This window comes from Borostomias antarcticus, assembly GCF_949987555.1.
Source record: "Borostomias antarcticus genome assembly, chromosome: 29".
Classification (NCBI taxonomy): Eukaryota; Metazoa; Chordata; class Actinopteri; order Stomiiformes; family Stomiidae; genus Borostomias; species Borostomias antarcticus.
The window spans coordinates 1,026,240-1,098,328 of NC_140262.1; the positions used below are offsets into that span (position 1 = coordinate 1,026,240).

Below are 72,089 nucleotides of genomic sequence, written 5' to 3' on the forward strand. Positions count from 1 at the left end.
CAAGGAGGAGTGGAGTAAAGAAAATATCACAGACAACGACTTCGTAGAAATATTGAACAATTATAGCTGGCAATTTATTTACAATCAAAATAGAATGTTCCTGAGTAGAATAGAATAGAATAGATACTGGGTGTGCAGGGCTGTCTGGGTAGGATACTGGGTGTGCAGGGCAGTCTGGGTAGGATACTGGGGCCCAGTCCCAATGTCCCTCCTAAACCCTCAAGCCCTGAGCCCTCACAGACTTATTGACGTCACCTGGTAAAGTGGTTGAGTGCGAGAGGCTGCAAGGGCTCGAACTGGTATAAAAAGGAATGGGACAGCACTTGCGACATCACATTACGTTGACGTGAAAACATAGTTCTTACTATTGTGGGCGTGGGGCTTTTTTTAAATCAATTTTTAAATTGTACATGTTTTTCTTGTAGGCCTTCGTGTAAATTAATTTTGGGCTGAGTCAAATCCCCTTTACATTATCAGAACTCTCTGTGTTACCCTCAAAACATTTGTTCAACTTGAAATCATTTCATTTTGTGGTCATATGCGAACTACATTACTGCCTGTGATTCTTGTTTGTGATGAATCCAAAAGTATTAACTTAAGAATGATAATACACGTTCCTGCACCTCACAACTCTTTCCATATTCATGTTGGAAATCTCAATTCAAAGAACACTGCACCGAAATGGGTAATTAATGTCATACTGCTTTTAACTGGGCAATCATATGATTTAGAGCAACAGAAATCGATGTAAATTATAACCATAGCCTACATATTTTTAAACAAATCACATTATACAAACCCATGGGGTTAATAACCCATACTTAAAAATAATGAAACCAAAATAATTATAAGGCTACTTGTGCAGATAAGCAAGTCCAGCTGAAAACATGAAAACATATTTTGTTCTGTAACGTGAACGTTAGGGTTGGTTGATCTGTCCGTGCTTGTTTATTGGCTGTTCTTCAGGTAACCCCGTGTTTCACGTCACAACGATATGAACTGTGGGTAATTCCCTTAGGCGAAGTCTGCAGAAGGGCAGACTTACGGTAAGGGGTCATAAAGGGCTCAAAATGTCTGCCAGAGAGCCCTCATGCACTTGCCGATTGGACATTGGGACACCCCTAAGCCCTCGAGGACTTCGCGGGAGCGCGCCCTTAAGTCTGTGAGTCTGCAAGGGTGGACATTGGGATTGGGCCTGAGTCTGCAGGGCGGTCTGGGTAGGATACTGGGTGTGCAGGGCAGTCTGGGTAGGATACTGGGTGTGCAGGGCAGTCTGGGTAGGATACTGGGTGTGCAGGGCAGTCTGGGTAGGATACTGGGTGTGCAGGGCAGTCTGGGTAGGATACTGGGTCTGCAGGGCAGTCATGTCCTGAGTCTTGTTGATGCTAATTTCTTCTCTCTCTCTGTCGTCTCCTCAGGTCTCCAGGCTCAAGTCACTGATCCTCCTCCAGGTTGGTAGAATGGACATCTGCATCCATAGCAACTAATACACAGTTAAAACACTGCTGCTGGTTTGATTGGATCAGTAAAAATAAGAAGAAGAAGAAGGAGAAAGATAACAAATGTGAAGAAGATGTAATAGGCTACAGTACACAGTGTGCAAAATCCGGGGGGATCTGAGCCCCCTGATTGATACTTGAGACCTTGCCTGAAAGCCTCAGCTAAATTTGGGAGGGGGGGGGGTCTCTGAAAAAATCTTGCAATTGTCACTAAAATGTTTTTAAAGCTTACTGTGCCCAGTATTCATGATTCTAAACATTCACTTATATGCTATTGTTATACTATACGTACAGTTTTTACTGGTCCTAGTGTCTCTAGTGGTAGGCATATAGGCCTGTGTGTGTGTGTGTGTGTGTGTGTGTGTGTGTGTGTGTGTGTGTGTGTGTGTGTGTGTGTGTGTGTGTGTGTGTGTGTGTGTGTGTGTGTGAGAGAGAGAGAGAGAGAGAGAATCAAGAATGAAGAACAGGGCCTGACTGTCTCCTGTCTTTCTCCAGAGCCTGGTGATGTGAGGTTGGTGGGAGGAGGCAGCCGCTGTGCTGGTAGAGTGGAGATGAACCACCAGGGAGAGTGGAGACGTCTGTACAGAGGGTCTGTCTGGACCATGCGTGAAGCAGCTGTAGTGTGTAGACAGCTGGGCTGTGGCTCTGCTCTTTCAACAAGAGTGACTCGTAGTAGTAAAGTCCGTCCTGTATGGGGGTTTATATCTGGTTGTGCTGGGTCTGAGTCTGCACTGAGGGAGTGTGGAAGAGTGACTAAAGAGTTTAATTCTAATACTGTCCTGGAGGTGGTCTGCTCAGGTAATACACACATCATGTCATTATATTCACTACTCAGTTACACTGTTACAGTATTATTACATTAAAGAGGCCTGTCTTATTACATACAAGCTGATGTTATCTGTTGAAGGGATTCACATTGTATAAAATGGCAACATTCTGATAGATATTAGTGTATTCTGGGACATTAATGGATATTTTCACACCACTTATTTTGCTGAAAGATGTTATGTTATCAATAATAATAATAATGCTCATATTGACCATCTGTCTCTGTTCCTTCAGAGTCTGTGAGGCTTGTGGATGGAGCTGGTCTGTGCTCTGGCAGAGTGGAGGTGAGGTCTAATCAGACGTGGGTCTCAGTGTGTGAAGCTGTCTTTGACTGGCAGGATGCAGAGGTGGTCTGTCGGGAGCTTGGCTGTGGGGCTCCTTCAGCCCTCCAGGGGGCGCTCTATGGGGAAGGTGAGGGTCCAATCTGGGTTAAAGAGTTCCAGTGTGAAGGCAAGGAGTCCCGTCTGCTGGACTGTGACTCCTCAGGCTCAGCTAGAAACACCAGCTCACCTGGCAATGCTGTTGAACTCACCTGCTCAGGTACTGTAAGAATCAGTTTGTCTCTCACCTCTGTTTCTCACCTGGAGTGACATGATAGAAAGAGCATGGCTGTGTTTAGTTAGGATACATAGAGTCAGAGGACCTGACTGTCTCCTGTCTTTCTCCAGGGCCTGATGATGTGAGGTTGGTGGGAGGAGGCAGCCGCTGTGCTGGTAGAGTGGAGATGAACCACCAGGGAGAGTGGAGACGTCTGGTCAGTTGGTGGTCTGAATGGACCATGCGTGAAGCAGCTGTAGTGTGTAGACAACTGGGCTGTGGCTCTGCTCTTTCAACAAGAGTGACTCGTAGTGGTGAAGACCGTCCTGTATGGGGGTTTATACCTGGTTGTGCTGGGTCTGAGTCTGCACTGAGGGAGTGTGGAAGAGTGGATCGAGGGTTTAACACTACTACTGTCCTGGAGGTGGTCTGCTCAGGTAATACACACATCATGTCATTATATTCAGCTGATGATCTTGACAGTCACACGTTTCCTAGTCTGCACCTGTCACAGTAGCTGTGTGAGCTTTACAAAAAGACTATTACACTACATTACACTGTTACAGTATTAAAGGATTATCTCTGGTATTAAAGATGTCTGTCTTATTGGATACAAGCTGATGTTATTTGTTGTAGCGTCCACTTTGTATAAAATAGCTACATTTCTATATAAGTGTCATTATTGGACAGATACCTACACACTTGTGCTGATGGAGCTTATATGAACAGCTTACTGCATGGTGGTTTAAATGTAAATGTGCTGGTCTGAGGGAGTGTACACCAGGGTTTAAAGACACTGATACTCATGGTGTCCTGGCAGTGATCTGCTCAGATATGTATAAGAAATATCACGTGATGCTACTGTATACTGCTGTCTCAGTCACTAAAGTAGCCCATGCTGCCCTGTGAGGGAGGGAGGAGAACACAGCAGATCTCATCATCACACCTGAATCAGAGAGGTTGGTTTCTCTCCCCTCTTCTCTGTCTTTGCAGATCTCCTATTCCAGCCTATTGTCTCCCTGTCTTCCTCCATGCGAGGGGTCTCCGAGGGCCAGCAGCAGGGGCTGCAGGTGTTCAAGGACCACAGCTTTGACATCAGCTGCTCCATCCAGCCACAGTACCCAGGAGGCTCCTTCCACCTCACCTTCACCGGCTCCAACACAACCCTGAGACACACCCTCCCAGCTGTCAATCACTCTGCCAACTTCCTGTTTCCTGCTGCAGACCACACCCACCAAGGAAACTACAGCTGTGTTTATGAGGTCTACGTTTTCTCTCATAACTTCACCTCTGAGAGTGAGCTCCTCTCTGTCACTGTCGCAGGTAACTGATGGACTTTTAGAACCACAATCGCTACCTTTTTCACTCAACCAATTGGTTGGGCTGCTATGACACATGTTTGTAAACCACTGGGTTGGTCTTGAGTGAGTCTAACGGTCAGTGAGTCATTTGATTCCTGTGGTGATCTGGGGGTGGGTGACCACAGAATTATAATATGTATGTCAGTAGCACTACCTTAAGGTCACTGTCTCTCTCCACAGTCCACAAACAAAGTAGCAGCACTTTTGACATGAAAGCAATATATGATAATGGAACTTTTCAGTTGACAGCTTAATCTGATATGATGATTCTCAGTTTCCTCATCCGCTGTGTTTCTGTTCCAGACTCTCCTCTGACAGATTTCATCATCAGAGTGGTTGTGGTGCTGTTGATCTTGGTGATATCCACCCCTGCCCTCTATCTGTTCTTTAAGGTACAAGTTATTACCCAGTCAGTCAGGGGAATGACAGCCATGGCACAGAGGTCAAGTCTTTGCTTAACTACCACGTTTGCCTATCTGCTTGCTGATAGACTTGTTGTGTTCATGTACAGTAGGCCTGTGATAATGAACTTGCTGCTCATTTCTCCAAGTCTCTCCCCCTGTTCCTGACTCTTGGTGTTGTGTCTCTCCAGACCAGGGGGCGGAGGCCAGCAGAGAGGGAGAGCATCGAGATGGAGGCCCTGCCTTCCAGTGCTGAGGCGGGGCCAGGAGAGGAAGGAGCAGCCCAGAGGATGGAGCAGGAAGAAGCTGCTGTTTAGAGGCTGATCTGAGGTCAGCTGTTGGTGTGATCCTGGATCTTTGAGGTTCCACCCCATCTATTTTTATCAGGAGTTTTTTTCTTCTTTTTGAAGTTGTTATCTTTTCAGATTGCATTAATGCCTGTTTGTTCTGTATTTGCATGATCCGTTATTAGCATCGTTATTACTGATGTATTTTATGTTTGCTGACAGTAACAAAGTTGTTAAATCATTGTATGAATACACCTTTATTTTTATATTGAAAAATATTTTTGAATAATGTAAAACACAATGCTTTTTTATTCAAGGACAGTCAGCCAGGGCTGGAATTATCTCTGCAGGGTTCGATATCCTCACCTTGATGTTGAGAAACTCATCAACATTTTTATTTGGCTCTTGAGGTCCCGGGAATCAAAACTGAACTTGGAAAGAGTGCTTTTAGTTCTGGTGCTCCTAGAGCATGGACTAGTTTAGTTCTGCTGCTCCTAGAGCATGGACTAGTTTAGTTCTGGTGCTCCTAGAGCATGGACTAGTTTAGTTCTGCTGCTCCTAGAGCATGGACTAGTTTAGTTCTGCTGCTCCTAGAGCATGGACTAGTTTAGTTCTGGTGCTCCTAGAGCAGGGACTAGTTTAGTTCTGGTGCTCCTAGAGCAGGGACTAGTTTAGTTCTGGTGCTCCTAGAGCATGGACTAGTTTAGTTCTGCTGCTCCTAGAGCATGGACTAGTTTAGTTCTGGTACTCGAACATTTAGAAACATATGATTTGGGACTATGGGGTCGAGGTTTGTGTATGGTTTAGATAATGTTGTTATTGTATCTAATTGTGTAAAATGTATGAAAATGTATGAATGTGATATTGTAATTATATTGTTATAGTTTTGTATTGTTTATGATGTATGCTATGTCACCATGGCACCATTGTAAATGATCCTTGGATAAACAAAGGTTAAATTATATATATATATATATATATATATATATATATATATATTATGTATATATTATATAATATATAATGGATGTAAGTGCATAGATTGAAGTGATTTTAATAAATTCTAATTTACCAACACACCTGACTGATGGTCCACTCGCCCCACCTGAAACACACCTGACTGATGATATAGATTTAAATACACTGACAATATATTATATTTATATATCTGTATTATAAACAGAGGCTTTATTATATCTTGACAGGTGACACAGTGACATGACTAATCCAGATTACATACATAACATACATACGTAACATGTCCTTAAAGTGACAATCTGAAACTTCCCTGCTCAGTTATTCTTGGCAGGTGTGTCTTTGAACTGCATTTCCCAGAGATCACTTCCAAACCTTGTGTGATGTGGGTGATGCCAGAGTGGGTGTTCGGCGATAGGTGTGTGTGTGTGTGTGTGTGTGTGTGTGTGTGTGTGTGTGTGTGTGTGTGTGTGTGTGTGTGTGTGTTGTAGTGGAATTAAATCTGATCGAAAGTAAAAGATTTGCCAAGGTTCGCTCAAAGAGGTTAAGTCTGATTTATTGAAAAAACATACGAGCGCAAGGACTCACGTGAGTGGTATCCAGCAGAAGTGAAGCAGAAAGGTGTTGCGCGGCCTTATATTAGAGCAATACACAGGTATGACGCTTCCAGGGATGTGATTGGCTAACCCATCTGTACACGTCATAATAAAGTGGCGGACATCATCAACAGTGGTCAAGAATACAGACACGTGACATGAGAAAGGGCGGTAAATCTTGCAGGGACAATGGAACAAAGAAAGGTCACTCTAGGCCAGACTGAAAGTCTGAGGTGTGTCGACCTCCTGGAGAGGTCATCCTGCTATAAATGAGGGTAGCACAGCTAGGGGTTTTGCATGCGAAAGGTTGAGGGAGGTAGAGTGAAATTACAATTTCTATGACAGTGTGTGTGTGTGTGTGTGATAGAGCGAACATTGAGATTATAACTTGTAATTATAATGTTACATAGTTGTGATTTTATATTGTTTTGTATTCTTTATGATGTAAGCCATGTAACCAGGGCACCACTATAAATGATCCCTGGATAAACAAAGGTAAAATAAAAATGTTAAATATTATGGGATTTAACAGCATACTTTACTTTATTGAGTTTATTTGAGCAGGGACAGTGCAGACCAATCCACCGTGATAGACATGAAGCAAGAATAAAAACTGTAAATATGCATTAACAGGGTTGCTAATGTTCAGCTGCAGTCCCTGGGATAGATGTTAAAGCCTGGTAAAATACATATTATAGAAAGACATTTTAGAATTAGTATAATAAAATAGCAAATATTTAAAAGGTAATTTGTGCACAACCTAGATAAACAATTAGCTAAGTTAAAGAGAGTGAACGTGTAAAGAGTGCTAGGAAGATACAGAACAGGATACAACAGGATTTGGGACAAGGACATTACAAGATCAAACAACGCAGAGTACAGACGGGCAAGCAGGCAGACAGTCATGCAGGCAACACTTACACACACACACACACACAGCATATAAAGGACAGTCCTCCTGTGCGTAATGCGAGCCTAAATGAATCCGGCGCTACTCGGCCTACTGGCCGAGATAGAACTCCAAAGAGGTGACGGCGATGGCGACTGCACCCACATATTGATAAGGGCACCATCAGTGAATGAATACGTCTATGTGAATCGCAACAATGTGCACACTATAAATACCCAAATCATATGTGACGCCGACATGCTCATCACAAGTGTAGTGGCACGGTGGCCTGGCTCCACGCATGACTCATTCATCCTGGCGCACAGCAGGGTAGGGGCTAGACTGGAGGCAGGCGCTGCGCGTGACGGCTGGCTTGTTGGTGAGTGTATAGCCAAGATACATATTCTTTTTCTTTTTTACTTTAATCTTTATTTGCATTTTCCATCCATACAACAACAATACAATAAAACATAAAAACTAACAATAACAGCTTATGGGTACTTCCATCAATGCAGCTTTTTTCTCTTACTCAAATATTACAATTTCAATATTAGTGGTATCATCACACTTCCTTCTATAATCCATCCATTTTTCCCATCTCCCTTCAAACTTTCCTTCCTGCATCAATGCATGCGTGAACTTCTCCATAACATAAATCTCCTCCACAACACCCAGCCACTGCTCCTTGGTTGGGGGTTCCACCTTATACCAAGCCCTCGTTATTGTCTTTTTACTAGCAACCAATAGTACTTTCACTAGGTATCTGTCCCCTCCTTGTACATCATCCTGTGTTATGTTTGCCAAGATATATATTCAAAGCTGATAAGAATGAGAACCAGTCAAGACCCCACCACAAAATGAGGACCCAAGCCCTCAGCCCCCTCCCCGTCATGAGGGTTACCAGCGGGGCCAAAGGGCTATGAATGATTTTTCAAGATGCCCATCCACATCCATTGTATGACCAAAACGGTGGTAGAGCAATTATCAACTTTCTCGAAAGTGCTAGCTTTGTCAACGTTTTGATCTGAACAATTGTATATGATCATAAGTAACCTTAAAACAGGGCTAAACATGCATTTTCCCTTTACTACTCCTTTAAGAGCGTTGCAACGAGACTAATGCTTTGATTTGGAGCAGACAGCCACATGCACGCCAGCTGACATTAGACTAGATGCCATCGTCTTTTGAATGCTTAACCTTCTATAATAAAACAGCTTTTGATTGTCGCTCAAATCCCGTGTTGGAGAGATTCATTTGGAATACACCTGGAAAAGGGACACTGGACTGTGTGGTATTGTGTGAGATACTGGGTGCCGTCTTTTATTGAAATCAAAACACAACGCAGAGCGGAATAAGGACAATGATAAAAGACAACGAGACCCAACAATTGGTTCCGTGACATCCCGGATCGGACATCGAACCCTAACAAGTCCAAGACTGGTCGTCAGCCAAAGCAGACAACTACAGCCACGGGAGACGCCTGGCAGTGCAGCTGTGACCTGAACGACCCCGGACAGACAATCAGACCCAACTGGGTGAGTGGGTTCGGTATCCGGATCATAAAAACAAATCAGTAAATCTCAACTATACCACACATAGTCTCTCAACACGTAAAACAAAACCAGTGCTAGAGGTGAATGTATGTAGCTACATGTCCTATGTTTGTAGTGCCAAGGTATCTGCCAAGGTACACGCATTGTTTTGTCTGGTGAAGTAGGCCACTGCTCCACTTCTATATATGTTGTATTTGTTACCTCTGGGGACATGAAGAATTCCCCAACTGAGGGCCTGTGAGAGACCAGGAGATACCATCCACGTGAGACGTGGGATGGTTTTATATGTAGGCTATGTAGCCTCTGGGGACAAGTAGTATTCTCCAAACGAGGTCTTGTGAAATATCAGGCGATACCATCCACATGAAATACGGGGTTGGTTGTGTTTTTGTTCGTTTTTAAGGTAAACCTGTGCGGGACACAGGACCGAATTGCCTTTGAGAGAGACCCGTGAGGTCGGGATGATTTTGTGAGATGTGTATGTATGTTTGCTTGGGCCTAGAGAGATATACATTCTAGGGAAGCGTTGTTGGTAAGGTCACTGATAAAATCATACCGTGTGTGAACCAAAACCTTATCTGCTCCAGCGGAGTGCTGGAGCCGTTCTGTCTCGCTCCCGACTCAGCCCCTCCCCTACACAGCCACAGAGCCAATCAACAGTAAGCCAGTCACTTGACTATCAGCGAGAGAAGAGTAGGCTTATGGAGGGGAGTCGGAGGAGGAGATAGAACACCGTCAATGACGGGTCCAAGGTCTCTCTCATCTTACCAAAGTGAGTCCGTCCCACTGCAGGGGGCGGGGCTGACAATGCTGTCAGATGAAGACAGCGATGACGAGAGTAGAGGAGAAAGCCAGAGCTCCACAGATCCCATTCAGAGCTAGGGATGACAAACGAGAGCGTTGTCATTTTTGTGGGAGCAGAGGCCATTGGAGAAAGAACTGTACACAGAGGAGAGAACAGCTGTCCCAACGTCATACACGGCTCCCCATTATCAGTAGCTTCCACCGCTCCGCGTCCTAGGCCGCCATGTTACAAAAGCCAGAAGGCCTGGATGTAACAACCACCTTGAACGGACGCCAATGTAGAGTTCCTCCTTGATGCGAGGGGGGGGGGGTGGCTACCGTCACTCCTCATCGCTGTCTAGAGGGAACCGACACCAAATGAAAGAGCGAAAGCAAGGCATGCATGGTGCAGGGGGGGGGGGGTATTTTGGGTGAGAAAAACCAAGCCATTACTGCTGGAATTGGGACCTGTGTCTCTCACGATCTCTGTGTGGGTGGGACCGGTAGGATAACCCCAACTGGGCCTTGATGTGATTTAGGTCAGAGGACACACTCGTGGAGACACTCCCAAGAGTCGAGGTAACACTCTGGCTGACCAAGCAGCAAAACAGTCAGCTCGAGACAGAGAGAGACCATACAAGCCCAACCCGCACCCCCGTATCAGATTTATAGTATCACTGTCATCAAGGTGAAGCAGGCGGAAACTGAAGAGGGGGGGGGGGCTGGACATGGAGGGAGAATGGGGCAGAAATGGACTCAGACGAGTGTGGCGACAAGGTCAGAAATTGGTTGCACCACAACGGTTGCTCCCTTATCTGGCAACACAGATTCACTCCACTGTTCTTACCATCCTCAGAGTAGTGGACTCAGACTGAAAGAATGAACCGTGTCATCAAGGAGAGACTCACAAAGTCATCAGGAGGGCGTGCGTTGGCCCGACGCTTTGAGTCTCGTGCTTTGCTCCATTCGAGCAACACAATCAGGAGACGGGCCTTAGCCCTTTCGAGGTCATCTGTGGCAGGCAGATGTTCATCTCACTAGTGAGGTGTTGAGTGGTTACTGTGAGTAATTGAGCATGGCTGTGGCCAGGGCCCACAAACAGGTGCTGGCAGCATGGAGCGAGATCTCCGAGGGGAGACAGGCTGTAATCCCAGGCCAGTACGTGATGATAAAGAAGTTTCAAGAGAGACATTAGATGCAAAGTGGGAGGAGCCTTATCAGATCTGGCTCATCACCCACACAGCAGTTAACGTAGTAGGGAAACCCAACTGGAGCCAAGCTAGTCAATGCAAGGTGGTAACAGCCACCAGACACAGATAAGACTAAGTACACCTCAAAGTAAACACACCCTCGTAGAATTGAATAAATAGTAGAGCCAACCATTCCAGATTCAATGTCCTCAACGGCCTCCTCAATGGCCTTAGGGGCTTAAATGGCCTCCTCAATGGCCTTAGGGGCTTAAATGGCCTCCTCAATAGCCTTGGGGACTTCAGTGCCCTCCTCAGTGGCCTCTTCAATAGCCTTTGGGGCTTCAGTGGCCTTGTCAATGGCCTTGGGGGCTTCAATGGCCTCCTCAATGGCCTTGGGGGCTTCAGTGGCCTCCTCAAGAACCTTCTCAATGGCCTTGGGGGCAGCAGTGGCCTCTTCAATGGCCTTGGGGGCAGCAGTGGCCTCCTCAATGGCCTTGGGGGCCACAGTGGCTTCCTCGAGGACCTCCTCAATGGCCTTGGTGTTCTCAGTGCCCTTGATGGACTCCTTGATTGGTTCCTCTGGGGTGTTAGCAGTCTGCTCCTCAATGACCGTGAGCGTGGTGAGCTCCTCGGTGGCCTCGGTGGGCCCTCCAGCTTCACACTCCTTCTCCTGGTTCACCGCAGGCTTCGGGCATTTGAGGCCGTATTTAAGGCCGAGGTAAACGTCAACACTGCAATCCATGGCCACGGTGTTCTCCAGGCTCTTGCTGCCTGGAGTCAAATGCTAATCGAGGTCCGCGAAGCGGACCGGCGACATCCAGACGTCTTGCTTCCCGATCCAGAGGTCCAGGTGGAACGCCCTGTGGAAGATCCCCATGCGGCTGACCCTGCGGCCGTACTGCCGGCACACGGACTCGGCCAGGGACTCAGGCAGCGGCCTGGCGAACAGCGCCCTCTCAGAGAGACCTCTTGGCCACCGCCTTCCGGAGCACCTGCTTCGATCCGGCCACCAGCTCCAGCTTGCTCGCGAGGCTCTTGGCGACCACGGAGGCGTCGCGAAATCTCAAGAAGACGTTGGCAACGTCCTCGTCCTCGGTGAGCTTGACCCAGGTGAAGGCCTCCAGGAGTTTCACGACTTCCTCTAACAGAAGACCGACCTCGGCACTGATGTCCCTGTTGCCGAAGACCTCGTCGTTTATAAGGATTAGAGTTTGGATCAGGATCCTCTTAATGGTGGCGTATTGAACCACCACAGGCTTGCTCTTCCTGGGGGCTTTACATATGAAAGCTGAGGCCTGTTCACCCTGTTCCTGGCCATTCGGGAGTTCCTCCTGGGGCTTTTTCTGCAAGACAGGTTAAATGATGACAAAACAGTGAGAGGGGATGATATTTTATATATCTTTATATTTTGTGAGATGATATTAGATAGTGTTTCAAGTTACCTCATGCAAGTTGGAACCGCTTGAAGGAGAGGCCTCACCCATGGATTGACTATCCATAGGGGCACTTTTTAAAACTCTGTTGAGACAGAAGTGCAAGAAACACCAGAATTACTTTAACGTCTTCTAATATAAATGGCAAACTTTAGATCAAAAGAAATTCACATTATTCAAAAATCAATCTACTTACTTCCACATGAAGAATTGAATTTACAGGTTGCTGAATAATCCTACAGTATAATGATGAAAGGTTGTCCGTTGATGTGAAATTAACTCTGAAACAATTTTCAACTCTTATACTCAACTCACTGATGGTGCGTGTGCTTGCTGTTGTCATAACATCGTGCATAAACAAAGCCCAGTGGCTATTTATTATGAACTTCAGTTAATTCATAATAAGCCATGGCCCCTGTATAAATTCACATTTCAACGTAGGCTAGGTAGGGTACATAAAGACTGTGGAGTAACATATCTCCTAAATAACGGACTCGTAGGCTATTACCATTTTAGCCTATCAAATGTGATGCTGCAGCCTACGTTTACGTGCAGCTTATGTGGGGACACGAATGAACCAACATTTCAAACATAGTGGGCGTGTAGTGGGCTTGTCGTAACTATTGCAGCATAGCATTATTGATTAGATCTTTGAAAAGTCATCTTCCGAGTTGCATTCACAAAATGTTATTGGTGCGCTTCTTGTATTACTATAAGAACTACATTTCCCATGAGAGACCGGACTGTCTCGTGAGTAGAATAACCAGTGTTGTGAAATACATGTAAGAACTGGTCAGTTGATATGTTGCACAGCAATTGAGCAGGACAATATCATTATAATATATAGGCTAGGTTAGATAGCAAAGTCAACTTGCCCAGCTGGTATAGGCTCATTCCTATGGGATAGCTTAGTAGTTTGTGATTTAGCAATGGGTTGACTAATCACTAGATCAATATTTTCAGTTGGGGATACAGGGCTGTACATTGCGACATATATGTCGCATGTGCTATGAAAAAAAAAGTATGTGCGATTAATTGATTAATTGATTAATTGATTAGCCCTGTAGCGACAGACAGCGAGCCGCTTGGATGTAATGGTGCGTTCGTTTGTGGTCGGTGGTGCGCAAGTGGCAAAATACCTTCCTCCGACCTGTGTGCATTCAGCTATATACCATTATATCAGTTAACTAGTTATATCTATATACCATTATATCACAGTTACCTAGTTATATCTATATACCATTATATCACAGTTACCTAGTTATATCTATATACCATTATATCACAGTTACCTAGTTATATCTATATACCATTATATCACAGTTACCTAGTTATATCTTTATACCATTATATCACAGTTACCTAGTTATATCTATATACCATTATATCACAGTTACCTATATCTATATACCATTATATCACAGTTACCTAGTTATATCTAGTGCATTTGAGCAACTGGGGGCTGAGAAACATATCCGAATTTGCGACGAGGAAGTGTGAGTTCATGAGGTGTTTTATTTAATCATTCCTAGCAAGTCGCAATTTGCCACCTCCCAGTTATAAACGAACGCACCATAATTAGCGGGTTTTTCCGTGTTGAAGCCGGGAGAACGAGTGAGGTGAAATGAGAGCAGTCAGGTAGACTAGTCTATAGCTTCCCCCGGACCAGGAAACTAGCCTTAGCTTCCCCCGGACCAGGAAACTAGCCTATAGCTTCCCCCGGACCAGGAAACTAGCCTATAGCTTCCCCTGGACCAGTAAACTAGCCTATAGCTTCCCCTGGACCAGTAAACTAGCCTATAGCTTCCCCCGGACCAGGAAACTAGCCTTAGCTTCCCCCGGACCAGGAAACTGACCTATAGCTTCCCCCGGACCAGGAAACTAGCCTATAGCTTCCCCCGGACCAGTAAACTAGCCTATAGCTTCCCCTGGACCAGTAAACTAGCCTATAGCTTCCCCTGGACCAGTAAACTAGCCTATAGCTTCCCCCGGACCAGTAAACTAGCCTATAGCTTCCCCTGGACCAGGAAACTAGCCTATAGCTTCCCCTGGACCAGGAAACTAGCCTATAGCTTCCCCCGGACCAGGAAACTAGCCTATAGCTTCCCCCGGACCAGTAAACTAGCCTATAGCTTCCCCTGGACCAGGAAACTAGCCTATAGCTTCCCCTGGACCAGGAAACTAGCCTTAGCTTCCCCCGGACCAGGAAACTAGCCTATAGTTGAAGTGTGATAAATATGTAACGTTATCTAAAAAATACAGTGTAGAAACACGACGCGGAGCTACACCCAGTAGCCTAGCCTGTTTGAGCCGAAGTGGAGCCTCCATCTACGTAGTTTGTGCGCTGCTGTGTGTCAGTTAGCATCATTTGTCAAGGAGACGGCCCACACCATAGACATGGCCCACACCATAGACATGGCCCACACTACCTACAACATGCGAATCAGAGGCGCTGCCCTGACTGACTGATTGAGCGACCGTCTTTTTGGCATTCTGAACCTAAAGTTTAACGACGCTAGCTTGCGTTAATGTTCCTCCAGCCACCTAAAAGTGCCAGTTAAAGCAACAGCAAATGCAACGAAATATCAGTTAAGCGTAGCCTAATCTAGCCTATTATTTATGTAAGCTATGTAAAAACGGCAGTGATTTTGGTAGAAGAAGACAGGACCAGCACAGAGTGGAGGGGCAACTGAGAGGAGAGGATAGAGGTTGTTGAGAGGAGAGCAGGAGAAGGAAGGGGACAGGTGAGAGAGGAGAGGATAGAGGTGGTTGAGAGGAGAGCAGGAGAAGGAAGGGGACAGGTGAGAGAGGAGGATAGAGGTGGTTGAGAGGAGAGCAGGAGAAGGAAGGGGACAGGTGAGAGAGGAGGATAGAGGTGGTTGAGAGGAGAGCAGGAGAAGGAAGGGGACAGGTGAGAGGAGAGGATAGAGGTTGTTGAGAGGAGAGCAGGAGAAGGAAGGGGACAGGTGAGAGAGGAGAGGATAGAGGTTGTTGAGAGGAGAGCAGGAGAAGGAAGGGGACAGGTGAGAGGAGAGGATAGAGGTTGTTGAGAGGAGAGCAGGAGAAGGAAGGGGACAGGTGAGAGAGGAGAGGATAGAGGTTGTTGAGAGGAGAGCAGGAGAAGGAAGGGGACAGGGCAGGATGAGAGATTAGAAAGAGTGATGATTTAGAAGGAATGAGTATGCAGTTAAGCATCAATGGTTATCAAACATAACTTTTTTTTAATTAAATAAAACATTCTATCTATTATTCTCACCCCATAACTCAAAATTAAAGAAAGCATATTTCATGTAGGCTAAACATGCTGTTAAGGTATACTTTTCAATTATATATGTCTCACAATTTTGTTATTTTCATTCTTTAAAAGTCACCAGAATACAGGAAACTAGGTCTCTGAAACTTTTTTGGGGAAGGACGCCCAGACCCCTGCTTTGGTATAGAAACCCTCCTTATTTTGTCTGTCTTCAGCTTGGCACCACCACACCAAGACATCAATTCCACAGGAAACACTGGTTCCTTGTTCAGATCATAGAGAAAAACCCAAACAAACGAGCAAAGGAAAAAGATGTTGAAATTATGAATGAAAAAGAAGATAACCCAAATGTGGAAGACACCGCAAAATCAAAAGCCGGGAAAACCTAAAGATGCTTGTCTGAAAACATTTGTTATTATTTCATATTGTATACGTACAGTAACATCCCTTTCCAGGTGGTTTTAAGTGATGAACTGCATAACTTGTGTTCAGTAGAGGTGATAATGGACATTTTATACCTGTGCTACAACTTTCTGGCTCAGTGCTACAGAACCATCAACCCCTGTAGCACCAGTGCTATGTGCTAAAAAAGTTAATGTACAGCCCTGGGATAGGACTACAACACCACCTGTGCTGTAGCACCAGGAATCTGCTCTGACAACTGTTTTTATTCACCACCATATCATGTTATTATGCAGATTAAATGTACTATATATCCACGCGACACAAAACAGGCTTCATATAAATTATTTTTGGCTGGGGAAAAAAAGGTTTGGCGGGTACAATTTTTCATCTACCAGACATTTGGCTGGTGAGCTAAAAAGTTAATGTTGACCCCTGCATGTATGTAATTATGTCTTAAGTTTAAAGTGAAGGGATTAAGAGAGGACCCGTAACCTACAATTATAATGGGATCTACAAGTTGATTGCATGATTTGGACATGCGTGGAGACACGCTCTGGTGTTGGGCTAGCTGTTTTTTTCCCTTGTGTCCATTTCTGGAGATGTTTTGTTTGTTTGTAGGAGGTCCTGCAGGGTCCCCTGTCTTATGGCTGGGAGTGTGACGGTCACCTGTCCTGTGTCCTTGTCTTGTATGTCGTGTCGTGGCAGGTTGCTGGAGATGGGTGTGGCTGAGCAATCAGCAGCAATCAGCAACATTGGTTACACCTGGGATGGCAATTGATGCCAGTGCTCCATAAAATATCTGGGAGCACAGCTGCTCATTTCAGGGTTGCAGAAGGTTTGATACGTTAAAACTATTATGAAATATAATTGATAACTGTACTGTTTGTCAACTGTAGCCTACTGTTTGTTCTATGAATGAAGACCGTGTATGCACAATTCGTACTGTATGTGTGAAAACGTAGAGTAGACTACCTGGAAAAAATAAATCTGATTCTGATGTGACATCCAATAGCCTATACACAGCAACCATTCTGGAATTTTGATTTTACACCCTTTGGCATGTTACTCGGCAAGACAAAAAAAATGGTATTGAGGGCAACACCTCAAGCTCTACCAACTGAGCTAGCTCGGTGGCTGGACTGATCTGGTCGTGTTCGTCTGCCAAAATGTTGCGAGTTTCTTCTCTTGCCTACAGTATATCTAGTCCTCATGTGAGAACCTCCTGGTTCTTCACTCAAGCGGACTGTTAACTTTGATGGAGCTATTTCTACTTTCATCCACAAGGGGGCGCACACTCTCAAGAAGATCTGCAGCTCCTGGCTAAAAGTGCTGATCTATACTTTGCCCGGGACAATGTTTGCTTTTTTGTTTCCCTATCATATTCAAACTTTGTAGAGTTATTTTGTCTATTAGAAACCAAGGCAGGAATCCATCAAATGGCAGCATTTGGGACAGAGGCTGGTGAAACATCACAGTAACAGTGGGCACTGCAAAGTGCTTTCAGGAGTAGAGACAGTATAATGATACCATGGTGTTATGTCTGATCACTGTGGAGTGTTTTTCATATTGGGGTTCTAGGTGGAGGGAACCCCAGTGAGCACGGGGAGAACATGCAAACTCAGAAGAAGCCCTAGAGATAGCCTATGCGGGAATTGAACCCTGGACCTTCCTGCTGTGAGGCGACAGTGAAACTCACTGAACCACAGTGCCATCCACAAGCAGTTTGTGGGTCAATGTCTTGCTCAAGGATATGTTGACACGCTGCCGGGAGCCGGGATCAACCTGGGGACCTTTTTATCGGTTATTTGTATTGTGAAGCGCTTTGTTAGGAAGCATGATGGCGGCGCTACGCCCGACAGCAGCCAGCCACTCCAATTCCTGGCGTTTCTTGTTAATCTGTTCGTTTGCAGTCCTTTGTTTTTGTTTGTCTCCCTTTGTACCTGGGCTGCGTCCCGGGCTGATGTAACAGTTGGTATGGGGGCGCATTATAATTAAAAATAAGATAACATAACCTTCCAATCCCAGGCTGGCTGCTCTACCTCCTGAGCTACATACCTTCTCCACAGCTACAACACATCAGTCCCGGCAGTTGGTCTCTCTCTCTTTCTCTCTCTCTCTCTCTCTCTCTTTCTCTCTCTCTCTCTTTCTCTCTCACTCTCCCCCATCTCCCTTTTTCTTTCACCCTCTCTCTATCTCCCTCTCTCTTTCTCTCTCTCTCCCCCATCTCCCTCTTTCTTTCTCCCTCTCTCCATCTCCCTCCCTCTCTCTCTCTCTCTATCTCCCTCTTTCTCTCTCTCTCTCCCCCATCTCCCTCTTTCTTTTACCCTCTCTCCATCTCTCTCTCTTTCTCTCTCTCTCTCTCCCCCACCTCCCTCTTTCTTTCACCCTCTCTCCATCTCCCTCTCTCCATCTCCCTCTCTCTCTCTATCTCCCTCTCTCTTTCTCTCTCTCTCTCCCCCATCTCCCTCTTTCTTTTACCCTCTCTCCATCTCTCTCTCACTCCCCCATCTCCCTCTTTCTTTCACCCTCTCTCCATCTCCCTCTCTCCATCTCCCTCTCTCTCTCTCTCTCTCTCTCTCTCCCTCCCTCCCTCCCTCCCAGGTCAGGGTCCCGGCCAGCCCCAGGAGGAGAGCCCCGAGCCAAGCGAGATTTCACCCGTGCGGCATGGTCCCCAAACTGGGGCACTGGGGAGTGAACTGGGGAGAAGAGGAGAGGAGCTTCCCTTGGTGAGCAGAGACTCTCTCTGTCTGCCTGTTGTCTCCCGTGGTCCCTGTACAAGGACACGATCCCAGCTAATCACTAAGGACTTCACTATCCTTCAGCTCACAGGATATTACCCCTCACTGAGATTCTAAAGAACAATTCCTTAAGCTGGTAGTGAGTTGATTCGTCTGGCCTCTAACTGTCTCCTTTCTCCACGCCCCCTGCTAACTGCTCATGGATGTCCCCTGACTGTGATCTGTAAGTCAGTATGACTCCTTATGAGTCACTTGGATTCGCGACTGCTCAACTCTGTGAAACTACTGTCGGTGGGGATGCCAGATTAAGTTTTAACAATAAGTATACTTTTATTGTAAGGAGATGTTACATGTATATTGTGAGTAGTGTAACCCATAAGAACCTATTCATCATGCATATACCTAACCTTTTACAATTACAGTGAAGCAGTAATACCTCTCCCCCTGGAAGCTAAGCTTCACAAGGGGAGAGAGAGATGTGGCAGTAGACTATTGGCTTTAAATGCAGAATATTAATTTATTAAACTTGAATAATACTTGATTAACTGAGCAAAAAGCATAAGCAGATAGTACCAAATAATCATATAATAAATCCACAACATTAGAGTTAAAAAACATCTTATTACAAGGAGAGTGACTAAATTGGCCAGTTCTAGTAGCCTACCCTTTTTCAGCCCTCTTCTGACAGCTCTAACAGTTCTCAAACGATGGTCAGATTGTCTGTTAGCCACTGATTCTTCATCAGTAGACGGCACAGGACAGCAGCGGCTCTTGCGTTTCTTCAGGCACTGGGCTGGGGGCACCTGAGTCTAAATCTTCTCACGGATGTTGATTCTTGGATTGGGGGATTGTGGCATCCACTTGAAAAAGTCCCGATAATGTCTGATGTCTGATCATCTTTTATCCACTTCTGGCCTTTCTTTCTAAACATCATACGTCTTCAACCAACCAATCAAAGCCTCATATAGAACATTCGTTAATCACATGCTGATCACACATCCTGATTATTACACATCACATGATTGCCATCCCGACCTTCAATCTTAATGCCAGTAACTAACATACACAGTCTACCGAATTAATCATATGACCTACGAGTAAGTTGACTTGACTCGAAGAGATCAAGGTACTCCCCAAAATCTGAAAAGCAGGAGTGCTACTCCCGGGCACGGCCCTATCTTGTGATCTGACCCCAGCCGGTCCTGGGGTCAGATCAATAATGTCCCCACTAGCTGCAAATATTTTCTCCAGCTCATTGGTGTCCTAGTCTCAACGCCAAACCCATGAGAGTTATTTCTGATAAACTATGTAAGCTATGCTAACTACGTTACTGCATGTTGCAGATCTCTCTATGGGTCTGGGACATTCATGCAAAAATCTGGTGCTCAAATCCTGGCAATTCATTGCTTTTGCAGGAATCCCTGCGACACCAATCAGTAACGACTTTCGCGATCAGGCATTCCCACCCATAGATATGCCCCGCCCATCTAACCTGGGCTAGTGCCTCTCATTTGCTGCTATGACCTGTCACTCTTTCAATTTTGAACCGTCGATACGCCGTCAGAATACCAGCTTGGGCGGTGAATTGGCACAGACTCTATTATGTAGTATGCAGAGCACAGCAATTCAACGTAGTATTTGAGTCTGGAGAGAGACTATCCGTGGCCTTCTCCAAGGCAGCCAGCCCCAAATCTTCTCCATTCTCAAGGGTCAGCTCTATCTCCCTGGTGTCACATTGAGAGGGCTCTTGTGGTGGTGAGGTGATTGTGAACCCTCCTTCATCTGACTTCCTGCACTTGTGTTGGCACATAAAGTTGAATACGGGACCTGTTCCCTCTCTTCTTGCCCTCGAGTTGCCCCCTGAGGTCGTCTGGGCCTGAGTCCCCCACACGAGGACGAATCGGATCTCTCAACTCCAACTCGACTGGAGTTATGGCACCAGTCACGTTTCTCTCTCTCTTCTACTCTCCTTCTTGCCTGGTCTCACACTCCAATCAGACCCTCTAGGTGCATTCTTTGTGTCTCCTGCCCCTGTATGAAGGACTGGTGCAGTCTACACTTGTGGTAGGACTAGTAGGGTGGCCCTGTTCAACCCTCAGATCCCCTTCCCCTCACCCTAACCCGGGTCCGTATCCTTTTCCTACCCCGATCCTACCCTTGACCCCTGCCTCTATCTGGGCCCAGGCACATTCACGCACACACAGACACACACCAGTGTTTGCCATGTCTCTCCTATGATGTTATTAGCCTCTCTTACTCTGAAAATGTAATTTAATGTTATTTATTGCTCTATAAATGTTCTTAGCCGGTAGACAAACATACTCCTGGAGCTTGCTCGATCGCCTTGTTGAGAGGGGTCAGGGAAGAATTTTTACAGCTCACTTATCTGGCCCCCGGGTGATTACTGTTTTTTTGCTTCCCTCTGGAATATGTAGGGGTGGGTCGTATGCCCACCTCCCTTGATCTCTGTAAAGCGCATTGTGTTGCCTCTGGGTATGAAATGCGCTATACAAATAAAGCTTTGATTGATTGATTGATTGATTGATTGATTGAACCCCCCTGGATCTACCAGCTCCTTCTTTCCTAACAGTTCCTCGGGGGTTCGCATGATATGCGTCAAGGGGGAGTGGGCGACACTGCAGGCTCACTTGGTTGGGTTTCAGGAGACTTCACTCGCTTGGGATCTGGTGATGACCTTCGTGGTTCAGGTGACGACTTCCGTCTGCCTTCTTTAGCCACCGGCTTGGCCCTGGGAACCGTAGCCTCTGGGTTACCGGAGGCTGCCCCCTCTTGGACTCACGAGATCGGGATGAGGATCCCGGGCCCCTCTCCTCACGTGAGGATGAGGTTCAGAAGGATGAGGTTCAGAAGGATGAGGTTCAGAAGGATGAGGCCCAGGGCTGCGGAGTGGAGGACGGGGGCCTTGGGGCTGCAACCTTCCAACTCTTTCGAAACACTATGTGCCTCTCTCTGTCTCTGTGTCTCTCTTTTTCTGTGAAAGTCCCCCCTTTCTCTTTCTCTCTCTCTCTCTCTCTCTCTCTCTCTCTCTCTCTCCCTCTCTCTCACACACACACACACACACACACACTCAAATCGCATAACCTGCCACCACTACCTCCTGCTGTATGCTGAGAACTTTGACAGACTGCCCCTGCTCTATAGACCTCTGCTGATTGACAGCAACTCATGTTTGCTTGTGTGTGTGTGTGTGTGTGTGTGTCTGTGTGTGTGTGTGTGTGTGTGTGTGCGCGCTTGTTCAGAGGGATCAGTGCCCCCCAATACTTCTCTCCTTCTGAACCTTTGGACCAGTGTTCCCTGTTTCTCAGAAGTGGGAACAGAATTGCAGCCCCCCCCCCTCACACCCTCTCTGTATTTACTCAGGGGTTAATAAGTGAGTGAGCATTGGGGTTAAAGACGGGGGGGTCTACAGGCACAGCTAAAACAACCCCCTAAATCCCTTAAGCTGGGTTCACATACGAACAATAGCCAAGACAGTTTGAAGCAGTAGAATGTTTGGAGTTCTAGAACGTCTCTCCTTTCTGAAACGTCTCTCTTGAAGATTTCAACACGTCAAATCTTTAGAATTGAGACGGCGGTTTAAAAACAGACATGCAATTAGAGAGCTGCTTAAAACCGTCTCGGCTGTTGTATGTGAACCCGTTCCATAGTTTCTTTTGTTCTTTCTTTCCATCTTTCTTTTTTTTCTGTCTTTCTCTCTCTGTCACTCATTCCTTTCCCACTTCAGATAAGTTGGTTTTTGTTATTTTAACTTGGCTCAGTGCTGGATCCACCAAACCCTAACCTGGAGCCAGCTGCCTGTCTGAACCCCCACATTTAGCAAGAGAGGATTAGCAAAAAGAGCAGAGGGCGAGAGAGAAAGAGGAGAAATAGGGGAAAAGATGTGTGTGTATGCGTGCGTGCGTGCCCGCGTGTGTGCGTGTGAAAGAGAGAGTGAGTTGGAGAGAAAAAAAGAGAGAAAGTGAGAGCGAACAACAGCGGGGGAGGAGATGGGAAAAATATGGGCATAGTAAAACCAGACTGATGTTCTATAAATGCCAATAAAGCAACTCGCACGTACTTGACTAAAGGCATAAGGCAGAGAGACAAAGAGAGAGGGGGCTGTCCTTAGTTGCTCTCCAGTGTGAGTGTGCTGGGAGCTGTAGTGGGAGGAGACAGTGGACGAGAGAGAGGGTGAGGGGGAGAGAGAGGGAACCTGGACAGGAAAAGAGAGAGGCGCACAGAGACGGAGAGAGGCGCACAGGCAGTCGGAGAGAGTCTCTGCTCACCAAGGGAAGCTCCTCTCCTCTTCTCCCCCACTTCGCTCCAGCGCTCAGGTTCGGGGAACCATGCGGACTCTCGCCTGGCTCGGGGCTCTCTTCCTGGGGCTGGCCGGCACCCTGGCCCGGGCGTCGGACTTCCAGCACCACCGCTACGAGGAGATGGTGCGGGCTCTGTTCGCCGTGCAGAGCGAGTGTCCCTACATTACGCGCGTCTACAGCATCGGCCACAGCGCCGAGGGGCGCCACCTCTACGTCCTGGAGTTCAGTGACAACCCGGGGGTCCACGAAGCATGTGAGTGTCCCACAGCTCAGGAGTGTATCAGGCTGGTGTGCTCCACTCTGCCTATAGACGTCTGTGGGGGGGTTGGGTTTTCAAGGACCAACGTGGTAATGCAGCACTTATAGTTATGACTGCTTTACAATGCATCGTTGTGCGTAATATTGACCTCCTATTGCACCCTTGTACCAGAGCGCTGTACGTCAGAATGGACTCTTTTCCCAGCATGCACTTACCACTACTGTATTGTACAGTTGAAGAGCTGCGGGTTACTTGGAAGTCAGAAGAGGAGAGTGAGAGCATTGCTGGCAGGAGGCAGTGTTTGCCTGAGGGGGTGGTTGGTTTGCCTGGAGAGATGAAATGTCAACTTCTCATTCGGCTCTCTTTATTTTGGAGTTCTTGTGTTTGTTTTCGTGTAATATATCATTCATTGTCACCTGGGGGATTTATAATGGCAAAGAAACCTCCATAGCTCCACTTGGAGAAATGTTTTTATGGTTCCACCTTTTATATAAAGAAAAACATCAGTGGACAACATTTGTAGTTAACGTTTTCTGCACTTAAAATGAAATAACATCTATAAATTGTTTCTGTGCGGAGTGGTTTCACAATGTTCAGTCGGGGAAAAAAGGAGAAAGCCAACAGTGGAGTGTGTGTTTCTGAAAACATCTGCATTTCATTTTGCACTCTAATCCTTGATGTTCTGTTTGATCATTGACGGACTATGTGAGATGATCATGTCTTTTAACTATGTGAGATGATCATGTCTTTTAACTATGTGAGATGATCATGTCTTTTAACTTTGTGAGATGATCATGTCTTTAAACTATGTGAGATGATCATGTCTTTTAACTATGTGAGATGATCATGTCTTTTGACTATGTGAGATGATCATGTCTTTTAACTATGTGAGATGATCATGTATTTTAACTATGTGAGATGATCATGTCTTTTAACTATGTGAGATGATCATGTCTTTAAACTGTGAGATGATCATGTCTTTTAACTATGTGAGATGATCATGTCTTTTAACTATGTGAGATGATCATGTCTTTTAACTATGTGAGATGATCATGTCTTTTAACTATGTGAGATGATCATGTCTTTTGACTATGTGAGATGATCATGTCTTTTAACTATGTGAGATGATCATGTCTTTTAACTATGTGAGATGATCATGTCTTTTGGAGTTGAGGAGAATTTACTCTTCTGATTCTTGTATGTTCAGTTCACAGTGTTTTCCTGTTCATCAGACTCTACAAGTCTAAACAGGACCCCTGAATCAGCATACTATGATGCGTTTACGCCCTTGGCGATCTGCAAATGCTCCATTTATGAGAGCAGTAACATCAGTCTTTAGAATTGATGTTATTTTTGAATCTTTGGAAACATGTATCCTACTATAACCAGTGTATTATCAGTACAGACAAAATCCCCAAAATAACAATTCAATCAATATAAATGATGAATTGACAAATCATCTAAACTACAGTAGATGTTAGGCTGACTAGACTCTAAGTAGACTAAAACGTACTAGACTGACCACTGATGTTAGATCTAACCAGCAGACTGTAGAACAGTAGTCTAGTTAGTTGAGCTTCTCCTAACCATCTATAGGAAGACTCTCTGAAAAGTCTTATGTGTTTCTCTTCAGCATAAATGAACAGCATTCAGCAATGCATACTCAGCATTCAGCAATGCATACTGACATCCCCATTTTAGGCCAACGGCGTTTAACGCACTTAAAGGAGTAGTAAAGGGAAAATGCATGTTTAGCCCTGTTTTAAGGTTACTTATGATCATATACAATGGTTCAGATCAAAACGTTGACAAAACTAGCACTTTTGAGAAAGTCTGATAATTGCTCTACCACCATTTTGGTCATACAATGGATGTGGGTGGGCACCGTGAGAAATCATTCAAAAAACATGTTAAACTCTCAATTTCAAAGACAAGAAACTCACTGAGGTGTTAGTTGGCGTTCTGACATAATTCACCAGAAAGTAAGGGGCGAATTCACTAAAGCAAATTGCGCCCGCTAATTGCACCATAATATTGCGCGTCAGTTGCGCCCGCTATGTGCTCCGTTTTAAAAACCTATTCACTAAAGACATTGCGCTAATAATATCCCAGCGCAAAAACGCCCATTCGGTGTTTGCGGCTGAGTGCAATTTGCTGCTGATATAGGAAATGACTATAAATACTGCGCATACAGCGCATACAACTCGTATGCATATCATTGGACGATGGCAGACAGAAAAAGAAAGATACGATTTTCAGACAGCGAACTTGAAGGCCTCACGGACGAGGTTCAAAAACATGTCTCACAGCTTTCGGCAAAAAATATCACGACTGCAGCAAAAAATCATATTTGGGGTTTAATTTCCCAATCAGTCAGTGCCATTTGTGTGTGTAAACGCGGAAGACTGCAAACGGAGGTGGAATGATTTAAAAAGACGAACAAAGGAAAAATTGTCATTTTATGTTATGCAAGTTGCAGCACGATGATCTGGCATACATTTGGGGGAGTGTATAACATTGCCCCACCGGTACGATCTAGGCATCTAAACGGCTTTTCAGGATTCCAAATGTGCACTCAATCACACCGCGCGTCCTGATGTGAGCCCGGTTGTACGCCGCCTCTCCAACGTTGGAAGGATTACGCACGGGAGTCATCATCCATGGCTGAAGATGATACCTGCCGTCACCTATGATACAAAAGCAAAATATTTTCAAGACCATTCAAATAAAACAAATATTGTGTAGGCTATGTTTTTATTTATTTATTTATACCTATGTCGGCCCCCATCCGTTCAATGAACAGCTATAGGGAATGCGCAGTTTCGCGTATAGACTATTATACGCACAGTTTCGTGCTATGTAGGCTATTATATTCATTGGGGGAGCTTGGACTCGCTGGGGACGGGTGGAGAGACGCATAGTCAACTGAGCCTCCCCAGACGCGACTTCATCCTCCAGTTGGCTGAAGAGCTGCGCGCTCTGGTGTCCAAACAGCTACCACGGTGGTTCTAGTGTTAAATCAAAAAGTGACCTTCTTCTAAATATTCTCTCACGAACAACATGCCTGGCATTGCGATGCCTTCGCCTCGCAACAATCACTGCTGCCATGATCAGCGGACAGGCTGGCCGCGACACACCCCTTGCGCTTAAATACCACCACGTTTCTGAAAACGGTATTAATTTCACTTTAACTGCGTGAGGCAATTTGCGCCGATGTTTGTGAATTGGGCGGGTTTTGCAATAATGTTCATTTGCATAGAAAGGGGAACATTCTCCGCCCATATTACCTAATTTAAATATGAGCTAATAACACCGGCGCAGAGCAACGCAATGACGAACGCAACGCAGTTAACACCGTATTTCACCCTTTGCGAGGGCTTTGTGAATAGCAAACATAATTTTTGACTTATTTGCACAGGCTTTGCGTCAGGAAAAGCTGCGCAATCCTTTAGTGAATTCGCCCCTGAGTCTTGTTTAAGTTTAAGTTTAGTTTATTTAGTCCATTCAGGAAATTAATCTTTAGGCCTGATTCATAGTCGACGTAAACAACGCAAGCTACGTTGTGAACGCAAGCTCCAACGTGACTCGAGAGCTTGCGTTCTGTGTTTTGTTTTGTGGTAACGCAAGGAATTGCACTATCGCTTGCGTCAAGTGACAAATTTCGGCGTGACACACGCAAGGACGCAACGAGATCTCGCGTGGCCTTGCGAAGCTTGCGTTGCTTGCGCTTATGTAGTTTGCGTCGACTATGAATCCGGCCTAACAGTGTTACTTTGACTTTCACTTGTTCTGCCTTTTAACACTGTTGCAATGAGTGGATGTAGACTGATTGGTTTTGAAACTGTCATTTCTCCCTGTTGATTTTGAAGATAGGCAGCAAGCATACTGTATCTCTAGAGAGCAACTCTTGCCAGTGGCACATTGAAAATTCTAATTTGCATCAAGTGGGGTAAAGGTTTCTTTAAGCAGTGACAGACAACAGTGTGCAATACACATTTGGCACACATTTACTGTAACACATGTTGAGGTGAGGCACACATGACCATTAGATGACAGTGAAATATAGCAATCTTCAGTCAGACAGAATTCCGTTTTGATGCTGTCAGTCAGACAGGAAAAGGTTCCTATCTGAATAGCTTATGTTTGAATAACTTGCGGTTGACATGGGTGTTACTAAAATGCTTTTGGATAACTCACGGATGACTCATGACTGTCAGTCCCCTTAGAACAAGCCACTCCAGCTGCTAGATCAGTCCTGATCTCAGGCTTGTCTTGCTGGTCTGTCTTGCTGGTCTGTCTTGCTGGTCTGTCTGTCTGTCTGTCTGTCTGTCTGTCTGTCTGTCTGTCTGTCTGTCTGTCTGTCTGTCTGTCTGTCTGTCTGTCTGTCTGTCTGTCTGTCTGTCTGTCTGTCTGTTTACATTGTGGCTTCTGTATGAGGTAAATAGAACAGCGCTCATTCATCAGGTTCCTCCTCTGTGTGAGAACAGGTTTTGGGGCATTGTTACATAAGATGGAGACGGTGGGAAATAGTCCAGAGGCAAACTGTCATTCAAAGGCAGAAAGTTAGATAAATACCTGGCATTTTAGGTTAATATGGGCTACTGCGTGTGTGAGGGTGTGATATCATATCAATGGCTGTCAAAAAGAAGAATGAAGTTGTAGGTGTGTCCGCCTACAGCAAAAGATTTGAGACGTGTTAAAAGTCATAAAATGTGAGTGGGGATTTTTTGTTGAGGGTAGGCCAGGAAGATAAACGGAATTAATTAAATTAACGCGATAGTTCCCACGGGCTTATACTGAAATCACTAGCTGTCACTCTGAATATGTTGGATATATGCCTGCATCTTGACGAGCGCTCAATATGTCACCACTGCCAATCTGTGCGCTCCCAGAGGGGTTGTGTGCCCGCGGGCATCGCATGAACAACCAACCCCGCTCCATGCTACTGTAGCTCGCTGTGACACGTCCAAGAAAACGGTGTAAATTCTTACCTGATGTATCCCACATGTTCAGCTCAATCCTCTGTTTATCGATCTCGAAACTGGCCGTGTAGTTCTCGAATACGGTAGGAACATAATTCTGGAATAAAATATTATTGTTTTATAAACTAATCGTTTGTATTCACCCCAGTGTAATAACAGCATCTTAAAATAAATACAAAGGTTGAAAATGCGATTCTCCTGCCGCTGATCAGGAAATCTCAATGATTAATTAATTTCTATTTGAATTGCAAGAGGTGAAAGTGCAATGGTCAGGTCAGTTGCTTGACAAAAATAAGAACACCATAGCAATATCAATTGTCAAATAACAACTTTTAGCATAACTATAAGTCCTGTTTTATCGCGCTGATGCGCGCGTTATGCGTAAAGACGCACAATTGTTAACCCAGTTAGGGATCCTAAATTGCGTACATTTATGACAATCCATTAAGAGTAAAATATCCATAAGACCTTCTATTTATGTGTGTTTTAATAACCTACAACGTACCTCTGGGTAAGAATCTTTGGCAAAGACATGGAGAAGTGCGGTTTTGCCACACTGCGTATCGCCGACCACCACGATCTTACAGCGGCTCCCCTTGCTCTCCATCACGCGTCAAAGTGTGCTTTTCCCGCGGCGTCTTGTTGACATTTAGCTGTGCGCTCTGGAAAAAGTCCCAAACCAAAGTGCGTTAGATGTGATTTCGTAATCGGTGGTGAACTTCCAGTGTCTTGCCCCAGATCTCGCCTGTCAGACTAGACTATCCGGGAACTCTCACCTAGACCTGCGCCCTGTGAAGCAGCTGTGAACGGAATGGTGCTCAGTTCAAGCGAGTTTGTGTTTTTTTCCATTTAGGTACCGCCCATCAGTTCCTAAATACAGTGACGGAGGACATTAGGTCTCCCGTTTATTTGCATGTCAGATGTGTGAATTACAGTATGTCACAACAATTACAGTAGGCTGCCTATTTCCTACTAACTATATAAACCCGCTTACCAAGCAAACAGGTTTTGTGGTCTGTCACCTCTATCTCAGTTCACAGGGAAAGTTGTCTCCATATGATTTGGTATTAACTGTCAACTTTTTCCAATATTGTTATCTTTTACTTTTGTATGTGTTACACTTCAGGAGAAAGTCACTGTTTCAACCTCACCTGTCATACAATGACCATGTTTTGGTAGACAAGTTAATCCCTAAATACAAGGTTCTTTAATCTGACCCCTGAGAGGTAGGCTATTCAGACAATCATCTCTGATTAGATCCAAATATAAATAATCTCTCTCTCTCTCTCTCTTCTCTCTCTCTCTCTCCCTCTCATTCATTGACTCACACACTTTCAGACACACACACGCGCGCACGCACCACGACTCAGCACCCTGAACTTGATGTGTCCTTTTTCATTCAATTGTCACTTAAAGGCAAAATAATTTCAGGATTAACCGGTGGATAGAAACCGTTTCCCATCCGCATTCCAGGTCACATGGTGTTAGAACGATACCTCAGCTAATCAAACAGTCAGCACTGAGTTGGAACCTGGCCTCCTCAAAGTCAAGGATGTTACATCAGCCCACACTGATAGTGTCTATCGCCATCTTGTGGTCAATGAGGTGAAGTGGTAAAGATAGCATGATGTTGATATACTGTATATTCGTTTGACATTCACGGACAAACAAGACGCTAAAGTTGATTTGCGGCCCAGTTTCTGATCAGAATATTCTAGTCCACCTTAAAAGTGTCATAACGCCAACAGACGGCACTGAAGATCCTAACATGAATCATAGACTGATTTACAATCGTGAATTTTGGTCAAACCAGGACTCCAGACTCCAGAGACTCATTAATGCAGTGTCAAATTTTAAAAACATGTATTCTATTTGTGACAATTTAAAAATTGTGATTTCATTTTTTTTCCCCATCGAGACTACATTAGACCAGGTCCACATCAAAAACCACAACACGTAGACCTGCCAAATCGAGACTCTCGCAAGAATCTTGGAGGGGGCTTGGGAGTTTGCCCAACCTGTCTACATGTGTTTTGTGGACTTGTAGAAGGCTTACAACAGGGTCCCTCAAGAGGTCTTGTGGAGGGTTATGCGGGAGTACTTAGGGCCATCCAATCCCTGTACACCCAGAGAGAGAGCTGTGTCCGTGTCCTCGGCAGTAAGTCGTCTTCCTTTCCGATGGGGGTTGTCCTCCGCCAGGGCTACACTTTGTCACCAATCCTGTTTGTGATTTTCATGGACAGGATATCGAGGCGTAGTCATGCGGAGGTGGGTTTGCAGTTCGGTGAGCTGGGGATCGCGTCGCTGATATTTGCAGATGATGTGGTCCTGATGGCATCATCTGCCTGCTACCTTCAGCACTCTCTGGATAGGTTCGCAACTGAGTGTGAAGCGGCTGGGATGAGAATCAGCACTTCTAAGTCTGAGGCCATGGCTCTCAGCAGGAAACCGGTGGTCTGTCCGCTCCGAGTAGGAAATGAGTCCTTACCCCAAGTGAAGGAGTTCAAGTATCTGGGGGTCTTGTTCACGAGTGAGGGAACCATGGAGAGGGAGTTTGGCCGGAGAATCGGAGCAGCTTGTGCAGTTCTGCAGTCGCTTTACCACACTGTTGTGACGAAAAGAGAGCTGAGCCAAAAGGCAAAGCTCTCGATCTACCGATCTATCTTCGTCCCCATCCTCACCTATGGTCATGAATCAATCAATCAATCAAAGCTTTATTTGTATAGCGCATTTCATACCCAGAGGCAACACAATGCGCTTTACAGAGAACAAGGGAGGTGGGCATACAACCCACTCTCTACATATTCCAGAGGGAAGCAAAAAAACAGTAATCACCCGGGGGCCAGATAAGTGAGCTGTAAAAATTCGTCCCTGACCCCTCTCAACAAGGCGATCGAGCAAGCTCCAGGAGTATGTTTGTCTACCGGCTAAGAACATTTATAAAGCAATACATTACATTAAATTACATTTCAGAGTAAGAGAGGCTAATCATAGGAGAGAGAACATTCTACGGACATGCTACGACATCCACAGCAGACACGGGGGTATCTATCGGACTCCGGGAGGTCTGCTGGTGACAGTGGGGCATCCACTGGACCTGGTTAGAAGATAGGAGGGAAAGAGAGAGGCACTAGGGAGAGGGAAGGCAGAACAAGGTTAGTAGCACATAGAGCCATACAGACCACACAGATATTGAAATAGGCAACCTGGGGCAAGCTCCTGGAATATATTTGTCTAATGACTAAGAACATTTAAAGAACAATACATTAAATTAAATTTTCAGAGCAGGAAAGGCTAAGAGCATCAGGTCCAGGCCTAAGCCAGATGTGGACTGATGTGTGTCTGTGTGTATGTGTGTGTGTGTACTAAATACTACGATATCCACAGCTCCACAGCTGACACTGGACCTGGTTAGAGGATAGGAGGGAGAGAGAGAGGCACTAGGGGAGGCAGAAAACGGTTAGTAGCACATTGAGTCATTGAAGCAACACAGCTGTCAGAACAGAACAAGCCTGTTTAAGGATAACCAGCTTCTGTACACTACTTGATATACATACATTGCATAGCAGGATAAATACCAATACAATACAGATGATACACAGGTAGGTTTGAGGCTGCCTTTCTGTGTCTCAAGGTCCTAGCTAGTGATTGTAGGCTAGGTCGAAAAGGTACGTCTTGAGGTCTCGCTTGAAGACCTCCGTTGTTTCGGCCCTTCTTAGGCACTCCGGTAGGGTGTTCCAGAGGTTGGGGGCATAGAAACTAAAAGCTGCCTCTCCTTGTTTCTTGGTCCTGGCTTTTGGAACTGTTAAAAGTTCAGTACCTGAGGATCTGAGTGGTCTGTTGGGCATGTACTTAACAGGGCATTTCTGAAATATATTCTGGTGAGTGACTGTGGAGAGATTTATAGACTAGTAATAGTATTTTAAAGTATATTCTAGAGTTGACTGGTAAGTCAGGATGGGTATGAAGGATGGGTCATGACCGAAAGAATGAGATCACGGATACAAGCGGCCGAAATTAGTTTTCTCCGGAGGGTGGCTGGGGTCTCCCTGAGAGATCGGGTGAGAAGTTCAGTCATCCGGGAGACTCGGAGTAGAGCCGCTGCTCCTTTGTGTCGAAAGGAGCCAGTTGACGTGGTTTGGGCATCTAGTGAGGATGCCTCCTGGGCGCCTCCCTAGGGAGGTGTTCCAGGCGTGTCCGGCTGGGAGGAGGCCGCGGGGTAGACCCAGGACTAGGTGGCGGGACTACATCTCCGCACTGGCCTGGGAGCGGCATTAAAAATAGTTTTTTTGTTTAAGTATTTGGATTTATGGTGGCCAGGATGAAATCACGGAGTCTGGAGGTGTTTGCCTCCCACTCCGCACGCCAGGTGTAGTCCGCCAATCCTGCCTCGCTGATGTCAAGATCTCTGCATTGCTGCAGGAGATCCCGTCGAGATGTGTGACTGTCTTTGCCGCTCTTAAAAGAGCGCGGGGGGGACGTTTCCATTAAGGCGATAATTAATTTTTGATTGTACAGTCTGTATCTCATGGGTGCCTAGTCGAGCTACCAGCGGCAGAGCCGTGTTGTAGCTCCTTTGCACGGAGGAGGGGGGAGGATGTTGTGATACTAACTTGTCCATTAGTGAGTATGACGTAGCATCACGTCACCAGTCTCTCCTCGGGGAGAAGAGCCTGGTATCTATTTACTTCACCGCCTTAAGCCCGCCCCATCATCCGGCTCGAGCCTGTAGAGCCCGCCTCCAACATCCGCTTGCTTTATTTTTCCTTAACCGGTAGTTCTCCTCGCATCTTCTTTTACAATTTTCGTCGGTGTTATGCCTGGTGATGCCATCGCAAATGTTATCTACTCGAAACTTCACCATGTGCAGCCTACAGTAAAAACATTACAACAACTGTTCGTCTTCCGGTCCAGACCGGCTGAATATGCGATGCGTCATCGTGATTCTGCTCTAGACCGGCGAAACAACACCGAACGAGAAAGGCCCCAGACTAGTACGACGTGACCAAGCCAGCCAGGGCTCCGGTCCCATTGGAAAACTGTGATGGGTCCAGGTTGAGCCGCAGAGTCTTCCCCTGTGGAAACAACAGACGTGACGACTGCAGGTCTCGCCGGTAATGTACTAGCGCGTCCGTTAGTGAATACGACGGGAGTCACGGGACCGAGCTGGCCAGGGTTCCGGTCCCATCGGAAAACTTTGATGTGTCCGGTTCGAAACACAGAGTCTTCCCCTGCTGTAACAGCAGCCGTGATGACCATAGTCTCGCCAGTGATGTTCGAACGCACCTGCAATTTCGAGCCGCGGTGTCTTCCCCTGCCTTTTTGCAGACGTGACACCAGTCGGTCTCTCTTCTGAGGTTGATAAAGGGATGTGTGCACCCACATCCGCTGTGGCCGTACTGCCCTGTTTGAATGTGTCACAATCCCTTGGGCAGGAGGGGAATTAGCAGAGCGCTAGCCCTTCCGACGGTGGTCACAAATCAGTGGCGATTGCTCCTATAAGCCAGGGTAAGCATGGCTTACTCATACAAGTCCAAATAAAACTTCTTCTTTCAGTGAAAGAGGGCACGAAAATCAACTTTCAGACTGTTTTGGACTTAAATGCGTCTTGTATTCTGTATTCTGCCATATCGCTTAATTTTCATCCGTGTTTAGCGTTTTGGTAGTGCTCCGTCTCCCCCTACAGTCCTCATGAAAAAACAGTCCACGTTACGGTCCGTTGACAGCTGTCTTACTCATGTATGTACATATCTGGCTTCAGTACAGACACACACACTCAGACACACACACAGTCCAGCAGGAAGGCGTCCACCATGCCAGAACCCACTTCCCTCGCTCCAAGACCCAGGAGGATGTCCCCCTCTACTCCATCATCCAATAACTGGGGCCCAAGAAACAGGAAGAGGATGTGCAGTACACCGCTGTGAAGTTGAACCCGCCCAGAGCTGCCCCCAAGTGGGAATATCCGGTCACTACAACAACATAACACGTAGGCTAGGTTACTCATTTGAAATATCTGGCTTGAATACAATGTCCACTGGCTAGTGTGATACAGCATGGGTTGTGTGTTATTATACAGTACAGTATGTGTTGTGTGTGATATAGGTATAGTTGTGTGTTATATACAGTGTGTTATGTGTGATATAAGTATAATTATGTGTTTTATACAGTATGTGTTATGTGTGGTATAGGTATAATTATGTGTTATATACAGTGTGGGTTATATGTGATATAGGTATAGTTGTGTGTTATATACAGTGTGTGTTGTGTGTGGTATAGGTATAGTTGTGTGTTATATACAGTGTGGGTTGTGTGTGGTATAGATATGGTTGTGTGTTATATACAGTGTGGGTTATATGTGATATAGGTATAGTTGTGTGTTATATACAGTGTGTGTTGTGTGTGGTATAGGTATAGTTGTGTGTTATATACAGTGTGTGTTGTGTGTGATATAGGTATAGTTGTGTGTTATATACAGTGTGTGTTATATGTGATATAGGTATAGTTGTGTGTTATATACAGTGTGTGTTGTGTGGTATAGTTGTGTGTTATATACAGTGTGTTGTGTGGTATAGGTATAGTTGTGTGATACAGTATGTGTTGTGTGTTACAGTATATTCAGTATGTGTTGCATTGCATTACAGTCATTTAGCAGACACTTTTATCCAAAGTGACTTATTACAATAATTGAATTTAATGTAGATAGGTACTGTAGTAAACATACTACTACTCGTACTACTGGAGGGGGAGATGGGTGGGGAGAGAGAAATAAACTAAGTTTGATTCAAATGCAACTTCGTGATGTTGAATAAATGTAATAATTCTGTTATAAGTGCGCCCATCTGTGTTATGATGAATGATATGGTCAGACTAGGCTGCTCCTGCAGCTGTTGGCTGTCATGACTGAACAATGAATTCATACATTGTCAACGATGATCACATGAATGAGAAATGGGTAATTTCCAATAGTATACAGTAGGGTGCTCCTACATCCATAGCACTGGTCTCCAAACGGTCTTCATCAAAACTATGTTTTGGTTGGGTTCGCGGCTATTCAGGGACTGAGGTAGGCCTAATGTTAACGGAGCAAGACAAGTAGCCGTTTCGTCAGCACTTTGAGGTTGTGTCTCAAAGTAGGCTACTTTATGAATAGAATAACAGGACCCGGGGGGCTTTAATCGGCCACACGACACCGCTCTCTCTCATGGGATCATGGGCTGTGCACTCGGGGTCAGGAGCGCATGCGCGCCTCTGTCGTGGGCTCCTTTCAAATCCTAATACGAGTAGTCTTCAAAATAACAACACGCCCTTGAATATGAATGATTCATAGAGAGCGATTACCCTTATTTCATATCGCCAATAATGCCTATCCATCTATATCGAAAACGTGGACAATTAACGACTGCAGCGCTGAGTGACACTATGCTATCGGTTGTTATCCGACCAGCTTAGCGCTCCTATTTAATTCTGAATGTGGGAGTGTATTAAATAAGGGGTCTTAAGCAAAAAGAAAATAGCTTAAATCTATTTAAATCTAGCCATACATTTATTTCAATTAGTTGGCCGCCTGGACTAGCCGTCAAGTCACGGTGTCCTATCCGGTCTGTGACATCACGGGCACTACGGCGTAACATGTACACGTCACAGCGGCAAGGTACATATCTGGACTAGCCGTCCAATCACAGTGTTCTATCCGGTCTGTGACATCACGGGCACTACGGCGTAACATGTACACGTCACAGCGGCAAGGTATATACTGCTGTAACATGTGGACAAGCTTCAGTGTGGTGTTTGCCATGAAAAGAACATGTTGCTAAAGATGCTACTTTGCCAATATGTTCGCTAGTGCAATAAATCATATTTGTAGAACCCAAGAGAGGGTGCCTTGTGGACATGCATACCAAGGTCCTGCGGCGACGCCCTTTCAGACCCCGATCCTGGAAATTGAGTTGACAGAACTCTGCCCGGGAGTTTTGATTGCTCTTGCTCTCTCTGTGATCCTGAATGTGTTTTGGCTATTATATCAATGGAGAAATCGCCAACGAATCATTAAGGTTGGTAATCAAAGTTGCATTGTACTTTAATCATACAATTCAAACAAATACAGAAGCTGCTCTGTCTTTGTGAAGCCTTAATGACCTCAACATCCATCTTGTATTTCCTTTATAAATTAGGATGAAGACCTTGAAGTCATTTATTGGTAAGTTCATAATGTTTTTTTCAGTGTATTCAACCATGTGTGTGTGTGTGTGTGTATGTGTGTGTGTGTATGTGTTTGTTTGTGCGTGCACGTGTGCATGCATATGTGAGATGTGTGTTTATGTGTAAAATGTGTGGTATGATGCATTTTGATTGTACAAGTGTACTGAAATCATCAAAAGTCATTTTATTTTATTTTATTGTATCTCAAAAGGGCCAAGCTGGACGGTGTGACAGTCCGGGGTGACAGCTTCCCTGCCCCTTTGGAAGCGCTAGTGGAGAAGCTTGAGAGCCATTCGGGTTGTCCAGGACAAGAAGATTCATGTTCTGACTCCTATGATCCGGGGGGCTGTGGACAAGACCCGGTGTCTGAGATGAGTAGAGGCTCCGACCCCATGCCACCTGCCGTCGTCGCCGAGCCCTTCCCGAAACACAAGGGCAAAAATTCAAAGGGCAAATTTGAGCTGAACGTTCCTCTCTCAGCCAAGGCTGACTGGAAGCGTCTGGTGCTGCCTCGCTGTCAGAGGCTCTGTTGCAAGTGCTCCGGTCCATTTGACACAGCCCCGTCTGTCACCGGTTCATTTAACACAGCCCCATCTGTCACCGGCCCATTTGACACAGTTCCGCCTGTCAGCGGTCCATCGGTCAGACCTCCATTCTCCATGACCAGGACCAGTAGAGGAGACAGCCCCGCTAGCGCCTTATCCACCCCCATGGCGTCTAGTGGTGTGCTGGCAAAGGGACAATCTGAGCCAGACACTCCACGATCGCCAAAGGTCCACTGGAGACGAGGTCCTGAGCTCGCTCTGCATCATAAGCTCTTTCGCGAGAAGTTGGAAGGAGCCTATCAAAGAGCGCCTACTTCCACCTTAGACTCTCTTATGAAGAGGACACCTGACACAGCCCCATCTGATCCAGTCCCTTCTGTCACAGTTCCCTCTGTCACCCCACCACTCTCTATGACCAGGACCAGTAGAGGAGACAGCCCCGCTAGCGCCTTATCCATCCCCATGGTGTCTAGTGGTGTGGCGCTAAAGGGACAATCTGAGCCGGACGTTCCTCCATCTGTCAAACCACCACAGTCACCTAAAGCCGGCTGGGAGCAGGTTCTCCGTCGGAGGAAATTTTGCAATCACTGGGAAGGAGTGTTTGTAGGAACGGCCACTTCCTCTGTCACAGCTCCATCTGACCCAGTCCCTTCTGTCACAGTTCCCTCTGTCACCCCACCACTCTCCATGACCAGGACCAGTAGAGGAGACAGCCCCGCTAGCGCCTTATCCACCCCCATGGCGTCTACTGGTGTGCTGGCAAAGGGACAATCTGAGCCAGACACTCCACGATCGCCCAAGGTCCACTGGAGACGAGGTCCTGAGCTCGCTCTGCATCATAAGCTCTTTCGCGAGAAGTTGGAAGGAGCCTATCAAAGAGCGCCGACTTCCACCTCCGACTCTCTAATGAAGATGGCACCTGACAAAGCCCCATCTGATCCAGTCCCTTCTGTCACAGTTCCCTCTGTCACCCCACCACTCTCCATGACCAGGACCAGTAGAGGAGACAGCCCCGCTAGCGCCTTATCCACACCCATGGTGTCTAGTGGGGTGGCACTAAAGGGACAATCTGAGCCGGACATTCCTCCATCTGTCAAACCACCACAGTCACCTAAAGCCGGCTGGGAGCAGGTTCTCCGTCGGAGGGAATTTTGCAATCACTGGGAAGGAGTGTTTGTAGGAACGGCCACTTCCTCTGTCACGGCTCCATCTGACCCAGTCCCTTCTGTCACAGTTCCCTCTGTCACCCCACCACTCTCCATGACCAGGACCAGTAGAGGAGACAGCCCTGCTAGCGCCTTATCCACCCCCATGGCGTCTACTGGTGTGCTGGTAAAGGGACAATCTGAGTCAAAAGTTCCACGATCACCCGAGCCCCACTGGAGACGAGATCCGGAGCTCTCTCAGCGTCAGAGGCTCATTCGTAAGAAGTGGGAAGAAGTCTGTCAAGGGGCGACCACTTCCACCTTGGACTCTCTGATGAAGAGGACACCTGACACAGCCCAGGTTCTCCGTCGGAGGGAATTTTGCAATCACTGGGAAGGAGTGTTTGTAGGAACGGCCACTTCCTCTGTCACGGCTCCACCGCGCCTGCCTCGCCGGTCCGTTTCCCCCGACTCTGTCTCTGTCTCCGAACTGCGCCTGCCTCGCCGGTCCGTTTCCCCCGACTCTGTCTCTGTCTCTGAACCTGACCGTGCCTCTAGACCAGTGTCTGCCTCTGACCCTGCCCCTGCGTGTGAGCCTGACCTTGACTCAGAAGATGAGACCCCTAGCACCTCCCAGAGGGCGCAGTGGGAACTGCGTGTCCATCAGCAACGGCACACCCCCGACCAGCACCTGCAGTTCATCAGCCAATCAGCACAAGGTTAAGAAGCCGCTCCACACAGCAGTCTGCGCCAGATCGTTGACCCACCCAGTGGGTAACACGACTCCAGCTAAATCCCTACTCCTTACTCGAGCCTGTCTCACAGTTCTTTGTTTTCATTTATCCTAGTTAACCTGCCTGACCCATGCCTGTCTGACTACCATGCTCCTGCCTGACCCACGCCTGTCTGAGATCCACGAGCCTGCCTGACCCACGCCTGTCTGAGATCCGCGAACCTGCCTGATCCACGTCTGTCTGACTACCACGCTCCTGCCCGACCCACGCCTGTCTGACTACCACGCTCCTGCCCGACCCACGCCTGTCTGACTACCAGGTCCCTGCCTGACCCCCGCTTGCCTCTCCGACCTGATCCTGCCTGACCCGTATAAAATAAACACGCCTCCGGGCTTCACCTCCAAGCCTTTTGAGTCTGCTTTTGGGTCCTCCTCCGCTAGCCCTAACATCGTCACACAGCTCCATCTGACAAACCACCACTCTCCATGACCTTCTTCATCATATCCACGTATGTTGTCTTCAGAGCACCACGTGTGGCTTTACCATGCTTGGGTTCCCAGAGGACAAGGTTTGAAGTGATGAGGTCAGGGCGTTCGATATGGTCAGCTATCCTTAGTCTCCACCGATGTATCTTTGTGTTCATCAGTGGTAGACCAATGTAGAGGTCAACAATGTTCATGTGTTCCATCCACAATATGTCCTCGGCCGTACGGAGGTAGGTGTAGACTAGGTTAGGTGGGTAGGTAATAGTTAGGTAGGTAACTACAGGTAGGTAGGTAGGTAGGTAGGTAGGTAGTTAGGTAGGTAGGTAGGTAGGTCGTGGGTAGGTATGTAGGTGAGTACTGTAGCTAGGTGGGTGGGTAGGTAGGTAGTTAGGTGGGTAGGTGGGTAAGTAGGTAGATAGTTAGGTAGAGAGGTAGGTAGGTAGGTGGTTAGGTAGGTGCGTAGGTAGGAGGGTAGATAGGTAGGTAGGTAGATGGGTATTGTAGGTAGGTAGATGGGTAGGTAGATGGGTAGGTAGGTAGATGGGTAGGTAGGTAGATATGTAGGTAGGTAGGTAGGTTGATAGGTAGGTAGATGGGTGGGTAGGTAGGTAGATAGGTAGGTAGGTAAGTAGGTAGATAGGTAGGTAGATGGTTAGGTAGGTAAGTAGGTAGATAGGTAGGTAGATGGGTAGGTAGGTAGATAGGTAGGTGTGTATTTAAATGGGTAGGTAGGTAGATGGGTATTGTAGGTAGGTAGATGGGTAGGTAGATGGGTAGGTAGGTAGATGGGTAGGTAGGTAGATATGTAGGTAGGTAGGTAGGTAGGTTGATAGGTAGGTAGATGGGTGGGTAGGTAGGTAGATAGGTAGGTAGGTAAGTAGGTAGATAGGTAGGTAGATGGTTAGGTAGGTAAGTAGGTAGATAGGTAGGTAGATGGGTAGGTAGGTAGATAGGTAGGTGTGTATTTAAATGGGTAGGTAGGTAGGTAGGTAGGTAGTAGGGATGGGCATTTTCAATTATTGTAATACTCGAGTACTCTATATTCATAATGAACGAGTACTCGAGTACTCGCTGTTCTGTAGCCTACCGTAAAAATAAATCAGTAGGCTATGAGCCCGATTAAGTAAACGTGCCCGACTGTTTAGAAATTATCCCGACGTATTTCATTATAGCGAATTTGCATATGAATAAACAACCAACAATTTAAGCCATTCAATCCAATTGCATTTATTAAAGAACAAACGTCACAGTGGACAGCGGCTTGGGAGTTTGCCCAACCTGTCTACATGTGTTTTGTGGACTTGTAGAAGGCTTACAACAGGGTCCCTCAAGAGGTCTTGTGGAGGGTTATGCGGGAGTACTTAGGGCCATCCAATCCCTGTACACCCAGAGAGAGAGCTGTGTCCGTGTCCTCGGCAGTAAGTCGTCTTCCTTTCCGATGGGGGTTGTCCTCCGCCAGGGCTACACTTTGTCACCAATCCTGTTTGTGATTTTCATGGACAGGATATCGAGGCGTAGTCATGCGGAGGTGGGTTTGCAGTTCGGTGAGCTGGGGATCGCGTCGCTGATATTTGCAGATGATGTGGTCCTGATGGCATCATCTGCCTGCTACCTTCAGCACTCTCTGGATAGGTTCGCAACTGAGTGTGAAGCGGCTGGGATGAGAATCAGCACTTCTAAGTCTGAGGCCATGGCTCTCAGCAGGAAACCGGTGGTCTGTCCGCTCCGAGTAGGAAATGAGTCCTTACCCCAAGTGAAGGAGTTCAAGTATCTGGGGGTCTTGTTCACGAGTGAGGGAACCATGGAGAGGGAGTTTGGCCGGAGAATCGGAGCAGCTTGTGCAGTTCTGCAGTCGCTTTACCACACTGTTGTGACGAAAAGAGAGCTGAGCCAAAAGGCAAAGCTCTCGATCTACCGATCTATCTTCGTCCCCATCCTCACCTATGGTCATGAATCAATCAATCAATCAAAGCTTTATTTGTATAGCGCATTTCATACCCAGAGGCAACACAATGCGCTTTACAGAGAACAAGGGAGGTGGGCATACAACCCACTCTCTACATATTCCAGAGGGAAGCAAAAAAACAGTAATCACCCGGGGGCCAGATAAGTGAGCTGTAAAAATTCGTCCCTGACCCCTCTCAACAAGGCGATCGAGCAAGCTCCAGGAGTATGTTTGTCTACCGGCTAAGAACATTTATAAAGCAATACATTACGTTAAATTACATTTCAGAGTAAGAGAGGCTAATCATAGGAGAGAGAACATTCTACGGACATGCTACGACATCCACAGCAGACACGGGGGTATCTATCGGACTCCGGGAGGTCTGCTGGTGACAGTGGGGCATCCACTGGACCTGGTTAGAAGATAGGAGGGAAAGAGAGAGGCACTAGGGAGAGGGAAGGCAGAACAAGGTTAGTAGCACATAGAGCCATACAGACCACACAGATATTGAAATAGGCAACCTGGGGCAAGCTCCTGGAATATATTTGTCTAATGGCTAAGAACATTTAAAGAACAATACATTAAATTAAATTTTCAGAGCAGGAAAGGCTAAGAGCATCAGGTCCAGGCCTAAGCCGGATGTGGACTGATGTGTGTCTGTGTGTACGTGTGTGTGTGTGTACTAAATACTACGATATCCACAGCTCCACAGCTGACACTGGACCTGGTTAGAGGATAGGAGGGAGAGAGAGAGGCACTAGGGGAGGCAGAAAACGGTTAGTAGCACATTGAGTCATTGAAGCAACACAGCTGTCAGAACAGAACAAGCCTGTTTCAGGATAACCAGCTTCTGTACACTATTTGATATACATACATTGCATAGCAGGATAAATACCAATGTATACAGAGGATACACAGGTAGGTTTGAGGCTGCCTTTCTGTGTCTCAAGGTCCTAGCTAGTGATTGTAGGCTAAGTCGAAAAGGTACGTCTTGAGGTCTCGCTTGAAGACCTCCGTTGTTTTGGCCCTTCTTAGGCACTCCGGTAGGGTGTTCCAGAGGTTGGGGGCATAGAAACTAAAAGCTGCCTCTCCTTGTTTCTTGGTCCTGGCTTTTGGAACTGTTAAAAGTTCAGTACCTGAGGATCTGAGTGGTCTGTTGGGCATGTACTTAACAAGCATGTCTGAAATATATTCTGGTGAGTGACTATGGAGAGATTTATAGACTAGTAATAGTAATTTAAAGTCTATTCTAGAGTTGACTGGTAAGTCAGGATGGGTATGAAGGATTGGTCATGACCGAAAGAATGAGATCACGGATACAAGCGGCCGAAATGAGTTTTCTCCGGAGGGTGGCTGGGGTCTCCCTGAGAGATCGGGTGAGAAGTTCAGTCATCCGGGAGACTCGGAGTAGAGCCGCTGCTCCTTTGTGTCGAAAGGAGCCAGTTGACGTGGTTTGGGCATCTAGTGAGGATGCCTCCTGGGCGCCTCCCTAGGGAGGTGTTCCAGGCGTGTCCGGCTGGGAGGAGGCCGCGGGGTAGACCCAGGACTAGGTGGCGGGACTACATCTCCGCACTGGCCTGGGAGCGGCATTAAAAATAGTTTTTTTGTTTAAGTATTTGGATTTATGGTGGCCAGGATGAAATCACGGAGTCTGGAGGTGTTTGCCTCCCACTCCGCACGCCAGGTGTAGTCCGCCAATCCTGCCTCGCTGATGTCAAGATCTCTGCATTGCTGCAGGAGATCCCGTCGAGATGTGTGACTGTCTTTGCCGCTCTTAAAAGAGCGCGGGGGGGACGTTTCCATTAAGGCGATAATTAATTTTTGATTGTACAGTCTGTATCTCATGGGTGCTTAGTCGAGCTACCAGCGGCAGAGCTGTGTTGTAGCTCCTTTGCACGGAGGAGGGGGGAGGATGTTGTGATACTAACTTGTCCATTAGTGAGTACGACGTAGCATCGTGTCACCAGTCTCTCCTCGGGTAGAAGAGCCTGGTATCTATTTATTTCACCGCCTTAAGCCCGCCCCATCATCCGGCTCGAGCCTGTAGAGCCCGCCTCCAACATCCGCTTGCTTTATTTTGTATTTGTATTATATATTTTATATTGGAAAACTGTGATGGGTCCAGGTTGAGCCGCAGAGTCTTCCCCTGTGGAAACAACAGACGTGACGACTGCAGGTCTCGCCGGTAATGTACTAGCGCGTCCGTTAGTGAATACGACGGGAGTCACGGGACCGAGCTGGCCAGGGTTCCGGTCCCATCGGAAAACTTTGATGTGTCCGGTTCGAAACACAGAGTCTTCCCCTGCTGTAACAGCAGCCGTGATGACCATAGTCTCGCCAGTGATGTTCTAACGCACCTGCAATTTCGAGCCGCGGTGTCTTCCCCTGCCTTTTTGCAGACGTGACACCAGTCGGTCTCTCTTCTGAGGTTGATAAAGGGATGTGTGCACCCACGTCCGCTGTGGCCGTACTGCCCTGTTTGAATGTGTCACAATCCCTTGGGCAGGAGGGGAATTAGCAGAGCGCTAGCCCTTCCGACGGTGGTCACAAATCAGTGGCGATTGCTCCTATAAGCCAGGGTAAGCATGGCTTACTCATACAAGTCCAAATAAAACTTCTTCTTTCAGTGAAAGAGGGCACGAAAATCAACTTTCAGGCTGTTTTGGACTTAAATGCGTCTTGTATTCTGTATTCTGCCATATCGCTTAATTTTCATCCGTGTTTAGCGTTTTGGTAGTGCTCCGTCTCCCCCTACAGTCCTCATGAAAAAACAGTCCACGTTACGGTCCGTTGACAGCTGTCTTACTCATGTATGTACATATCTGGCTTCAGTACAGACACACACACTCAGACACACACACAGTCCAGCAGGAAGGCGTCCACCATGCCAGAACCCACTTCCCTCGCTCCAAGACCCAGGAGGATGTCCCCCTCTACTCCATCATCCAATAACTGGGGCCCAAGAAACAGGAAGAGGATGTGCAGTACACCGCTGTGAAGTTGAACCCGCCCAGAGCTGCCCCCAAGTGGGCATATCCGGTCACTACAACAACATAACACGTAGGCTAGGTTACTCATTTGAAATATCTGGCTTGAATACAATGTCCACTGGCTAGTGTGATACAGCATGGGTTGTGTGTTATTATACAGTACAGTATGTGTTGTGTGTGATATAGGTATAGTTGTGTGTTATATACAGTGTGTTATGTGTGATATAGGTATAATTATGTGTTATATACAGTATGTGCTGTGTGTGGTATAGGTATAATTATGTGTTTTATACAGTATGTGTTATGTGTGGTATAGGTATAATTATGTGTTATATACAGTGTGTGTTGTGTGTGGTATAGGTATAATTATGTGTTATATACAGTGTGTGTTGTGTGTGGTATAGGTATAGTTGTGTGTTATATACAGTGTGGGTTGTGTGTGGTATAGGTATGGTTGTGTGTTATATACAGTGTGGGTTATATGTGATATAGGTATAGTTGTGTGTTATATACAGTGTGTGTTGTGTGTGGTATAGGTATAGTTGTGTGTTATATACAGTGTGTGTTGTGTGTGATATAGGTATAGTTGTGTGTTATATACAGTGTGTGTTATATGTGATATAGGTATAGTTGTGTGTTATATACAGTGTGTGTTGTGTGGTATAGTTGTGTGTTATATACAGTGTGTTGTGTGGTATAGGTATAGTTGTGTGATACAGTATGTGTTGTGTGTTACAGTATATTCAGTATGTGTTGCATTGCATTACAGTCATTTAGCAGACACTTTTATCCAAAGTGACTTATTACAATAATTGCATTTAATGTAGATAGGTACTGTAGTAAACATACTACTACTGGAGGGGGAGATGGGTGGGGAGAGAGAAATAAACTAAGTTTGATTCAAATGCAACTTCGTGATGTTGAATAAATGTAATAATTCTGTTATAAGTGCGCCCTATAGGCTGCTCCTGCAGCTGTTGGCTGTCATGACTGAACAATGAATTCATACATTGTCAACGATGATCACATGAATGAGAAATGGGTAATTTCCAATAGTATACAGTAGGGTGCTCCTACATCCATAGCCTGCATACACAATTTTTGCTGGAGACGAGGAGAGGGAGAGGAAAGGAGAAGGCTCTTTGGTGTAATTCGGAGGCCTGTAGAAGAAATTTAAAATCCAGCGCGAGCCAAGTATATCCATGTGATGGCAGCGGACGGGGTACCGAGAATGCAGCTTCTAAAAAAATTATTTTCTGCCGCGAAACGGTTGTTTTCATCAATCTATTTTTATGAATCGCTAGTTGTGCTTCCATAGGGCGAGGGATTGTTGTGGTTTTCACATGCCTCTTTAATATGATGATAATATGATGACCTTTTACGGATGTTGCAGCCATTTTCCAAAATGGCCATCAAAATGGTGGGCGCTTCAGTCTATTTTGACTGCAGGGGGCATATATAGTGGTGCTGTGGTGATACAAGCATGAAAATTGTGATGAGCTGTCTCCATGGGTCACTTGACAAGAAGCCACTTGAAATTTCAAGATGGCGACCATTTTTCAAGATGGGCGCCACCTTAGTGGAGCAGTTATAGTGCGGCAGATAAGTATTGTGCATTTTATGACTAAAGCATGAAACTTTCTCCAGTGTTTCTATACACCATGTTTCTACACATCATGAAGTCTGTTTTCAGATGTGGAACCACTTCAAGAGGGACTTCTGGAACTTGTCAGAGGACGAACACATTTGGGTCATCATCAACTAGTTTTTTCACTTTGTAGGCATAAATGCAGTGGTGTGTTTTTAGTTTGATGGCCGCCGTACTGAAAAAGGAAGTTATGTCAATGTAGCGGTTACCACACGTGTGATTTCAGTTGGGAGTTGAGGTTACTCATTGGCTCTACCCTTTCCTTATCTTTGAGGACATCTACTGCAACTTGTGAAAACTCCTTTTCAACAGAAATGTTTTCTCCGGGCGTCAGCATCATATGTTGCACAACCACTGGCGTACCGGGAGCCCCGGAGTTTAGGAGGCCCCACTAGATTTTTTTTCTTTACATTTTGTAGCCTCTTAGATTTCCAACCTCCTGAAGTGGTTCTACGTCTGAAATTAATCCTTGGTGTGTATAGATCATATTCTGAAAGTTTCATGCTTTAGTCATAAAATGCACAATACCTTCCATATATGAACTTATCTGCAGCGCTATAACGGTCATTAGTTGTGAGGATGCCGTGATATCCCATTAAATTAAATCTCTGGTGGGCCGCTAATGTATAATAATGTAATGGCTGCTGCTATCCTAATGTTACAGGATGATAGAAGCCAACAGTTCGCTAGCTAGCCAGCATAACCAGTTGATAATTTGCCACAATGGAAAGACAAGTGATGTTAGTTTAAGGTAAAGTTAGCTAGCACCAACCTAGCTGGTTTTCATGTGGCTAAAGCCTAACGTTAGATACTTAGTTTACCAGTAGCTAGCTAACCTAGCTAATGCTAACGTTACTTACAGTTGCGGAGAAAAAGCTCCTGATATCCCTCATCCTCTTCAGAGGGCCTGATATCCCTCATCCTCTTCAGAGGGCCTGATATCTCTCATCCTCTTCAGAGGGCCTGATATCCCTCATCCTCTTCAGAGGGCCTGATATCCCTCATCCTCTTCAGAGGGGGAGAAAAAGCTCCTGATATCCCTCATCCTCTTCAGAGGGGGAGAAAAAGCTCCTGATATCCCTCATCCTCTTCAGAGGGGGAGAAAAAGCTCCTGATATCCCTCATCCTCTTCAGAGGGCCTGATATCCCTCATCCTCTTCAGAGGGCCTGATATCCCTCATCCTCTTTTGAGGGGGAGGCGACATTGTGGTGGATGTATTTAAACGGCTGTCAGAATCACAACTGTATGGCTTGCTGTCAGCATCTGTCTGTAAGGCTGCTGATCTTCAGATCCAACGAAAATGCAACAATCTATCTCAGCCAAATGAGCCAATCAAACATGAGTTAACGGTCTAATGTAACTCCGAACATAATGCAAACTAACTCACTCAAAATGGTACGGCCAATTCTATCCTTCCAAACTATTGGAAGGCCATCTAAATGATCTAATCTGCACTCCAAAGATAATGCGAACAAGGTTGCTTAAATGTTGGTAGGGACAATTTGGGCCTCCCTAAATGTTGGTAGGGACATGTCCTGACCGTCCATACGCAAACCTACGCCCTTGTGTTGAAGAGTAAGATGTTGGAACAACGTCGCGATATCAACGTTAATTCACCTTTCAAAATCAAAACCTAATCCAACGTTGATTCACATAGTCACATGACGTTGAATCACCCGTGAATCAACGTTGAAATGCCAGCTGGGACTATATCCTGTTTTGGCATACTAGTATGCGATTCAGAACGCAGCCTCTGACTCTCTGGCCAGTGGGACCTTGTGTCTTCTTAGGTCAAGGAACAGGGAGGATGAAGACAGCTCCCTAACGTCCCGGTCAACGTTGTTCAGCATGCTCCCTCACAACACAAACGAGACAAACACACACGCACGCACGCACTGTGACAACCCCAGTGGGAGAAGAGCCCAATCCAGGCAGCGCACCATGGACAGCGCCACTGCAGCCGATCAAGCCATCAGCCGGGCAGAGGGCTGGAGACACAGCTGCCGGGAATCAGCAGGACGAGCCAGGCCCCAGATAAAAGGCTGGAGAGTAGCCTCAGTCAGGCGCCGGACAGTTTGAAGAGTAACCCATGTTGACCCTCGTTGTCTTTTATCATTGTCCTTATTCCGCTCTGCGTTGTGTTTTGATTTCAATAAAAGACGGCCCCCAATCTCACACAATACCACACAGTCCAGTGTCCCTTTTCCAGGTGTACTCCAAATGAATCTCTCCAACACGGGATTTGAGCGACAATCACAAGCTGTTTTATTATAGAAGGTTAAGCATTCAAAAGACGATGGCATCTAGTCTAATGTCAGCTGGCCTGCATGTGGCTGTCTGCTCCAAATCAAAGCATTAGTCTCGTTGCAACGCTCTTAAAGGAGTAGTAAAGGGAAAATGCATGTTTAGCCCTGTTTTAAGGTTACTTATGATCATATACAATGGTTCAGATCAAAACGTTGACAAAGCTAGCACTTTCGAGAAAGTTGATAATTGCTCTACCACCGTTTTGGTCATACAATGGATGTGGATGGGCATCTTGAAAAATCATTCATAGCCCTTTGGCCCCGCTGGTAACCCTCATGACGGGGAGGGGGCTGAGGGCTTGGGTCCTCATTTTGTGGTGGGGTCTTGACTGGTTCTCATTCTTATCAGCTTTGAATATATATCTTGGCAAACATAACACAGGATGATGTGCAAGGAGGGGACAGATACCTAGTGAAAGTACTATTGGTTGCTAGTAAAAAGACAATAACGAGGGCTTGGTATAAGGTGGAACCCCCAACCAAGGAGCAGTGGCTGGGTGTTGTGGAGGAGATTTATGTTTTGGAGAAGTTCACGCATGCATTGATGCAGGAAGGAAAGTTTGAAGGGAGATGGGAAAAATGGATGGATTATAGAAGGAAGTGTGATGATACCACTAATATTGAAATTGTAATATTTGAGTAAGAGAAAAAAGCTGCATTGATGGAAGTACCCATAAGCTGTTATTGTTAGTTTTTATGTTTTATTGTATTGTTGTTGTATGGATGGAAAATGCAAATAAAGATTAAAGTAAAAAAGAAAAATAATATGTATCTTGGCTATACACTCACCAACAAGCCAGCCGTCACGCGCTGCGCCTGCCTCCAGTCTAGCCCCTACCCTGCTGTGCGCCAGGATGGATGAGTCATGCGTGGAGCCATGCCACCGTGCCACTACACTTGTGTTGAGCATGTCGGCGTCACATATGATTTGGGTATTTATAGTGTGCACATTTTAGCGATTCACATAGACGTATTCATTCACTGATGGTGCCCTTATGTGGGTGCAGTCGCCATCGCCGTCACCTCTTTGGAGTTCTATCTCGGCCAGTAGGCCGAATAGCGCCGGATTCATTTAGGCTCGCATTACGCACAGGAGGACTGTCCTTTATATGCTTACCAAACAGCAAACAGGTCCACATGATCACATATTAATGACAATCTAATTGGTCAATTATTGCCGTTTGATGGAGTGCCTGCATTAGGTGTGTGAGGACATATTGCGCATAGGTTAAGTTTGGGGAACAAATCCATATCGGACCTTGAATCAGCCGGTTAGAGGACACGATCTTGCATTGCGATACATGTTTGTGCTGAATTGGGCTATTAGCCTAATGATTGTGCGTTCATAAACTCTCGCTCTTCCTCTCTCCATCAAACATTGTAATTCACCGACGCACCACCTGCGTCGCCAGTTCCCCCTGTGTTCAAAAAGGGTGTAAAAACCCGTCTAAATCGGTACGCCGAGTTGAGAGGTGTTGTACAAAAGCGCGTAGAAAGGCGACTAAATATCTGCTCTTTTTGCTTGATAGATGGGGGGGAAGAGGGCGTACGCCTGAAATCGTGGTAAAGACCGTGTAAAAGAAGGCGTACCTCAATGATAAATGAGGCCCCTGGGCGCTACAACCTCAACATGGAAACCGCAAAACTACTTCAATGCAATAATCATGTCCCATCTTACATACTGTCTAACCAGTTGATCTCAGATCTGTAAAACCACTCTGTCAACAATCCGATCAGTTTATAAACAGGCTCTGAAGGTTCTAGACAAGAAACCCATTGGTGTGTGTGTGTGGGGGGGGGGGGGGTGTTTGTGTGTGTGTGTGTGTGTGTGTGTGTGTGTGTGTGTGTGTAAGTGTTGCCTGCATGACTATCTGCCTGCTTGCCCGTCTTAAAGAATACAAAACAATATAAAATCACAACTATGTAACATTATAATTACAAGTTATAATCTCCAAGTGCGCTCTATCACACACACACACACACACACACACACTGTCATAGAAATTGTAATTTCACTCTACCTCCCTCAACCTTTCACATGCAAAACCCCTAGCTGTGCTACCCTCATTTATAACAGGATGACCTCTCCAGGAGGTCGACACACCTCAGACTTTCAGTCTGGCCTAGAGTGACCTTTCTTTGTTCCATTGTCCCTGCAAGATTTATCGCCCTTTCTCATGTCACGTGTCTGTTTTCTTGACCACTGTTGATGATGTCCGCCACTTTATTATGACGTGTACAGATGGGTTAGCCAATCACATCCCTGGAAGCGTCATACCTGTGTATTGCTCTAATATAAGGCCGCGCAACACCTTTCTGCTTCACTTCTGCTGATACAACACACACACACACACACACACACCTATCGCCGAACACCCACTCTGGCATCACCCACATCACACAAGGTTTGGAAGTGATCTCTGGGAAATGCAGTTCAAAGACACACCTGCCAAGAATAACTGAGCAGGGAAGTTTCAGATTGTCACTTTAAGGACACGTTACGTATGTATGTTATGTATGTAATCTGGATTAGTCATGTCACTGTGTCACCTGTCAAGATATAATAAAGCCTGTGTTTATAATACAGATGTATAAATATAATATATTGTCAGTGTATTTAAATCTATATTATCAGTCAGGTGCATTTCAGGTGGGGCGAGTGGACCATCAGTCAGGTGTGTTGGTAAATTAGAATTTATTAAAATCACTTCAATCTATGCACTTACATCCATTATATATTATATAATATCAATATATAATAACCAAATCATATGTTAATAAATGTTCGAGTACCAGAACTAAACTAGTCCGTGCTCTAGGAGCCGCAGAACTAAACTAGCCCATGCTCTAGGAGCACCAGAACTAAAAGCACTCTTTCCAAGTTCAGTTTTGACTCCCGGGACCTCAAGAGCCAAATAAAAATGTTGATGAGTTTCTCAACATCAAGGTGAGGATATCGAACCCTGCAGAGATAATTCCAGCCCTGGCTGACTGTCCTTGAATAAAAAAGCATTGTGCTTTACAGCATTCAAAAATATTTTTCAATATAAAAATAAAGGTGTATTCATACAATGATTTAACAACTTTGTTACTGTCAGCAAACATAAAATACATCAGTAATAATGATGTTAATAACGGATCATGCAAATACAGAACAAACAGGCATTAATGCAATCTGAAAAGATAACAACTTCAAAAAGAAGAAAAAAACTCCTGATAAAAAGAGACGGGGTGGAACTTCAAAGATCCAGGATCAGACCAAAGCTGTCAGTCACCATTGGCAGGGACACCACATGACTGACCTCAGATCAGCCTCTAAACAGCAGCTTCTTCCTGCTCCATCCTCTGGGCTGCTCCTTCCTCTCCTGGCCCCGCCTCAGCACTGGAAGGCAGGGCCTCCATCTCCATGCTCTCCCTCTCTGCTGGCCTCCGCCCCCTGGTCTGGAGAGACACAACACCAAGAGTCAGGAACAGGGGGAGAGACTTGGAGAAATGAGCAGCAAGTTCATTATCACAGGCCTACTGTACATGAACAGAACAAGTCTATCAGCAAGCAGATAGGCAAACGTGGTAGTTAAGCAAAGACTTGACCTCTGTGCCATGGCTGTCATTCCCCTGACTGACTGGGTAATAACTTGTACCTTAAAGAACAGATAGAGGGCAGGGGTGGATATCACCAAGATCAACAGCACCACAACCACTCTGATGATGAAATCTGTCAGAGGAGAGTCTGGAACAGAAACACAGCGGATGAGGAAACTGAGAATCATCATATCAGATTAAGCTGTCAACTGAAAAGTTCCATCATCATATATTGCTTTCATGTCAAAAGTGCTGCTACTTTGTTTGTGGACTGTGGAGAGAGACAGTGACCTTAAGGTAGTGCTACTGACATACATATTATAATTCTGTGGTCACCCACCCCCAGATCACCACAGGAATCAAATGACTCACTGACCGTTAGACTCACTCAAGACCAACCCAGTGGTTTACAAACATGTGTCATAGCAGCCCAACCAATTGGTTGAGTGAAAAAGGTAGCGATTGTGGTTCTAAAAGTCCATCAGTTACCTGCGACAGTGACAGAGAGGAGCTCACTCTCAGAGGTGAAGTTATGAGAGAAGACGTAGACCTCATAAACACAGCTGTAGTTTCCTTGGTGGGCGTTGTCTGCAGCAGGAAACAGGAAGTTGGCAGAGTGATTGACAGCTTGGAGGGTGTGTCTCAGGGTTGTGTTGGAGCCGGTGAAGGTGAGGTGGAAGGAGCCTCCTGGGTACTGTGGCTGGATGGAGCAGCTGATGTCAAAGCTGTGGTCCTTGAACACCTGCAGCCCCTGCTGCTGGCCCTCGGAGACCCCTCGCATGGAGGAAGACAGGGAGACAATAGGCTGGAATAGGAGATCTGCAAAGAAAGAGAAGAGGGGAGAGAAACCAACCTCTCTGATTCAGGTGTGATGATGAGATCTGCTGTGTTCTCCTCCCTCCCTCACAGGGCAGCATGGGCTACTTTAGTGACTGAGACAGCAGTATACAGTAGCATCACGTGATATTTCTTATACATATCTGAGCAGATCACTGCCAGGACACCATGAGTATCAGTGTCTTTAAACCCTGGTGTACACTCCCTCAGACCAGCACATTTACATTTAAACCGCCATGCAGTAAGCTGTTCATATAAGCTCCATCAGCACAAGTGTGTAGGTATCTGTCCAATAATGACACCTATATATAAATTTAGCTATTTTATACAAAGTGGACGCTACAACAAATAACATCAGCTTGTATCCAATAAGACAGACATCTTTAATACCAGAGATAATCCTTTAATACTGTAACAGTGTAATGTAGTGTAATAGTCTTTTTGTAAAGCTCACACAGCTACTGTGACAGGTGCAGACTAGGAAATGTGTGACTGTCAAGATCATCAGCTGAATATAATGACATGATGTGTGTATTACCTGAGCAGACCACCTCCAGGCAGTGGCGATTTTAGCATGGCATTTCTGGAGGGGCAGTTTTATATTATGTCACCATCACAAGAACTAAAGGTAGCGAATTAGTCTACGGTAGGTACATCAGAGCAGAGGCTACAACACACAAAGATAACGACACATTAACACACGCAGAGTAGGCTTAGACCCATAAGAGAGCGCATGCCCGGTCCAGGGTTCTGAAAGTGACAAGTGTGCACCCATCAGACCTGGGCACTACGCATAACCTATTAGTACTCCACTTACTGTATATCACAGCCAAATAGTCTACTAGAGTGAAGGCGCACTGTCCACATTAGTCCCCCTCACACATCGTCTCAAAAATGCACCGAAAAATGCCTGGGTTCAGTGAGTTCGCTGACTCGTCGTGACCACGCAACCCATTTCACACTTCCCACAGAGTTTAATAAAAGTGATCAGCCTCCCCAGAACATACCGATTCTCCTCGGTCTGTTTGTTGTGCTCCGCGATGGAACGGCGAAACGCATCATCTAGTTGTGCCTGGACGTTGAGCTGCCCCAGTAAACCCATCATCTAGTTGTGCCTGGACGTTGAGCTGCCCCAGTAAACCCATCATCTAGTTGTGCCTGGACGTTGAGCTGCCCCAGTAAACCCAGCTTCATGGCACAGTTCAGATGGGACGCAGAGCTTTCATGCTTCGCGGTTCTTTCTGACAGATGTTTAATGTCTTTGAATCCAGACGATGCCCAAACAGAGTTTCCACCAAAAAGAATACAAGGGAAACCGAACAGCGCACTTTTCGAGGTGCTAGCAGTTAGCCACTTATTTTTCTCAAACCATTCCTGTTTGAAGGTACGGGTTACCTTATCTCCAGCCTGAAGCAGCACCAATTCTTCTGGTCGTATGGCCCTAAACGTTTTATTTCCAGTTTCTCTTCAAGTTTCAATGTACTAAACCGCACATTCAACAAATAATCTACACTATTCATTGTTGCACCTGAAAACACTTTTAATATCTACAAAACTTTAGCTAGCAGCATTGGCTAACGTAGATTGACATCGACAATGACCCAGTAGTTCAACTTTGATCAACGTTGTTTCATTATTCCCTGGCTAAACCTGTTGCCAGGTAGATTTCGTAGGGGAAGAGACTTTTCTGCCCCTCCACCCAATTAAATCTGCGTGATATTTTTTCACATTACTCCCGACCACGCTCACATTGTCGCTATAGCAACAGTAGGGGAGAACGCTTCGGTGCCCCTCTGCCGAGTCAGAGCAGTCTGTGACACACTCATACAAAGGGAATTACTGCAAAACAGCACTATACATAGTGTCAGTCAGGTTTATTATATTTATACATGCTATTTTCACCACTGAATCACTATTTTGTATTAATTATAAATTAGATTTTTCCGAAACACAGTTGTAGGCTAAGATGCATCTTGCACAACAGCGCCCCACCTGGTGGGGCACTGCCCCACCTGCCCCTAATGTAAAATCGCCACTGCCTCCAGGACAGTAGTAGCATTATAGAATACACCAATATCTATCAGAATGTTGTTGAATGTATTTTATACAGTGTGAATCCCTTCAACAGATAACATCAGCTTGTATGCAATAAGACAGACATCTTTAATGTAATAATACTGTAACAGTGTAACTGAGTAGTGAATATAATGACATGATGTGTGTATGACCTGAGCAGACCACCTCCAGGGCAGTATTAGAATTAAACCCTCCAATCACTGGTCCACACTCCCTCAGTGCAGACTCAGAACCAGCACAGCGAGATATAAACCTCCATACAGGACGCTCTTCACCACTACGAGTCACTCTTGTTGAGAGAGCAGAGCCACAGCCCAGCTGTCTACACACTACAGCTGCTTCACGCATGGTCCATTCAGACCACCAACTGACCAGACGTCTCCACTCTCCCTGGTGGTTCATCTCCACTCTACCAGCACAGCGGCTGCCTCCTCCCACCAACCTCACATCATCAGGCCCTGGAGAAAGACAGGAGACAGTCAGGCCCTCTGACTCTATGTATCCTAACTAAACAGAGTTTCCAATGATGCATCTCCATGTCAGTGATGATGTGAGTATGATACTTGACGTCAGCAGAATGTTTCCTGTGTTTCACTGATGATCAGATAAGGAGGAAGAGAGGTGAGAAAGTACGACACATTTAGAGAATTCATCGCTGATAAAGCCGCCAGCCAGTTCTCCACACGGTTAAGTTATATTTATTATCCGACCAGCACTCAAGTCTGGACACAGATATGGTTCCTTTCTTGATCCTGATAATGTCCTTGACCACAGGTAAGGCCTGGTCATTTTAATATCTATACTGTGTTGGATACAGGCCTGTGTTCATGCACAGAGGCCTCTGTTCCACTGATATACTGTATATTTGTGCATCAGTACTGTAGGGGCTGTGTTTAGATTAGCTTACGTTAGTTTATTGGACAGTTGTTACATTTTATTTATTTTATTATTTAACCTTTATTTAACCAGATAAAAAGCATTGAAATAAAATCTCAAGAAGGCAGCAAAGTTTCACATTGAAAGACACAAGGACATATAAAATACAGAGAACAACACAACTAAATATACAAAAGGCGTAGAGCACGTGGGAACAATAAGAAATTAAGGTGTATTACTACATGAGCAGCTGGTGGTAAGGACTTCTGATAATTTCAGTTTAAAGCTGGCTAAAGGAATAAAAGACATGATAGAGCATGATAGACATCATACAAATGTCCAGGATAGCACAAAGAGTCACAGACTTATTTCCGTTGTGGTCCTTGCTTGGATGCAGGTTGGCTATGCTAGATCTGCTTCTGAGGCTGTGTGATTCTCTAGCTGCTTAGATATTTGGGGGCCTGTGGTTGACTGTTTTGTGCACCATGTTGAGCCTGAGCTGAGCTACTCTGGCCTCCACTGGTAGCCAGCTGACCTCCTGAACATGATTCTTCTTCATGATTCAGATCAGATGAGGAAGAAGAGAGGTGACAAAGTACGACGCATTTAGAGAATTCATCGCTGATAAAGCACAGTGTGTGTGTGTACCTGTGTGTGTGTGTGTGTGTGTGTGAGAGAGAGAGAGAGAGGGGGGGGGGGGGGGAGAATGTAACGGAGAGAGAGAGAGAGAGAGAGAGAGAGAGAGAGAGAGAAGGCAGAGACAGGAAGACTGAGTGGTGAAGTGGTTCTGTAGGCTTCAAGTTAGCATGTCAGCCATTGTGGAATGTAAGAAATGGATTTGGGAACAATGTTGAAAACAAAGTTTCTGAGAGAGAGAGAGAGAGAGAGAGAGAGAGGGAGAGAGAGAGAGAGAGAGACAGACAGAGAGAGAGAGAGAGAGAGAGAGAGAGAGCAGCCTGGTCTCACTTGGCAGACTTCAGAATTGTACGTTTGTCCATCTCTTATGTAAGGCTATCTTACTATGGACATGTATAGAATATTACCTTAGGCTATACTATCTTAACTGGGTTCAGTCAAGGAGGAGTGGAGTAAAGAAAATATCACAGACAACGACTTCGTAGAAATATTGAACAATTATAGCTGGCAATTTATTTACAATCAAAATAGAATGTTCCTGAGTAGAATAGAATAGAATAGATACTGGGTGTGCAGGGCAGTCTGGGTAGGATACTGGGGCCCAGTCCCAATGTCCCTCCTAAACCCTCAAGCCCTGAGCCCTCACAGACTTATTGACGTCACCTGGTAAAGTGGTTGAGTGCGAGAGGCTGCAAGGGCTCGAATTGGTATAAAAAGGAATGGGACAGCACTTGCGACATCACATTACGTTGACGTGAAAACATAGTTCTTACTATTGTGGGCGTGGGGCTTTTTTTAAATCAATTTTTAAATTGTACATGTTTTTCTTGTAGGCCTTCGTGTAAATTAATTTTGGGCTGAGTCAAATCCCCTTTACATTATCAGAACTCTCTGTGTTACCCTCAAAACATTTGTTCAACTTGAAATCATTTCATTTTGTGGTCATATGCGAACTACATTACTGCCTGTGATTCTTGTTTGTGATGAATCCAAAAGTATTAACTTAAGAATGATAATACACGTTCCTGCACCTCACAACTCTTTCCATATTCATGTTGGAAATCTCAATTCAAAGAACACTGCACCGAAATGGGTAATTAATGTCATACTGCTTTTAACTGGGCAATCATATGATTTAGAGCAACAGAAATCGATGTAAATTATAACCATAGCCTACATATTTTTAAACAAATCACATTATACAAACCCATGGGGTTAATAACCCATACTTAAAAATAATGAAACCAAAATAATTATAAGGCTACTTGTGCAGATAAGCAAGTCCAGCTGAAAACATGAAAACATATTTTGTTCTGTAACGTGAACGTTAGGGTTGGTTGATCTGTCCGTGCTTGTTTATTGGCTGTTCTTCAGGTAACCCCGTGTTTCACGTCACAACGATATGAACTGTGGGTAATTCCCTTAGGCTAAGTCTGCAGAAGTGCAGACTTATGGTAAGGGGGCATAAAGGGCTCAAAATGGCTGCCGGAGAGCCCTCATGCACTTGCCGATTTGACATTGGGACACCCCTAAGCCCTCGAGGACTTTGCGGGAGCGCGCCCTTAAGTCTGTGAGTCTGCAAGGGTGGACATTGGGATTGGGCCTGAGTCTGCAGGGCAGTCTGGGTAGGATACTGGGTGTGCAGGGCAGTCTGGGTAGGATACTGGGTGTGCAGGGCAGTCTGGGTAGGATACTGGGTGTGCAGAGCAGTCTGGGTAGGATACTGGGTGTGCAGGGCAGTCTGGGTAGGATACTGGGTGTGCAGGGCAGTCTGGGTAGGATACTGGGTGTGCAGGGCAGTCTGGGTAGGATACTGGGTGTGCAGGGCAGTCTGGGTAGGATACTGGGTGTGCAGGGCAGTCTGGGTAGGATACTGGGTGTGCAGAGCAGTCTGGGTAGGATACTGGGTGTGCAGGGCAGTCTGGGTAGGATACTGGGTGTGCAGGGCAGTCTGGGTAGGATACTGGGTGTGCAGGGCAGTCTGGGTAGGATACTGGGTGTGCAGGGCAGTCTGGGTAGGATACTGGGTGTGCAGAGCAGTCTGGGTAGGATACTGGGTGTGCAGGGCAGTCTGGGTAGGATACTGGGTGTGCAGGGAAGTCTGGGTAGGATACTGGGTGTGCAGGGCAGTCTGGGTAGGATACTGGGTGTGCAGGGCAGTCTGGGTAGGATACTGGGTGTGCAGGGCAGTCTGGGTAGGATACTGGGTGTGCAGGGCAGTCTGGGTAGGATACTGGGTGTGCAACTGAGTCTTGTTGATGCTAATTTCTTCTCTCTCTCTGTCGTCTCCTCAGGTCTTCAGGCTCAAGTCACTGATCCTCCTCCAGGTTGGTAGAATGGGCATCTGCATCCATAGCAACTAATACACAGTTAAAACACTGCTGCTGGTTTGATTGGATCAGTAAAAATAATAAGAAGAAGAAGGAGAAAGATAACAAATGTGAAGAAGATGTAGTAGGCTACAGTACACAGTGTGCAAAATCCGGGGGGATCTGAGCCCCCTGATTGATACTTGAGACTGCCTGAAAGCCTCAACTAAATTTGGGAGGAAGGGGGTCTCTGAAAAAATCTTGCAATTGTCACTAAAATGTTTTTAAAGCTTACTGTGCTCAGTATTAATGATTCTAAACATTCACTTATATGCTATTGTTATACTATACGTACAGTTTTTACTGGTCCTAGTGTCTCTAGTGGTAGGCATATAGGCCTGTGTGTGTGTGTGTGTGTGTGTGTGTGTGTGTGTGTGTGTGTGTGTGTGTGTGTGTGTGTGTGTGTGTGTGTGTGAGAGAGAGAGAGAGAGAGAGAGAGAGAGAGAGAGAGAATCAAGAATGAAGAACAGGGCCTGACTGTCTCCTGTCTTTCTCCAGAGCCTGGTGATGTGAGGTTGGTGGGAGGAGGCAGCCGCTGTGCTGGTAGAGTGGAGATGAACCACCAGGGAGAGTGGAGACGTCTGTACAGAGGGTCTGTCTGGACCATGAGTGATGCAGCTGTAGTGTGTAGACAGCTGGGCTGTGGCTCTCCTCTTTCAACAAGAGTGACTCGTAGTAGTAAAGTCCGTCCTGGATGGGGGTTTATATCTGGTTGTGCTGGGTCTGAGTCTGCACTGAGGGAGTGTGGAAGAGTGACTAAAGAGGTTAATTCTAATACTGCCCTGGAGGTGGTCTGCTCAGGTAATACACACATCATGTCATTATATTCACTACTCAGTTACACTGTTACAGTATTATTACATTAAAGAGGCCTGTCTTATTACATACAAGCTGATGTTATCTGTTGAAGGGATTCACATTGTATAAAATGGCAACATTCTGATAGATATTAGTGTATTCTGGGACATTAATGGATATTTTCACACTTTTTATTTTGCTGAAAGATGTTATGTTATCAATAATAATAATAATGCTCATATTGACCATCTGTCTCTGTTCCTTCAGAGTCTGTGAGGCTTGTGAATGGAGCTGGTCTGTGCTCTGGCAGAGTGGAGGTGAGGTCTAATCAGACGTGGGTCTCAGTGTGTGAAGCTGGCTTTGACTGGCAGGATGCAGAGGTGGTCTGTCGGGAGCTTGGCTGTGGGGCTCCTTCAGCCCTCCAGGGGGCGCTCTATGGGGAAGGTGAGGGTCCAATCTGGGTTAAAGAGTTCCAGTGTGAAGGCAACGAGTCCCGTCTGCTGGACTGTGACTCCTCAGGCTCACCTAGAAACACCAGCTCACCTGGCAATGCTGTTGAACTCACCTGCTCAGGTACTGTAAGAATCAGTTTGTCTCTCACCTCTGTTTCTCACCTGGAGTGACACGATAGAAAGAGTATGGCTGTGTTTAGTTAGGATACATAGAGTCAGAGGGCCTGACTGTCTCCTGTCTTTCTCCAGAGCCTGGTGATGTGAGGTTGGTGGGAGGAGGCAGCCGCTGTGATGGTAGAGTGGAGATGAACCACCAGGGAGAGTGGAGAGGTCTGGTCAGTTGGTGGTCTTTCTGGACCATGCGTGATGCAGCTGTAGTGTGTAGACGGCTGGGCTGTGGCTCTGCTCTCTCAACAAGAGAGACTCGTAGTGGTGAACGCCGTCCTGTATGGAGGTTTATATCTCGCTGTGCTGGGTCTGAGTCTGCACTGAGGGAGTGTGGAAGAGTGGATCGAGAGTTTAATACTACTGATGTCCTGGAGGTGGTCTGCTCAGGTAATACACACATCATGTCATTATATTCACTACTCAGTTACACTGTTACAGTATTATTACATTAAAGATGTCTGTCTTATTACATACAAGCTGATGTTATCTGTTGAAGGGATTCACATTTTATAAAATGGCAACATTCTGATAGTTATTGGTGTATTCTATAACACTACTACTGTCCTGGAGGTGGTCTGCTCAGGTAATACACACATCATGTCATTATATTCAGCTGATGATCTTGACAGTCACACATTTCCTAGTCTGCACCGGTCACAGTAGCTGTGAGAGCTTTACAAAAAGACTATTACACTACATTACACTGTTACAGTATTAAATGATTATCTCTGGTATTAAAGATGTCTGTCTTATTGGATACAAGCTGATGTTATTTGTTGTAGCGTCCACTTTGTATAAAATGGCTACATTTCTATATAAGTGTCATTATTGGACAGATACCTACACACTTGTGCTGATGGAGCTCATATGAACAGCTTACTGCATGGTGGTTTAAATGTAAATGTGCTGGTCTGAGGGAGTGTACACCAGGGTTTAAAGACACTGATACTCATGGTGTCCTGGCAGTGATCTGCTCAGATATGTATAAGAAATATCACGTGATGCTACTGTATACTGCTGTCACAGTCACTAAAGTAGCCCATGCTGCCCTGTGAGGGAGGGAGGAGAACACAGCAGATCTCATCATCACACCTGAATCAGAGAGGTTGGTTTCTCTCCCCTCTTCTCTGTCTTTGCAGATCTCCTATTCCAGCCTATTGTCTCCCTGTCTTCCTTCATGCGAGGGGTCTCCGAGGGCCAGCAGCAGGGGCTGCAGGGGTTCAAGGACCACATCTTTGACATCAGCTGCTCCATCCAGCCACAGTACCCAGGAGGCTCCTTCCACCTCACCTTCACCGGCTCCAACACAACCCTGACCCTCCCAGCTGTCAATCACTCTGCCAACTTCCTGTTTCCTGCTGCAGACCACGCCCACCAAGGAAACTACAGCTGTGTTTATGAGGTCTATGTTTTCTCTCATAACTTCACCTCTGAGAGTGAGATCCTCTCTGTCACTGTCGCAGGTAACTGATGGACTTTTAGAACCACAATCGCTACCTTTTTCACTCAACCAATTGGTTGGGCTGCTATGACACATGTTTGTAAACCACTGGGTTGGTCTTGAGTGAGTCTAACGGTCAGTGAGTCATTTGATTCCTGTGGTGATCTGGGGGTGGGTGACCACAGAATTATAATATGTATGTCAGTAGCACTACCTTAAGGTCACTGTCTCTCTCCACAGTCCACAAACAAAGTAGCAGCACTTTTGACATGAAAGCAATATATGATGATGGAACTTTTCAGTTGACAGCTTAATCTGATATGATGATTCTCAGTTTCCTCATCCGCTGTGTTCCTGTTCCAGACTCTCCTCTGACAGATTTCATCATCAAAGTGGTTGTGGTGCTGTTGATCTTGGTGATATCCACCCCTGCCCTCTATCTGTCTCCTGTCTTTCTCCAGGGCCTGATGATGTGAGGTTGGTGGGAGGAGGCAGCCGCTGTGCTGGTAGAGTGGAGATGAATTACCAGGGAGAGTGGAGAGGTCTGGACAAAAAGTCTCTCTGGACCATGCATGCTGCAGCTGTAGTGTGTAGACAGCTGGGCTGTGGCTCTGCTCTCTCAACAAGAGAGACTCGTAGTGGTGAACGCCGTCCTGTATGGAGGTTTATATCTCGCTGTGCTGGTTCTGAGTCTGCACTGAGGGAGTGTGGACCAGTGATTGGAGGGTTTAATACTACTGCTGTCCTGGAGGTGGTCTGCTCAGGTAATACACACATCATGTCATTATATTCACTACTCAGTTACACTGTTACAGTATTATTACATTAAAGATGTCTGTCTTATTGCATACAAGCTGATGTTATCTGTTGAAGGGATTCACATTGTATAAAATACATTCAACAACATTCTGATAGATATTGGTGTATTCTATAATACTACTACTGTCCTGGAGGTGGTCTGCTCAGGTAATACACACATCATGTCATTATATTCAGCTGATGACATACATGGTGGTCTTGAGTGAGTCTAACGGTCAGTGAGTCATTTGATTCCTGTGGTGATCTGGGGGTGGGTGACCACAGAATTATAATATGTATGTCAGTAGCACTACCTTAAGGTCACTGTCTCTCACCACAGTCCACAAACAAAGTAGCAGCACTTTTGACATGAAAGCAATATATGATGATGGAACTTTTCAGTTGACAGCTTAATCTGATATGATGATTCTCAGTTTCCTCATCCGCTGTGTTTCTGTTCCAGACTCTCCTCTGACAGATTTCATCATCAGAGTGGTTGTGGTGCTGTTGATCTTGGTGATATCCACCCCTGCCCTCTATCTGTTCTTTAAGGTACAAGTTATTACCCAGTCAGTCAGGGGAATGACAGCCATGGCACAGAGGTCAAGTCTTTGCTTAACTACCACGTTTGCCTATCTGCTTGCTGATAGACTTGTTGTGTTCATGTACAGTAGGCCTGTGATAATGAACTTGCTGCTCATTTCTCCAAGTCTCTCCCCTGTTCCTGACTCTTGGTGTTGTGTCTCTCCAGACCAGGGGGCGGAGGCCAGCAGAGAGGGAGAGCATGGAGATGGAGGCCCTGCCTTCCAGTGCTGAGGCGGGGCCAGGAGAGGAAGGAGCAGCCCAGAGGATGGAGCAGGAAGAAGCTGCTGTTTAGAGGCTGATCTGAGGTCAGTCATGTGGTGTCCCTGCCAATGGTGACTGACAGCTTTGGTCTGATCCTGGATCTTTGAAGTTCCACCCCGTCTCTTTTTATCAGGAGTTTTTTTCTTCTTTTTGAAGTTATCTTTTCAGATTGCATTAATGCCTGTTTGTTCTGTATTTGCATGATCCGTTATTAACATCGTTATTACTGATGTATTTATTTATAAACATCGTTATTACTGATGTATTTTATGTTTGCTGACAGTAACAAAGTTGTTAAATCATTGTATGAATACACCTTTATTTTTATATTGAAAAATATTTTTGAATGCTGTAAAACACAATGCTTTTTTATTCAAGGACAGTCAGCCAGGGCTGGAATTATCTCTGCAGGGTTCGATATCCTCACCTTGATGTTGAGAAACTCATCAACATTTTTATTTGGCTCTTGAGGTCCCGGGAGTCAAAACTGAACTTGGAAAGAGTGCTTTTAGTTCTGGTGCTCCTAGAGCATGGACTAGTTTAGTTCTGGTACTCGAACATTTAGAAACATATGATTTGGGACTATGGGGTCGAGGTTTGTGTATGGTTTAGATAATGTTGTTATTGTATCTAATTGTGTAAAATGTATGAAAATGTATGAATGTGATATTGTAATTATATTGTTATAGTTTTGTATTGTTTATGATGTATGCTTTGTCACCAGGGCACCATTGTAAATGATCCTTGGATAAACAAAGGTTAAATTATATATATATATATATATATATATATATTATGTATATATTATATAATATATAATGGATGTAAGTGCATAGATTGAAGTGATTTTATTAAATTCTAATTTACCAACACACCTGACTGATGGTCTACTCGCCCCACCTGAAACACACCTGGGGCCTCATTTATCATTGAGGTACGCCATATTTTACACGGTCTTTTTCGCGATTTCAGGCGTACGCCATTCCCCCCCCCCACATTGCGATCTATCAAGCCGAAAGGGCGAAAATTCTTTCTACGCGCCTTTCTACGCGCTTTTGTAGGACACCTCTCAAGTTGTCGTACCGATTTACACGGTTTTCTACACCCTTTTTGAACACAGGGGGAACTGGCGACGCAGGTGGTGCGTCGGTGAATTACAATGTTTGATGGAGAGAGGAAGAGCGACAGTTTCTGAACGCACAATCATGTAGGCTAATAGCCCAATTCAGCACAAACATATATCGCTATGCAAGATTAGACGTGTCCTCTAACCGGCTCATTCATGGTCCGATATGGATTTGTTCCCCAAACTGAACCTATGCGCTGTCCCAAACCTTTCCGCGCTATATGTCACACACCTAATGCAGGCACTCCATCAAACGGCAATAATTGACCAATTAGATTGTCATTAATATGTGATCATGTGGACCTGTTTGCTGTTTGGTAAGCATATAAATGACAGTCCTCCTGTGCGTAATGCGAGCCTAAATGAATCCGGCGCTACTCGGCCTACTGGCCGAGATAGAACTCCAAAGAGGTGACGGCGATGGCGACTGCACCCACATATTGATAAGGGCACCATCAGTGAATGAATACGTCTATGTGAATCGCAAAAATTTGCACACTATAAATACCCAAATCATATGTGACGCCGACATGCTCATCACAAGTGTAGTGGCACGGTGGCATGGCTCCACGCATGACTCATTCATCCTGGCGCACAGCAGGGTATGGGCTAGACTGGAGGCAGGCGCTGCGCGTGACGGCTGGCTTGTTGGTGAGTGTATAGCCAAGATACATATTCTTTTTCTTTTTTACTGTAATCTTTATTTGCATTTTCCATCCATACAACGACAATACAATAAAACATAAAAACTAACAATAACAGCTTATGGGTACTTCCATCAATGCAGCTTTTTTCTCTTACTCAAATATTACAATTTCAATATTAGTGGTATCATCACACTTCCTTCTATAATCCATCCATTTTTCCCATCTCCCTTCAAACTTTCCTTCCTGCATCAATGCATGCGTGAACTTCTCCATAACATAAATCTCCTCCACAACACCCAGCCACTGCTCCTTGGTTGGGGGTTCCACCTTATACCAAGCCCTCATTATTGTCTTTTTACTAGCAACCAATAGTACTTTCACTAGGTATCTGTCCCCTCCTTGTACATCATCCTGTGTTATGTTTGCCAAGATATATATTCAAAGCTGATAAGAATGAGAACCAGTCAAGACCCCACCACAAAATGAGGACCCAAGCCCTCAGCCCCCTCCCCGTCATGAGGGTTACCAGCGGGGCCAAAGGGCTATGAATGATTTTTCAAGATGCCCATCCACATCCATTGTATGACCAAAACGGTGGTAGAGCAATTATCAACTTTCTCGAAAATGCTAGCTTTGTCAACGTTTTGATCTGAACCATTGTATATGATCATAAGTAACCTTAAAACAGGGCTAAACATGCATTTTCCCTTTACTACTCCTTTAAAAGCGTTGCAACGAGACTAATGCTTTGATTTGGAGCAGACAGCCACATGCAGGCCAGCTGACATTAGACTAGATGCCATCGTCTTTTGAATGCTTAACCTTCTATAATAAAACAGCTTGTGATTGTCGCTCAAATCCCGTGTTGGAGAGATTCATTTGGAGTACACCTGGAAAAGGGACACTGGACTGTGTGGTATTGTGTGAGATTGGGTGCCGTCTTTTATTGAAATCAAAACACAACGCAGAGCGGAATAAGGACAATGATAAAAGACAACGAGACTCAACAATTGGTTCCGTGACATCCCGGATCGGACATCGAACCCTAACAAGTCCAAGACTGGTTGTCAGCCAAAGCAGACAGCTACAGCCACGGGAGACGCCTGGCAGTCATGCTGTGACCTGAACGACCCCGGACAGACAATCAGACCCAACTGGGTGAGTGGGTTCGGTATCCCGATCATAAAAACGAATCAGTAAATCTCAACTATACCACACATAGTCTCTCAACACGTAAAACAAAACCAGTGCTAGAGGTGAATGTATGTAGCTACATGTTCTATGTTTGTAGTGCCAAGGTATCTGCCAAGGTACACGGATTGTTTTGTCTGGTGAAGTAGGCCACTGCTCCACTTCTATATATGTTGTATTTGTTACCTCTGGGGACATGAAGAATTCCCCAAGTGAGGGCCTGTGAGAGACCAGGAGATACCATCCACGTGAGACGTGGGATGGTTTTATATGTAGGCTATGTAGCCTCTGGGGACAAGTAGTATTCTCCAAACGAGGTCCTGTGAAATATCAGGCGATACCATCCACATGAAATACGGGGTTGGTTGTGTTTTTGTTCGTTTTTAAGGTAAACCTGTGCGGGACACAGGACCGAATTGCCTTTGAGAGAGACCCGTGAGGTCGGGATGATTTTGTGAGATGTGTATGTATATTTGCTTGGGCCTAGAGAGATATACATTCTAGGGAAGTGTTGTTGGTAAGGTCACTGATAAAATCATACCGTGTGTGAACCAAAACCTTATCTGCTCCAGCGGAGTGCTGGAGCCGTTCTGTCTCGCTCCCGACTCAGCCCCTCCCCTACACAGCCACAGAGCCAATCAACAGTAAGCCAGTCACTTGACTATCAGCGAGAGAAGAGTAGGCTTATGGAGGGGAGTCGGAGGAGGAGATAGAACACCGTCAATGACGGGTCCAAGGTCTCTCTCATCTTACCAAAGTGAGCCCGTCCCACTGCAGGGGGCGGGGCTGACAATGCTGTCAGATGAAGACATCGATGACGAGAGTAGAGGAGAAAGCCAGAGCTCCACAGATCCCATTCAGAGCTAGGGATGACAAACGAGAGCGTTGTCATTTTTGTGGGAGCAGAGGCCATTGGAGAAAGAACTGTACACAGAGGAGAGAACAGCTGTCCCAACGTCATACACGGCTCCCCATTATCAGTAGCTTCCACCGCTCCGCGTCCTAAGCCGCCATGTTACAAAAGCCAGAAGGCCTGGATGTAACAACCACCTTGAACGGACGCCAATGTAGAGTTCCTCCTTGATGCGAGGGGGGGGGGGGGGGTGGCTACCGTCACTCCTCATCGCTGTCTAGAGGGAACCGACACCAAATGAAAGAGCGAAAGCAAGGCATGCATGGTGCAGGGGGGGGGGGGCTATTTTGGGTGAGAAAAACCTAGCCATTACTGCTGGAATTGGGACCTGTGTCTCTCACGACCTCTGTGTGGGTGGGACCGGTAGGATAACCCCTACTGGGCCTTGATGTGATTAAGGTCAGAGGACACACTCGTGGAGACACTCCCAAGAGTCGAGGTAACACTCTGGCTGACCAAGCAGCAAAACAGTCAGCTCGAGACAGAGAGAGACCATACAAGCCCAACCCGCACCCCCGTATCAGATTTATAGTATCACTGTCATCAAGGTGAAGCAGGCGGAGACTGAAGGGGGGGGGGGGATGGACATGGAGGGAGAATGGGGCAGAAATGGACTCAGACGAGTGTGGCGACAAGGTCAGAAATTGGTTGCACCACAACGGTTGCTCCCTTATCTGGCAACACAGATTCACTCCACTGTTCTTACCATCCTCAGAGTAGTGGACTCAGACTGAAAGAATGAACCGTGTCATCAAGGAGAGACTCACAAAGTCATCAGGAGGGCGTGCGTTGGCCCGACGCTTTGAGTCTCGTGCTCTGCTCCATTCGAGCAACACAATCAGGAGACGGGCCTTAGCCCTTTCGAGGTCATCTGTGGCAGGCAGATGTTCATCTCACTAGTGAGGTGTTGAGTGGTTACTGTGAGTAATTGAGCATGGCTGTGGCCAGGGCCCACAAACAGGTGCTGGTTGCATGGAGCGAGATCCCCGAGGGGGGACATGCTCTAATCCCAGGCCAGTACGTGATGATAAAGAAGTTTCAAGAGAGACATTAGATGTGAGAAGTGGGAGGAGCCTTATCAGATCTGGCTCATCACCCACACAGCAGTTAAGGTAGTAGGGAAACCCAACTGGAGCCAAGCTAGTCAATGCAAGGTGGTAGTGCCACCAGACACAGATAAGACTAAGTACACCTCAAAGTAAACATACCCTCGTATAATTGAATAAATAGTAGAGCCAACCATTCCAGATTCAATGTCCTCAACGGCCTCCTGAATGGCCTTAGGGGCTTAAATGGCCTCCTCAATGGCCTTGGGGGCTTCAGTGGCCTCTTCAATAGCCTTGGGGACTTCAGTGCCCTCCTCAGTGGCCTCTTCAATAGCCTTTGGGGCTTCAGTGGCCTTGTCAATGGCCTTGGGAGCTTCAGTGGCCTCCTCAAGAACCTTCTCAATGGCCTTGGGGGCAGCAGTGGCCTCTTCAATGGCCTTGGGGGCAGCAGTGGCCTCCTCAATGGCCTTGGGGGCCACAGTGGCTTCCTCGAGGACTTCCTCAATGGCCTTGGTGTTCTCAGTGCCCTTGATGGACTCCTTGATAGGTTCCTCTGGGGTGTTAGCAGTCTGCTCCTCAATGACCGTGAGCGTGGTGAGCTCCTCGGTGGCCTCGGTGGGCCCTCCAGCTTCACACTCCTTCTCCTGGTTCACCGCAGGCTTCGGGCATTTGAGGCCGGATTTAAGGCCGAGGTAAACGTCAACACTGCAATCCATGGCCACGGTGTTCTCCAGGCTCTTGCTGCTCATCGAGGTCCGCGAAGCGGTCCGGCGACATCCAGACGTCTTGCTTCCCGATCTCGAGGCCCAGGTGGAACGCCCTGTGGAAGATCCCCATGCGGCTGACCCTGCGGCCGTACTGCCGGCACATGGACTCGGCCAGGGACTCAGGCAGCGGCCTGGCGAACAGCGCCCTCTCCATCTCTGCGTCCGCCACACTGGGCTGGCCGGGGCTCCTCCTCCTGGGCAAGCACACCATCATCTGGACGGGGTCTCTCATACTGAGGATCTGGTCGATGATGAGACCCGCCATGACGGCCACCACCGCCGGGTCCTTCACCGTGGCGGATTTGCCACACACCACTTCCAGGACGCTGTGCAGGCTCAGCAGAGTGAGTTTCACGTGGTAGCCGGGCGTGGGCAGGTTGTCACTGATAACGATCCCGGGGATCTTGCTAAGCGACTCGTGGATGATCAGGCTCATCCTGATGCACAGTACGGCCAGATCAACCTTCGTCCGGTCAACGTCACACTCCTTCAGAGGGTTCACCCGGAGGACTAGTTTGATGATGATGTCGTCGATGAACGGACTGCTGATGAGGTACTGAAGCGGGATCCGAACTTTTCCCAGCATCCTCTCCTGGGCGGCGGCCTCCGCTGGCGAGAAGCCGTCCGGGACCTGCTTTGCGACGCTGAGAGCGGCGAGGTGGATGACGTAGCTGTCGAGGCAGAGAGACCTCTTGGCCACCGCCTTCCGGAGCACCTGCTTCGATCCGGCCACCAGCTCCAGCTTGCTCGCGAGGCTCTTGGCGACCACGGAGGCGTCGCTAAATCTCAAGAAGACGTTGGCAACGTCCTCGTCCTCGGTGAGCTTGACCCAGGTGAAGGCCTCCAGGAGTTTCACAACTTCCTCTAACAGAAGACCAACCTCGGCACTGATGTCCCTGTTGCCGAAGACCTCGTCGTTTATAAGGATTAGAGTTTGGATCAGGATCCTCTTAATGGTGGCGTATTGAACCACCACAGGCTTGCTCTTCCTGGGGGCTTTACGCGAGTTCCTCCTGGGGCTTTTTCTGCAAGACAGGTTAAATGATGACAAAACAGTGAGAGGGGATGATATTTTATATATCTTTATATTTTGTGAGATGATATTAGATAGTGTTTCAAGTTACCTCATGCAAGTTAGAACCGCTTGAAGGAGAGGCCTCACCCATGGATTGGCTATCCATAGGGGCTCTTTTTAAAACTCTGTTGAGACAGAAGTGCAAGAAACACTAGAATTACTTGAACGTCTTCTAATATAAATGGCAAACTTTAGATCAAAAGAAATTCACATTATTCAAAAATCAATCTACTTACTTCCACATGAAGAATTGAATTTACAGGTTGCTGAATAATCCTACAGTATAATGAAAGGTTGTCCGTTGATGTGAAATTAACTCTGAAACAATTTTCAACTCTTATACTCAACTTAGAATTATGACAGAATGTGGCCATTATGTCATTCATTATTATGCGCACGGAAATCTGATGGTGCGTGTGCTTGCTGTTGTCATCGTGCATAAACAAAGCCCAGTGGCTATTTATTATGAACTTCAGTTAATTCATAATAAGCCATGGCCCCTGTATAAATTCACATTTCAACGTAGGCTAGGTAGGGTACATAAAGACTGTGGAGTAACATATCTCCTAAATAACGGACTCGTAGGCTATTACCATTTTAGCCTATCAAATGTAATGCTGCAGCCTACGTTTACGTGCAGCTTATGTGGGGACACGAATGAACAAACATTTCAAACATAGTGGGCGTGTGGGCTTGTCGTAACTATTGCAGCATAGCATTATTGATTAGATCTTTGAAAAGTCATCTTCCGAGTTGCATTCACAAAATGTTATTGGTGCGCTTCTTGTATTACTATAAGAACTACATTTCCCATGAGAGACCGGACTGTCTCGTGAGTAGAATAACCAGTGTTGTGAAATACATTTAAGAACTGGTCAGTTGATATGTTGCACAGCAATTGAGCAGGACAATATCATTAAGACTAGGTTAGATAGCAAAGTCAACTTGCCCAGCTGGCTCATTCCTATGGGATAGCTTAGTAGTTTGTGATTTAGCAATGGGTTGACTAATCACTAGATCAATATTTTCAGTTGGGGATACAGGGCTGTACATTGCGACATATATGTCGGATGTGCTATGAAAAAAAAAGTATGTGCGATTATGGTGCGTTCGTTTGTGGTCGGAGGTGGCAAGTCGCAAGTGGTGAAATACCTACTTCCGACCTTTGTGCACTCGAGCTACATACCATTATATCACAGTTACCTAGTTATATCTATATACCATTATATCACAGTTACCTAGTTATATCTATATACCATTATATCACAGTTACCTAGTTATATCTATATACCATTATATCACAGTCACCTAGTTATATCTATATACCATTATATCACAGTTACCTAGTTATATCTATATACCATTATATCACAGTCACCTAGTTATATCTATATACCATTATATCACAGTTACCTAGTTATATCTATATACCATTATATCACAGTTACCTAGTTATATCTATATACCATTATATCCCAGTTACCTAGTTATACCATTATATCAGTTACCTAGTTATATCTATATACCATTATATCAGTTACCTAGTTATATCTATAAACCATTATATCACAGTTACCTAGTTATATCTATATACCATTATATCACAGTTACCTAGTTATATCTATATATCCATTATATCACAGTTACCTAGTTATATCTATATACCATTATATCACAGTTACCTAGTTATATCTAGTGCATTCGAGCAACTGGGGGCTGAGAAACATCCGAATTTGCGACGAGGAAGTGCGAGTTCATGAGGTGTTTTATTTAATCATTCCTAGCAAGTCGCAATTTGCCACCTCCCAGTTATAAACGAACGCACCATTAATGTATTTTCCCTGTAGACAGACAGCGAGCCGCTTGGATGTAATTAGCGGGTTTTTCCGTGTTGAAGCCGGGAGGACGAGTGAGGTGAAATGAGAGCAGTCAGGTAGACTAGTCTATAGCTTCCCCTGGACCAGGAAACTAGCCTATAGCTTCCCCCGGACCAGGAAACTAGCCTATAGCTTCCCCCGGACCAGGAAACTAGCCTATAGCTTCCCCCGGACCAGGAAACTAGCCTATAGCTTCCCCCGGACCAGGAAACTAGCCTATAGCTTCCCCCGGACCAGGAAACTAGCCTATAGCTTCCCCTGGACCAGGAAACTAGCCTA

General features: G+C 46.0%; 2 protein-coding genes across 3 annotated transcripts; one reads left to right on the forward strand and one right to left on the reverse strand.

The window, feature by feature from the left end:
* Nucleotides 1-22,794: 22,794 nt before the first annotated feature.
* On the forward strand, nucleotides 22,795-39,750 carry LOC311326790 (carboxypeptidase N catalytic chain-like). Of its 2 annotated transcripts, XR_014631075.1 has the most exons (4): nucleotides 22,795-23,300; nucleotides 36,463-36,488; nucleotides 36,702-38,899; nucleotides 39,029-39,750. XR_014631075.1 is itself a non-coding variant. In XM_084459754.1 (2 exons), the coding sequence occupies exons 1-2, from the start codon at nucleotides 23,075-23,077 to the stop codon at nucleotides 39,073-39,075; spliced, it is 273 nt and encodes a 90-aa protein (XP_084315880.1). In that variant the 5' UTR covers nucleotides 22,796-23,074; the 3' UTR covers nucleotides 39,076-39,713. The 2 variants fall into 2 exon arrangements, 1 of the variants encoding a protein (XP_084315880.1); XM_084459754.1 differs by lacking the exons at nucleotides 36,463-36,488; nucleotides 36,702-38,899 and having other exon boundaries at nucleotides 22,796-23,300; nucleotides 39,029-39,713.
* LOC311326789 (rho-related GTP-binding protein RhoN-like) lies at nucleotides 23,307-36,450 on the reverse strand. The gene is made up of 3 exons (XM_084459753.1): nucleotides 28,794-36,450; nucleotides 28,298-28,385; nucleotides 23,307-25,993 (listed from the first exon to the last, which is right to left on the reverse strand). Exons 1-3 carry the CDS (start codon nucleotides 28,893-28,895, stop codon nucleotides 25,842-25,844), a joined length of 342 nt encoding a protein of 113 aa, XP_084315879.1. The 5' UTR covers nucleotides 28,896-36,450; the 3' UTR covers nucleotides 23,307-25,841.
* Nucleotides 39,751-72,089: the final 32,339 nt, after the last annotated feature.

Excerpts from the sequence above, each read along its gene's own strand:
- LOC311326790 (XM_084459754.1), top strand. The coding sequence starts at position 23,075 with ATGCGGACTCTCGCCTGGCTCGGGGCTCTCTTCCTGGGGCTGGCCGGC. Across the intron at positions 23,301-39,028 it reads CCCGGGGGTCCACGAAGCAT|TTAACCTGCCTGACCCATGC; the intron begins GTGAGTGTCCCA and ends CATTTATCCTAG.
- LOC311326789 (XM_084459753.1), bottom strand. The coding sequence starts at position 28,895 with ATGGAGAGCAAGGGGAGCCGCTGTAAGATCGTGGTGGTCGGCGATACG. Across the intron at positions 28,386-28,793 it reads CCAAAGATTCTTACCCAGAG|AATTATGTTCCTACCGTATT; the intron begins GTACGTTGTAGG and ends ATTTTATTCCAG. Across the intron at positions 25,994-28,297 it reads GAACATGTGGGATACATCAG|GTGACGGCAGGTATCATCTT; the intron begins GTAAGAATTTAC and ends TTTGTATCATAG.